This window comes from Bubalus kerabau, chromosome 9 (assembly GCF_029407905.1).
Source record: "Bubalus kerabau isolate K-KA32 ecotype Philippines breed swamp buffalo chromosome 9, PCC_UOA_SB_1v2, whole genome shotgun sequence".
In the NCBI taxonomy this organism is placed as follows: domain Eukaryota; kingdom Metazoa; phylum Chordata; class Mammalia; order Artiodactyla; family Bovidae; genus Bubalus; species Bubalus kerabau.
In genome coordinates this window covers 20,803,244-20,874,439 of record NC_073632.1, presented here as the reverse complement: position 1 = coordinate 20,874,439, position 71,196 = coordinate 20,803,244, and the positions used below count along the sequence as shown (strand labels likewise).

General features: G+C 41.5%; 2 protein-coding genes across 3 annotated transcripts; one reads left to right on the top strand and one right to left on the bottom strand.

Annotated features, from left to right (window-relative positions):
- The first annotated feature begins 23,769 nt into the window (after positions 1-23,769).
- On the top strand, positions 23,770-29,218 carry EEF1A1 (eukaryotic translation elongation factor 1 alpha 1). Its single transcript, XM_055534803.1, has 7 exons — positions 23,770-23,947; positions 24,205-24,384; positions 24,504-24,800; positions 24,881-25,031; positions 25,129-25,385; positions 25,469-25,703; positions 25,805-29,218. Exons 1-7 carry the CDS (start codon positions 23,804-23,806, stop codon positions 25,927-25,929), a joined length of 1,389 nt encoding a protein of 462 aa, XP_055390778.1. The 5' UTR covers positions 23,770-23,803; the 3' UTR covers positions 25,930-29,218.
- An 11,937-nt stretch (positions 29,219-41,155) lies between these two features.
- On the bottom strand, positions 41,156-69,987 carry MTO1 (mitochondrial tRNA translation optimization 1). 2 transcript variants are annotated; one of them, XM_055534801.1, is made up of 13 exons: positions 69,647-69,987; positions 67,420-67,619; positions 67,204-67,321; positions 62,443-62,732; positions 60,467-60,579; positions 60,178-60,368; positions 59,811-59,941; positions 58,947-59,151; positions 58,693-58,864; positions 54,438-54,556; positions 51,570-51,730; positions 49,584-49,734; positions 41,156-41,721 (listed from the first exon to the last, which is right to left on the bottom strand). In XM_055534801.1, exons 1-13 carry the CDS (start codon positions 69,861-69,863, stop codon positions 41,621-41,623), a joined length of 2,169 nt encoding a protein of 722 aa, XP_055390776.1. In that variant the 5' UTR covers positions 69,864-69,987; the 3' UTR covers positions 41,156-41,620. The 2 variants fall into 2 exon arrangements, with proteins under 2 accessions (XP_055390776.1, XP_055390777.1); XM_055534802.1 differs by lacking the exon at positions 41,156-41,721 and having other exon boundaries at positions 48,117-49,734; positions 69,647-69,984.
- Positions 69,988-71,196: the final 1,209 nt, after the last annotated feature.

The window sequence follows — 71,196 nt, the reverse complement described above, 5'->3', positions numbered from 1 at the left end:
ATCACCAGGTGCTTGCTTGGTGATGGGGTACTTTGTGCTGTATGCATATATGAGCTCCACCTAAAACGCTGAGGGATTACTGCTGGGTCAGGGCTGTGTCCATTGGGTCAGCCATGAGGGGAGAGAATATAGCATGTTTGCTGCTAAACCTGCTGCGCCAGACAGGAGAGAATAAATGTGTCTGCAGTTCCTGCGGCTCTTCGAGTCTCCTTCCAGTCTCTTAGCTCACACCTTGGCTACCCTGGGTTCAGTGAACAGCGCACACAGTGAGATACAGCAAGACAATTGACACTGTGAGCAGGATCAGCAATACAAGAGTGTTCACTGGGCTATTTTTTTTTTTTTTTTCCTTTGGCTGCACCTCAAATGGCATGCAGCATCTTAGTTCCCTGACCAGGTATTGAATCCATGCCCCCTGCAGTGGAAGTGTAGCGTTTTGACCACTGGACCTCTGGGGAGGTCCCTGGGCTATGTTTTTAAGTTGTTCTAAACTGGAAAAAGTCAGTATACAGATTACTATTGATTAGAGATTCTGGTCTCATGTATTTTTTCTCAGGTATAAATGTAGCAGCAGTGGGTGAGGTTCCAAATTTGTTTGCTTTTGGTTTATATTTGTACCAGGAATTCAAGTTAAGAGATTCCTATCAGTGTAAAACCCTGTTTAAAGCTTCTTAATTTCCATGTCACATTGAAATCTCACCCACTAGCCTATTTTTAGCCTCTAATGTAAAAGAATAACCCCAAATCAAAAGAAAGTCGAGGGCAGATGTGGTTGAAGTTGGCTCTTAGCAGCTTTAGAAAGGGTGAGCCCTTTATAAAGCGATAACAACTATTAATGCAATTGTACCCACAGCCACTTGCATGGTGACATTGCCTCAAATTATTTTCCCATTTTTCTGCAGAATCAAAGGATTTCTGCTATTAGCATTGATAGTAGTTTAAATTTTTTTATTTTTAAAATTTTGATTTGATTTTCTTTTTGGCTGTGCTGGGTCTTCGTTGCTGTGCAGGCTTTTTTCTAGTTGCGGTGAGCCAGGTCTGCTCTCTAGTCGCAGGGCAGGAGCTTCTCACTGTGGTGGCTTCTCTTGCTGCCAAGCATGGGTGAGGGCACCTGGGCTTCGGTAGTCGTAGCATGTAGGCTCAGTAGTTGTGGTTCCAGGGCTATAGAGCCCAGACTCAGCAATTGTTACGCAGGGGCTTAGTTGCTCCAAGGCATAAGGAATCTTCCCCAACCAGGGATCAAACCCCTGTCTCCTGCATTGGCAGGCAGATTCTTTACCACTGTGCCACCGGCAAAGCCCAGTACTAGTTTAAAATATTTAAATGAGGCTTTTAGACTTCTAAGAAAAACTCAGGCTTGAGATTGCTAAAATAATCCCCATATACCTAAAAATGAGCTCAGCATTGGCTGCTAAAATTAATTTTTCTACTAGTGATTAGGATGCAGCTTGCTGATTTTCAATTGTTAAGCTTTCTGCTCTCAGGCGAGCGCAGCCCAGAGCCTCCAGGAGGCAGGCATGGCAGCGAGTCCTGCTCAGGGAGTCATCTCCAGGGGCTGACTTGGCTTCTCCCTCTGTGCTCAGAGGACAAGTACAGCCAAGTCTCAAAGGCAGACTGAAGAATTAACAGTCTCTAGAGTAATGAGGAAAATGATCAAGGCTGCTCTGCCTGGGGATTGAGAGCCTGGAGAGCTGGGCCCCAGTTTCCTTTGCCTTTGCGGATGTGCTAGGCTGTTGGCAGCTCTCTGGGACTTTCTCCATTCTTGCTTGGAGGACAAAACTGAGTGATGCTGCAGAGGTTACAGACCATGATGAGAGCCTCCCCCAAATACAAATCCATGTACAGCTGTTTGGGCTTTCTCGATAGCCTTTTAAGAACTAAGCGGTCTGGCTTCGTTGTGAGTATGCACTTTCTAAACTGTCTGATTTCTTCACCTCTGTATTATATACTTCAGGGTAAAATGGAGATTTTGAAAAACTGTGACCGGCTCCAAAATGAAGGGACTCGCTTTCTCCTTGCCCCGTAGAGATACTAAAAACAGCAGTGGAGTTATAAAGAGGAATCCCAACCCTCCGCGGGGAAGAAGCTATACATGAAGGCAGTGCGGTTTATACTCACATTGCAAGACCAGACAGGGACTCTTTCATTCCAGCAAATGTCATCCAGCTGCTTCCGCAGCACAGAATTGACAGGTGGGGGGAGGAAGATAGGATCAGCAAGAGAAAGAGGAAAATGGGGCTATTCATGCTGATATAGGGCAGAACCAACACAACACTGTAAAGCCATTATCCTCCAATTAAAAATAAATAATTTTTTTTTATTAAAAAAAAGCTGCAGTCAAAAAAAGAAAATGAGTCACAATGGAGAATAAAAAACACCTAGAGAAAGTTTTAATTTTTCTTTGCTATTTTCAAAAACTACACCTAAAATCTTAGAAAATAAAGGCAGAACACTCTTTGCCATAAATCACGGCAAGATGTTTCTTGATTCATCTCCTAGAGTAACTGAAATAAAAACAAACATAAACAAATGGGACATAATTAACCTTAAAAGCTTTTGCACACCAAGTGAAGTGAGTGAAGACTCTGCGACTCCATGGACTGTAGCCTACCAGGCTCCTCTGTCCATGGGATTTTCCAGGCGAGAGTACTGGAGTGGGTTGCCATTTCCTTCTCCAGGGGATCTTCCCAACCCAGGGGTCGAACCCGGCTGTCCTGCATTGCAAGCAGACACTTTACCGTCTGAGCCACCATAAACAAAATGAAAGCACAACCCTCAGAATGGGAGAAAATATTTGCAAATGAAGCAACTGACAAGGGAGTAACTGCCAAAAAATATACAAACAGTCCCTGCAGCTCAGTATCAAGGAAAAAAAATTCAAAAAATGGTCGGAAGACATAAATAGACATTTCTACAAAGAAGACATACAGATGGCCAAAAATCATATGAAAACATGCTCGACTTCACTAATTATTAGAGAAATGAAAATAAAAACAACAACGAGGTATCACTCCACACCCGTCAGAATGGCCATCATCACAAAGTCTACAAACAATAAATGCTGGAGAGTATGTGGAGAAAAGGGAATCTTCTTACACTGTGAGTGGAAATGTAAATTGGTACAGCCACTATGGGAACAGTACCGAACAGTTCCTTTAAGAAAACTAAAAATAGAGCTGCCGTGTGATCCAGCAATCTCACTCCTGTGCTTATATCTGGAGAAAGCTATATCAAAAAGTTCTATCTGTATCAAAAAGATACATGCACCCCAATGTTCGTTGCAGCACTGCTTACAATAACCAGGACATAGAAGAAATCTAAATGTCCATCAACAGAGGAATGGATAAAGAAGATGCAGTACATATATGTTGCAGGCAAGGGGACCCCTTCCGAGGCCTGAGAGTAGGTGCTTGTCTAACACTCAGAAATGAATTGTCAGAGCAGACGCACGTGCTGACAGAGCAAGAGACTTTATTGGGAAGAAGCTCCCAGGCAGAGAGCAGCAGGGTAAGGGGACCCAAGAGAACTGCTCTGCCTTGGGTTTTATGGTGATAAGGTTAGTTTCCAGATTCAGGGTCCTTTCTGGGGGCTCTTGTATCACTCAGGCAAGATGGATTCCAGCCAGAAGGATTCTGAGAATTGGGAGGTCATATGGACTGGCATCTCCTCTCTCCTTTTGACTTTTTTTTTCCCACACTTGAATGTATATAGAATTGTTTGAGGAGCTGTTTAAATGGGCAGTTTTCCAGGCCCCTCCCCAGAGATTTTGATTTAGTTGATATGAGATTGGGTGGAGTCCCCAAATTTACATTGTTAGCCTGTGTCCTGGATAATTTTAATGCAAATCGTCATGGACAACCCTTTGAGAAATACTGCTTGGCTTTAAAATTTAGCAGTACTTAAGTGTGAGGAAAAATATACTTTAGATAAATCGGGAAGAGTTTTAACATTTCTTGTTAAGTATCATTTTGTTGTTCAGTTGCTCAGTCATGTCCAACTCTTTGTGACCCCATGAACTGTAGTACACCAGGATTCTCTGTCCTTTATTATCTCCTGCAGTTTGCTCAAACTCGTGTGCGTTGAGTCAATGATGTTGGCAAAAGGCTTTGGGATCTGTCAGTCTGCATGAAAACTTGCCTCTACTTTGTAGCTAGCTGTAGATCAGTAAAAAGTTAATCTTTGTTTCCTCACAGGCCAACTGGAGATAATCACAATTCCAGGCACTTTTGTGAAGACTAAATGATACAGCATTTGTAAGGCAGCTGGGATACAGTAAATAAATGTTCATTTCTACATATCAAAGGCTTATCTGTTTGCAAACAGTTTACTGGGGAAAGTTAGATACTACCATAAAGACTATTTTTTAGTGATTAAACTTTTATTTCTTTTAGGTTGAGATATCCCTCAGGGATATCTGGGATGGGCTTCCCTAATGGCTCAGTTGGTAAAGAATCTGCCCGCAATGCAGGAGACCCTGGTTCAGTCCCTGGGTTGGAGAAGGGAATGGCTTCCCACTCCAGTATTCTGGCCTGGAGAATTCCATGGACTGTATAGTACATGGGGTCACAGAGTTGGACACAACTGGGTGACTGTCACTTTCACAGCAAAAGAGAAATCAGACGAGAGGGAATGCTTGGGTTTGACATTTCAGACATTAGAATGTTTCTGTTATAATTTTTTCCTTTTCTTATTATAATACCTAAGTTGTTTAAAAATGTGAATAATGGATTTTTTCTTTTTTTTTTTTTGCCACTTGGAGTGGTTTGTGGGACATTGGTTCCCTGACCAGGGATCAAACTTGGGCCTTTGTCAGTGAGAGTGCTGAGCCTTAACCACCAGACTGCCAAGGAATTCCCAATACAATAATGGAATTTTTTAATGGCTTATATTTTGCAGGTCAATCTGAAAAAACAATTTTACTGCACTAACATTGTGAATAAATTGAAACTATTGATTCAATTCATTTTATGTGAGAACGAAGTTAAGTTCTTGGGGTAACTTCTAGGGTTTTTACTTCTAACAATAAAAGCCCAGTAGGATTTCATGGGGCTTACAAAAAGCACTGTTGGGGAAGGGAAGAAAAATAGTTAAGATGCCATTAAAAGACTTTCAAACTCTATTTTAGAATAATTTTAGATTTACAGAGAATTTGCAAAGTAGTGCAGAGAGTTCCCATATACTCTCATTTGTTGTTTAGTCACGAAGTTGTATCCAACTCTTTTGTGACCCTGTGGACTGTAGACAGGCAGGCTCCTCTGTCTATGGGATTTCCTAGTCAAGAATACTGAAGTGGGTTGCCATTTCCTCCTCCAGGAGATCTTCTTGACCCAGGGAGGCAAATTCTTTACTGCTGAGCCACCGGGGAAACCCATACTCTCATTTAGTAGAAGGTTTATTTTAAAAAATAACCTAAGTATTTTGTTAGGCATGAATATTAATCACAACATCTGGTAACATAATCCTGAAGACTTGGCTGGCCACCCTAGGCTAGCTTCTCTTCCATCTCACTATACCTAAGGACAAAGCTCTTCAGGCGATGGTAATGCTCTCTAAGCCCTTCATTATAAATTCTAGGAAATTTGGCTCCAAGTATCAGCCACACTGGTCGAATACCTTAGGGGCCGCTCAACCTTGACCTTTAGATGACAATGTTAATAATAACTAGCATGGCCTCAATTAAAGAAGCTAACAGTCTTTAAAAACAAAAAAATCTATATAGGAGGCATTCTGGTTTCTTCCCATTCTTCCTTAAACTTTTTGTCACATCTTCTAGGGACAGACTTGAATGATGTCTCCACATATGATAGGCATCGCACCGAACCCTTGTAACTCAGATTGGGACTTGAACTGAGCCAAAACCCGCTTCTTCCAACTGATATCACATACCTGGTTGCAGGACTAATGAAGCTTAGGTTCTTGATGCCTCATGGCAGAAAGAATTCAGTGAGAGACAAAGTGATAGGTAAGAAATGGTTTTATTTAGAGAGGAAACACACTCCAGGGAGTGTGGATCATCTCAGAAGGAGAAAGAGCTTTTATGGAGGAACTTCCTGACTTAGACAGTAAAGAATCTGCCTGCAATGCAGAAGACCCAGGTTCAATCCCTGGGTTGGGAAGATTCCCTGGAGAAGGGAATGGCTACCCACTCCAGTATTCTTGCCTGGAGGATTCCATGGACAGAGGAGCCTGGTGGGCTACAGTCCATGGGGTCACAAAGAGTTGGACACACTGAATGACTAACACTTTCTACTTGAACATCTTATATGGGCTGGTTAATTTCATAGGCTAATGAATGGAAGGATTATTCCAAATATTTTGGGAAAGGGGTGGAGATTTCCAGGAATTGGGCTACTGCCCACTTTTTGGTCTTTGCTAGGCTTGGAACTCTTCCGGCACCTGCGGGTGTGTCATTTAGCCTGCTGATGTGTTCAGTTCAGTTCAGTTCAGTCGCTCAGTCGTGTCCTACTCTTTGCGACCCCATGGACCGCAGTACTCCAGGCTGATGTGTTACAATGAGCATATACTGAGGCTTGAGGTCTAGTGGTAGTCGACTCATCTGCTATCTTGGACCATCATTTGATTCTAATGAGCCTTATGTCATGTACTCAGGCTAGACCATTCTTTCTAAGGTTGTGCCCTGCCCCCTTCCCTCCTATCTCACTGTTTAGTCATAAAACCGAGGTCCCATTTCCTTGCTGCTGATCAGTCAGGAACTGCTTGCTCTTAGCTCCCAGAGGCTGTCTGCATCCTTTGTCACATGGCCCCTCTGTCTTCAAATGTTCCTAATACTTCTCATACTTCAGACCTCTCACTTCCTCTTTGGCCACCAACCAGAGAAAACTCTCTAATTTGGAAGGACTTGTGATTAGGTCAAGCCCAACCCAGTCATGATGAAACTGCTGAATTGTTTCAAACATGTCCACCCTTCTGTGGAAATAGAAAGTGGTTTTTTTTAGAGAAAAACTCTTTCAAAGATGACAAATATCTGGAGAGAACTGAGCTTACATCTACCTGCCTGAAGAGGAAAAGTATTTCCTCTTTCATTCTGTATGTGGTAAAATGTCCTTTCAAACATTTGCCCCATGTTTAACTTTTAACTGGTTATTCAGGTCTTAAATCCTCCCCACAAGTATTTGTTAGTACCTATGTGTCCTAATCAGTATTGGAAGTTGTAAAGATGGACTCAGGAACTTCCATGATAAAACCTCAAACTGTGTATTCAGCTTTATTTTATTATATTTTTATTTTTTATCCATGCCATGCAGCTTGTGTGATCTTAGTTCCCTGACCAGGAATTGAACCTGGGCCACTGCAGTGAAAGCACCAAGTCCTAAAGACTGGACTGCTGGGGGATTCCCAGCTTTGTTTATAGCATTTCTCCAACTCAGTGCTATTGGCCTATTGGGCTGGATAATCCTTTATTGTGGAGGCTGTCCTGAGGGAGCCCTGTAAGACAGGAACAGCATCTCTAGGCTCTCCTCTACCTACTTCATACCAGGAATATCCCCATGTCATGACAATAAAAAATGTCACCAGACATTGCTACCCATCCCCTGGTTAAGAAGCAGTGTTCTAGAACCACTCAATTCTACGACTACTCAACTTTCCTTAAACAAGCCATGTCTTGAATTATTACTGCTTTCTCAGTCTCAAATGACAGTAGAAATCCTTTACATCTTTTAAGACCCATATTCTCTGTGAGGAATTCTCTGAGAATTCCTCAGGTGCAGAGAATCCAATGGCAAACCATATATACCCGGTCCCTCCTTGCTTTCTTAAGGCCTATGCAGTCTATGGGGTTTGTAGGGGAGGGGTCAGTTTGCCTTATAAACTAAGTCAAGTGTGCCGAAGGAAGACAATACAGAAACTTTTGTATAAAAAAATGTATGCAGTGACTTCCCTGGTAGTCCAGTGGCTAACACTCTGCTCCCTATGCGGGGTTGGACCCCTGGTCAGGGAACTACTAGACTCCTTAGGCCGCAAGGAAGAGTTTGCATGCTTAGTTGTGACATGGGATCCCACGTGCCGCAATGAAGATCTGGTGCAGCCAAATAAATAAATAAATGACAGCAAACATATATTTTTAAAAATATTGTGCAAAGGAAACTGTCCTAGATTTGGGGGATGATGAAGCAATAGAATGGGTGGGAAAGGGGTCTGGGCAGGCTTCCCTGAGAATGTGACTGAGCTGAGCTCTTAACCAAGTCAGATTTCACCGGAAATGAGGGGTTCACCCAGGTCCTGGTGGGAGCTGGGAACATTTCCAGACACTGTTGCCCTGAAGGAATTTACAATCTAGGAGTAAGAGGGCCATGTTAAACGTGCTTTCAGTGTGGCAAATGATAGGCAAAAACAGGGAGAGGCCCAGAGTGGGGCATTCAATCCAGCCTGGGGATTCAGGAAGGACCTCAAGAGGCTTTGTCACTCCTCCTCACAGACTAGAAAACTGAAGCTTACACCCCTCACCCAAGATCACGGGGCTCAGGAGGAGAACAGACCTGATCAGCCTCAAACGTCTCGAGCCCAAGCCCTGCTCCTTCCACTCTCCAGGCTCGTCCTTGCAGCCCCAGCACTCAGCTCATTTCTCCTGTTCAGCACTGACTTCATCCCAACAGGCTTTATATGGCAGCACTTCCCCTAATTAGAGGACACTGTATGTAATTTTGCTTAATGACAGTTCCATCAGTTTTATATGTGCCAAAAGCAATTTGGAAAATTAACATCACTTTTAAAAAACAACATCATCTATGTGACTCTATAAAAGATTGTCAGTTCCTTCTCAAGGACCACTGAACAATAATGCTTAAAAAGTTTGCTTAGGGACTTCCTTTGCTGGTCCAGTGGTTAAGACTCCGCCTGCCAGTGCAGGGGATACAGGTTTAATCCCAGGTCCGGGAAGATCCCACATACCTCGGAGCAGCTAAGCCTGTGTATCACAGCTACTCAAGTCCGTGTGCCTAGAGCCCGTGCTCCACAACAAGAGAAGCCACAACTAGTGAGCTGCCCCGGCTCATTGTAACTAGAGAAAGGTCGTGGGCAGCAATGAAGACCCAGCACAGCCAAAAACAAAATAAATAAAATGAAAAAATTTTTAAAGCTTGCTTAGAATAACAGTAAGGATTAAATTAGTTAATATTCACAAAACACTTAGAAGAGTTCCAGTATAGGTATGAGCTCAGTAAATGCTATAATGACTGAATGAGGGGAGGATTCATGGGTGGGTAGAAGAAATAGGTGCTTCCCTAGGAGCTCAGCTGGTAAAGAATCTGCCTGCAATGCAGGAGACCCCAGTTCGATCCCTGGTCAGGAAGATCCGCTGGAGGAGGAAATGGCTACCCACTCCAGTGTTCTTGCCTGGAGGATTCCATGGACAGAGAGGCTACAGTCTATGGAGTCGCAAAGAGTCGGACACGACCGCGCAAATAACACACATATTTGCTAAGCAGACATCAAGCAGCAATGTCTAGGGTCTCCTCTGAGGGCCTAGGTGAACCCCTAACTCCCAGACAAACTCCTAGAAAAATCAAACAAGAAAACATAACTGAACTGAAACTGAAGTCGCTCAGTCGTGTCCGACTCTTTGCGATCCCATGGACTGTAGTCTACCAGGATCCTCAGTCCATGGAATTTTCCAGGCAAGAGTACTGGAGTGGGTTGCCATTTCCTTCCCCAGGGGATCTTCCCAACCCAGGGATCGAACCCGGGTCTCCTGCACTGCAGGCAGACGCTTTACAGTCTGAGCCACCAGGGAAGCCCAAGAAAACATAGTACAAACTTAAAAAAGGAGAAGACCAGGGCTCGTTAGGAGGGCTGCTGGAAAACACATGAATTTTGGAATGATTTTTAATACCAAAAGAAGGTTTTTATGATTGATTCTCAAACTGAAGAGAGTGTACATGTGTCAGTGCGTGCGTGCTAAGTTGCTTCATCGTGTCCGACTCTGTGCTACCCTATGGACTGCAGCCCGCCAGTCTCCTTCTCTGTCCATGGGGATTCTAAGGGCGAGAATACTGGAGTGGGTTGCCGTGCCCTCCTCCAGGGGATCTTCCCCACCCAGGGATGGAAACTGCATCTCTTACGTCCTCTGTATTGGCAGGTAGTTTCTTTACCACTAGTGCCACATGGGAACATGTGTCAGTATATGAAATTTATTGGAGGAAAAGCATATTAAAGTCCTAGATTCCCTCCCTATTACATTAATTCGATCATTCAACAAATGTTTATTGACCATCTACTATGTACTCCTGCAGACGGTGAAGGACAGAGAAGCCTGGTGTGCTGCAGTCCATGGGGAAACAGAGTCCAACACGACTGAGGGACTGAACAACAGCAGCTATGTGCCAGGCACCAGATACCCTGGTAAGAAAAAGAAAGTCAGACAAGGTTTCTGCTCTCATGGATTATACATTCCAAGAGACAAGACAAAACTGAAATATCAATAGTAGCCAATGGATAAGGCAATTGCATGTTGTAATAAAGTGTCAAGAAGGAAAGAAAGAAGGAGCTACAATGGAAAAGCACAGTGACAGAGAGGATCCCTCTGAGAACATAGCATCTGGAATGAGACTAGAGGGAGGAGCTGGACCAGCCATGTTTCAACCCTGTCCTCGGCTCTTGTTAGCAACTCCTGTGGCCACGGAAAGTTTCTGTGAGCAAAACGTTCCTGCACTGATTGTTTCATTTTGTGACAGTTAAGGCGATGGCACCCCACTCCAGTCCTCTTGCCTGGAAAATCCCATGGACGAAGGACCCTGGTAGGCTGCAGTCCATGGGGTCATGAAGAGTCGGACACGACTGAGAGACTTCACTGTCTCTTTTCACTTTCACGCATTGGAGAAGGAAATGGCAACCCACTCCAGTGTTCTTGCCTGGAGAATCCCAGGGACGGGGGAGCCTGGTGAGCTACCATCTATGGGGTCGCACAGAGTCGGACACGACTGACGTGACTTAGCAGCAATTAACACAAAATGCATTTTTTCCTCCTGCTTTCATAGAATCCTGTTTTCTAATTCCAACTGACTGTTCTGAGAGTGAAGGGTCCCAGTTTCCATTCTATAGCGGCGATTTTTATCTTCTCCCACATTCCTGTCACATAATGGATGTGCCCACATCTAAAGAGGGTTTCTGTAGGCAACTTTTGCTTCAGGTTAGGAATCTAATAATAGGTTCCTTCTGCTGTCTGGCTCTCATCTACTTCCTTTATTGTTAAAGTTTAGTGTCGGAATAAATGTTTTTGAATTTAGGAAGACTTTACCAGAGACTAACTTAATTTTGTAAAAAATGCTATATATATATATATATAAATTTTGTTGTTGTTGTTCATTTAGAGATTTACTTAGGGGTATATATATAGTGAGGTATTTTTTGCTTCTTTTGGGTTATTATGGGTTTTTTTTTTCCCATTTATTTCCTTAAAATACAATGATAATCACGAATTTGTTTTAAGTACCAACAGGAAAGTAAAACTTTAGAATGTCTCTTCTCATCAGTTAGTTGTAATGTGTTTAAGATTTATGAATTATGAATTAACTTTTGTCATCATTAATGATGATGGCTACTGTCTATTGGACTTTCACTGTGTGCCAGATTGTGTGCTAAGCATTTCACGTTCATTATTTCATTTAATCTATTAAGTATTACATTCTGTTGCAAGTGAAGGAACAGAAGCTCAATAAAGCTCAGGAACTTGCCTAAGAATGCAGAGTAAATATTAGAGGCAAGAATAATTCAGGGGTTGTTGTTTTAGTCACTAAGCTGTGTCCAGCTCTTTTGTGACCCCATGGACTGTAGCCTGTCAGGCTCCTCTGTTCGTGAGATTTCCCACGCAAGAATACAGGAGTGAGTTGCCATTTCCTTCTCCAGAGGATCTTCCCAACCCAAGGATCAAATCTGTGCATCCTGCATTGGCAGGCAGTTTCTTTACCACTGAGCCACCAGGGAAGCCTGACTGGTAAAATATGTCATTAAGTAAGGTAATACTATAAATGGAATAATGCTTATATTAAACATTAATGAGCCTGCTCAGAAAGAAACAATGGAATGACTAAAGTAGTATACATTAAGTAATTGTTATAAGGAAATGATAATTCCACCAAACAGTATTTGCCAAGTCCATTATAATCACTTAAAAGAATTTTCTTTCCTGAAACCACTCAGATTGTGCGATCTTAGTTCCCTGACTGGGGATGGAACCCATGCTCCCTTGCATTGGGAGTATGGAGTCTTAACCAACAGACTGCCAGGGAAGTCCCATAAACTCTGCTTTTTATTAAAGTGCTTAGCCCATTAATTTTTTTTTTTTTTTTTTTTTGGCCATGCTATGCAGCATGCAGGATCTGTTTTCTGACCAGGGATGGAATCTATGTCCCCTGCAATGGAAGTGCAGAGGCCTAATCACTGCACAGCCAGAGCATTCTCCCCATTAACATGTATTGTAATTATTGGATTTAGGTCTACCATTTTACCATTTTCTTTGTTCCTTCGGCTTTTTGTTCCACTTCTTCTTTTGGATTGCTTGGACATTCTTTAGAATTCCATTTTATCTAATGGCTTTTTAGCTATATCGCCTGGCATTTGTTTTTACTGTTTGCTCTAAGGTTTACGGTACACACCCTTAACTAGAAATCTTGCAACTGGATCGGCCCATTCACCTTCCATACCTGTCCTTGAAGCTATAATTGTTTTTTGGTTGTTGTTGGCTTGTTTTTTTTTCTTTTTGTCTGTGCTGGGTGTTTGTTGCTGTGTGAGGGCTTTCTCTAGTCGTGATGAGCCAGGGCCACTCTCTAGTCGTGGGGAGCCGGGGCCACTCTCTAGTCGTGGGGAGCTGGGGCCACTCTCTAGTCGTGGGGAGCTGGGGCTACTCTCTAGTTGGGGTGCTCAGGCTTCTCCTCTGTGGCATATGGGCCCTAGAGCACTGGCTTCAGTACTTGTGGCCCAAGGGCTTAGTTCCTCTGCAGCTTGTGGGATCTTCCCCAACCAAGGATGGGACCTGTGTCCCCTGCATTGACAGGCAGATTCTTTGTTTTTAAATTTGTTTACCTTGTTTTATTATTTATTTTTGGCTGTACTGGGTCTTTGTGGCTACTCTCAGGCGTCTTCTAGTTGGGGCCAGTGGGGGCTACTCCCCAGTTTCCGTGCTTGAGCTTCTCCTCGCGGTGGCTTCTCTTATTGCGGAGCTCGGGCTCTTATGGCATGACTAGAGTACATGGTTGCAGTGCATGGGCTCAGTAGTTGTGGCACATGGGCCTAGTTGTCCTGAGCCATGTAGAATCTTCCTGAACTTGCAAGCAAACCCTTGTCCCTTACATTGGCAGGTGAATTCCTAACCACTGGACCACCAGGGAAGTCTTCCCTAAGAAGGGTCTTATTGTCTTGCTTAAGTTTCACTGAATGAATTGACTTTGCTTCACCAGATTTGGGAAGTGTTCAGCCATTATTTTTCCATAACATACTGATTAATGTTGACCCTCTACCCCAAATTTTTAAGTAGTTCTACCCATAGCATATACACACTTCCTACAACTAAAATATATATATTTTTAAATTTTGAGTCAATTAGTTAACAATGGCACAGGAATGCAACTAATTCTTTATTCATTCACTCATTCATTTAATACGCAATTACTGGGCAGGAACTGTTTTAGGTGCTGAGGATAGGCTAATAAACACACAAGATTATATAACACTTAGAAAATGTAACGAATATTAAAAATATACATTAAACGGGAATTCCCTGGAGGTGCAGTGGTTAGGACTCTATGCTTTCACTGCCAAAGGTCTGAGTTCAATCCTTGGTTGATCCCACAAGTTGTGCAGTGAGACAAACAAACAAGGTAAATTAACTTATTTAATTATCATAACAACTCAGTAACATGAGTATCCCTATTTTACAGATGAAGAAACAGAACTTAAAGAGATTAAGCAACGTTGTCAAAGCTCACATATCAGAGCTGGACTTTGAACCTAACTAGTCTGGCCTGGAAAATCCCATGGACGGAGGAGCCCCGTAGGCCGCAGTCCATGGGGTCGCTCAGAGTCGGACAGGACTGAGCGACTTCACTTTCACTTTTCACCTTCATGCATTGGAAAAGGAAATGGCAACCCACTCCAGTATTCTTGCCTGGAGAATCCCAGGGACAGGGGAGCCTGGTGGGCTGCTGTCTATGGGGTCGCACAGAGTTGGACACGACTGAAGCAACTCAGCAGCAGCAGCAGCAGTCTGGCTCTAGGATTGCACTTTAAAATCCTTGCCACTTTACCACTGAAGGCAAAAGAATGGAGGCTATAAAGATGGGCAGCTGTTACTTTTAGCCTCATGAGCACAAGGTAAATCAAGACTAATCTCTTGGCAACTCCCTGGTGGCACAGTGGTTAGGACTCTGAGATCTCACTGCAGGGGGACCCAGGTTCAATCCCTGGTTAGGGAACTAAAGTCCCACAAGCCGTGCAGCATGGCCAAAAAAAAAAAAAAAAAAAGAAAGACTAAACTCTCTTTCAGCTTGGAGAGTTTATTATTATAGCAAAGGTTAGTACAGCTTAACTGGAATTAGTGGAATCAAACAGAATTAATGAAATCAAGTGAGGAAACAATACAGTACTATATAGAAAAGGAAATAGTCACCATGCTGCTGTGGATCCATAGGTGGCAGAAAGATAAATTCATGGAGATATTGTTAACAGCTTTTAAGCACATGAGCTAAAAGCCACCTGGGATGCCCAGGTGGCACTCAGTTCAGTTCAGTCACTCAGTCATGTTCAACTCTTTGAGACCCCATGGACTGCAGCACACACCCTGTCCATCACCAACTCCTGAAGCTTGCTCCAACTCATGTCCTTTGGGTCAGTGATGCCATCCAACCATCTCATCCTCTGTCATCCCCTTCTCCCCCTGCCTTCACTCTTTCTCAGTATCAGGGTCTTTTCCAGTGAGTCAGTTCTTCGAATCAGGTGGCTAAAGTACTGAAGCTTCAGCATCAGTCCTTCCAGTGAATATTCAGGACTGATTTCCTTTAGGGTGAACTGGTTGGATCTCCTTGCAGTCCAAGGGACTAGTGGTAAAGTCCAGGTGGTGCTGGTGGTAAAGAATCTGCCTGCCAAAGCAGGAGATGCAAGAGATGCTGGTTTGATCAGTGGCTCAGGAAGATCCCCTGGGAGTAGGAAATGGCAGACCACTCCAGTATTCTTGCCTGGAAAATTCCATGGACAGAGGAGCCTGGTAGGCTATAGTCCACGGAGTCACAAAGAGTCAGACGTGACTGAAGGCACGCCCACGTGTGCACACACACACACATTCACATGGTGGCTTTTAGATTCTGTTTTCATTTGGAGTGAGTGTCTTCTAAAAAAAAATAGATGATCTAAGAGCTTACCATAGTGGTTCCCCAGATACTGAGACTTGGTTTTCCCTTTTCATTAATGACTGTGTGTCATGCTGTTTCCCCAAGCAATCATTAAATGTAAGATGGTTGAATGTTTTTTAAAAATAAGTTTCTAAGGGAACCTGAGTTCAATCCCTGATCAGGGAACTAGATCCCACATGCCACGACTGAGAGCTCACATGCCACAACTAAAGATTCTATACGCTACAGCTGAAAAAGAAAAAAAAAAGATCCCGAGTACCCCAGCTAAGACCTGGTGCAGCCAAATAAACAAAGAAATACATTTTTAAAAGGTCTCTAAAGTTCTTTTTGCGGCAAGAACAGCTTGGTGGTAGATATATGGGAAGCAAACAGTACTGGAAAAACAGAGGCGATGACATAGCAGCAATTCAAAAAAAACTATGTTAAAATAATTTTTTGAAAAAGATACAGAGCATTTAATCTTGGAAAGTACAAGGATGTGAAAGGACTTCAGAATTAAGGGTGACTCTTTAAGCTGCTTTTGATTTTTAAAGATCCTAGTTTTAAAAACTTTAACATTTATAACTTTACAACATTTAATACATAGCATCGTCAAGATTCTGAAAATGAATCTGATGGGGAAAATAATAAGCAAATCTAAACTGCTGGATGTTAAATACAGAGCGCAAAGCAAGGTCACTGTGGCATCTTCTTAGTAAAGAAACTTCACTCTATGACAAGATTCCAACTAACTAGGACTCTTAAATAACAACAACAAAAAAGAATAACAAGCAACAATTAAGATTTATTGGATGTTTACCAGGTTCCAGGCATTGAGTTAAGTACTTTACACTGACTGTCTTTAATCTTGCCACAATCCTCCAGGGTAGATATTATTTATTATTATCTGCACTTTACAGATATGAAAACTGAGACTTAGGTTAAATCACTTGCCTAACATCCCATCACCAGCTATGGTGGACCCAACACGGATTTGGGTGAAGGCTTTCTGACTGCAGATCTGTCTCACTTTGAAAGCACTAGATAATACACACATTAGGTGAAAAAACAAAGAAAAGGAAAAAAGAAAAATTCCCTGTCAATTATTATTCTAACTTGGTGCAAAAAACCATGCTCAGCACTTGAGATTCTTACCTTGTTCTTACAGCAGCTTTACAGGGTAAGTACTATCATCTTCTTTTGATAGAGGAGGGATCTGAAGTTTAAAGAGGCCAATAAACTTGCCCAGAGCTACACATTCAGCAAGTGATGGATCCGACCGAGGCTTGGACCCAGGTCCATTTGTCTCCGAAGCCCTGGTGTTCTTCACCGTTTCTTTGGGGGACTCAGTGAATACCCCAGGTAGATCTTGCTCTCTGTTCCTATCTGTGAAGGTGCCAACTCTTCTCACATTTTCTAGGGCAATCATCCAAAACACGCACCCTCCACGGCCTCCTTCCACCAACCAACTCCCACAGTTCCTACCCAACCAGGTGAGACTCTGAGCAGATCTCCTGTCTGCTGTCCTCATCCACTGTCCCAATCTGGGTCCCTCCTGACTGCTCAAAAGCACCCAAGCTTACCTGGTTCCAGTGCTCATGTCCCACTGGAGTCACCTGCATACCGTTGATTCCTCTCCCTACCTCTCTGGAGTTCTGCCACACATACATTGCAGCAGTGACTATTTTTGTCTCCTCAGTGTCTTGCTAACCATCTGGCACACAGAGGTGGTTGCTCGTGACTGTGCTCGGCTTTCGGGATCTTAGTTCTCCAACCAGGGATCAAACCTCTCAACTAATGTTTGATGCCTGGATAAATAAACAGTGACCTCTGAAGTCCTATTCAATTACTATATCGTACTGAAGGCCATAAGTTGAAAGTCGCTGCCATTTATGGAACTCACACACACACACACACACACACACACACACAGTCACAGTCACAGTCACATATATTGGTGAATTGACAGTTCTAATATTTACAAGGAATGGATTAAAGTACTCATTATTAGAATGAATAATGACAATTGGCAGAGTAAATTTCTCTGTGTTTCGAACAGATTTTTCTTTCTTGCTTTTTGAAAGTGCTAACAAATTCTTTTCTAATTATAAGAGCACTAATGTTTGTAAAAATGGTCTGCATCTTCAGTTACATTATCTCAGTTCTGTAAAATACATGTCATAAGATACTGTACAGTAGGATAATGAGTTAAAGGGTGACTTTTTACCCCAAGATCACACAGCTAATAAATAAAATTGCTTGGGGACTTCCCTGGTGGTCCAGTGGCTAAGACTGAGCTTCTAATGCAGGGTACCTGGGCTTAATCCCTGGTCAGGGAACTAGATCCCCCATGCTGCAACTGAAGATCCTGCATGGTGCAACCAAGACCCAGCATAGCCAAATAAATAAATAAATAATGTAAGAAATAAAAAGAAACAATTCTAAAAATAAATTGCTGGGAACAGACTCCAGCTCTTCTTTTAATCCAGTGTTCGTTCTATGTTATCTATGCATGTTAAGTCAATTTAGTCATGTTCAACTCTGGGCAACCCTATGGACTATAGCCCACCATGCTCTTCTGTCTACGGGATTCTCCAGGCAAGAGTACTGAAGTGCGTTGTCATATCCTCCTGCAGGGCATCTTCCCAACCCAGGGATCGAACCTGTGTCTCTTGTGTCTTCTGCATTGGCAGGCAGGTTCTTTACCACTAGCGCCATCTGGGAAGCCCAATGTTATCTATGAAGACATAGATATTGTGGATGACACAGATATTGTGGAGTCACAATAAGTAGTTAGGGAAGATTATTTATCCTTTCCTTTATACCAAATGAGAAAGCATATATCCTGGTAGGCACTGGATTTGAAATCATGAGAGCAGTAGCAGAAATATTTTTAGTTTCCTTAATTTTCCTGACATATCCTTTATACTTTCTCTAAACTACTAAAAAAAAATGAGTAACATTTCGCTGTATAACTTCTGTACAATTTTTTACTATGTACCTATTTCAACATGTTTACAAATAAAATGATAGCAAAGAGTTTATCTTCTCTACTGAATTAAATTAGCGTCACAACGGCATACCAATTGAGGGCAGGTGTTCTCCAAAATACCTATAGAAACATGGTCTTTACTAGATAATTGAATGCCCTTGCTGGTATCTTTTCATGTCATTACATATTACAATAGGATTGTGAGGTAGGTGCTCAGTAAGAGTAATGAGGAGACCCATGTAACACATGAACTGAGAAGCGAAGACTGCTGGGTATCACAGATCTGTAAGCAGCAGACAGAGGTTTCCTTGAACCAAAACCTCTGCAATTTTCATTAGATTGTACTGCCTAGCTGCTGCTGCTGCTGCTGTAAGTCGCTTCAGTCGTGTCCGACTCTGTGCGCCCCATAGACGGCAGCCCACCAGGCTCCGCCTTCCCTGGGATTCTCCAGGCAAGAACACTGGAGTGGGTTGCCATTTCCTTCTCCATGTACTGCCTAGTCCTGCTGGTAAAAGGCAGGACTAGATCTCTGGTCATATTTTTCGGGTTTCAATGCTGCTCTGCTGGACACAATGTCCTCACAGAAAAGATCTTCTATATGTATTAAGTGTAAAAAGCAAGGCGATATATTTCATTTTACTACTTTTACAGAAATAAAGTGAAACTTTTAAAAAAGAATTTATGTCTGCATTTGCCTATTACCCACATACTCTCGGTTGCCTACAGGCTCTCCATGTGTAAAGTATGGGTGCTGGGATTACATTAAATATTGCAAATATTAGAACAGTGCCTGGCACTCTGAAGTATCATTTTACTTGGATTCTCAGTTCAAATTCCCTGGCATAATCATTTTCTAAACTACCCTTTTAAAAATCATTTTCAATTGCAGGGGCAAGATGAAAATGTGGCAAGCCACAGCAAAAATGTAATTACTTAAAGCTGCTCTAAATTTGGCCCGAAACAGAATGATTAGCCAATACCGAAAGACGCTTGGTGAATCACAATTACTGTACAGATATCCCAAAGAAATTGTTCCCTATTTTACTGAATACATTTATTTGGTTATTACCAAGATCTTCCCCCCACCTACTCCCCAAAGGGGTCGCGAAGATGTTGACGACAATGTATTTTAACAGCTTGCTACTCTGAAGGGTATAAGCAACTTGAAGGAAAATCTAAAGCAAAATAACGATCTTAGATTGCGGCCCCCAAAACACATTTACAAGTCTCAACAACGCTTTTGGTTGTTGCTTGAGTTCTTGTTACCGCTTGAGTATCTAAGTTAAAGGCACACTAACTGCTGTAACGTCGTGGGAAAAGATGTGCTAGGATTACGTGCAAAACAGGGGGTCCGGGGAAAAGGGCGGACGCGCGAAGCTGACGAAAACCATCCCCCGCTCCGGCCACGCTGGGTTTTCGGCCTCCTCCCGGGCGCTTCCTTCCGCCGTCCGGGTCCAGAGAGTGACCTCAAGCAGGGGGCGGGGCCGGGGCGGGGCCGCCTCGGCGCACAGTGAGCTGATTCCGCGGTCGCCGCCCGCCTGGCCTGCCCACAGGTGTCGGAGCGCACGCGGGGCGCGGGCTCGCCCTCGCGTGCACGCCTGCGCGCCCTGAGCCGCGCGGCTCCGCCGTGCGACGCGCTTCCCGCCGCGCTCCGCGTCCATCCGGAGCACGGACGTGGGCTTTGCTCTGAGCAGCGGCTTGTGGCCGCCGTCTAACCCTAACTCGCTCTGTGGCTCGAGATCCCTCCAGTTCTCTAAACTCTGGGCCATTAGGGCAGCAGGACTAAGAGCACCCGGTCAGTCGCTGGTGCTCAGTAGGTCACTTATGTGATCAATCAAGGACTGTTGTAGAATTTTGCAGTTCCTTAGGAACTATTTTGAAGAAGGATTCTCTGGAAGGTATTTATAAAGTGTATATACGGATCCGCAGGCTCAGGCCTTGGGGACAACTTTCAATTAATTGTGCCTATTTTACAGAGGTCACGTGTCTCACTTTTATTTTTTTCTAAACTGAAATTATATTGGATGTTTTCCTCTTACCAATATCTGCTTTCATTTTGACTTTTCTTTCTTAGATTAGATGCTAACTGCAATTCTGGATTTCATGTAAAACTTTGAAATATTCAACTTTTGGTGTCTTTAGTCTTTGCTTCCTTCCCTCCTGTCACTAAATAACCGGTTCTTTAAGTTTCCAAAATGTTGTCAGTCCTGTTAGTATGACCTCCAATAATGTACACACCTAAACCATCTGAAGAGTATGGAAAGAAAGCATGGTCAAGAAGCATGTAAAATAATAAATCTAATGTGGCAACCTAATTTTAATATGAAATAACACTGTGCTGTTAATATCACTGTGATACACAAATATGACTGTGGGAATATAGTTCCAAGAGATTAGCCATTAATTAATATTTCCAAGTTAGTAAGAGCAGAGGTATTTGCATTGTTCTATTGCTAGTGATTTATTTTCACTTGTATTTCTTACATCCTTATCTTATCGCAAACATGGACTAGCATATCAAGATAATTTCATTCCACATGCATATGACTGGGTAAGGACACTAGGAAAACGCACTGTGAAAAAAGAATTTGTGGAAGAAGAAAAGCTAGAAATATAGACATTATAGAAAAGGCTTTTGTTGCTAAAAACAAATGTTACACGTATTTCTAGAGAAACTTCATATGGCCTAGTTTCTTTCATGAAAACTATCTGTTAAAACAAGCCTACAGACTCCTAATGAAGAAAGAAAAACTTGATTTTTAGAAATGTATGGCTACAAAGAATGGTAAAACAAGATGTAGGAAGGTTGTAACAAAAGACTTTCTTTCAAAAAGAAAAAAAAAGGCATTTGGATTCTGAGAAGTGACTGAAAGCTAGGACTGGAAGAACTGTATTATAGAATGAAATTGAAAGTAAACACCATGGAAATTTGCCTATACTGCTTCCCACTGTTTTATATAAGTTTTCCTCTTCTAATTTGATTGTGGGTTCCTCTCCAAAAGGAGGTACTTCTTTTGCACTTGCCACTTTGCCCTGGACACATAGTAGGTTCTCAAATTGTGTTAACAGATTGGCTCAAAAAGTTGTCCTGATGTTCTATATGTGGCATAAGAGACAAAAGGTGTGTTACTCTGTCGTGTCCGACTCTTTGCGATCCCATGGACCGCCGCCCACCAGCCTCCTCTGTCCATGAAATTCTCCAGGCAAGAATACTGGAGTGGGTTGGCATTTTCTTCTCCAAGCAAATGATCTAGTAATTAAGCTCATTAAAGATAAAGCTTCTTCTGCAGGAGTGTTTCTGAGAGTTTGCCCTTATTGCTAAACTAAAAAGGCCTCATCCAGTCTCACCTTAGATTTATGCCTAAAATGTAGTTAAAATCAACAGGATGACGGAAAATGAGGCTATTTACTTAAACCGGATAGGCCATTTTTGGGAAGCAGTGATTTCACAGCAGTAAACTGCGTGGATAAGCTTGCTGATGCTGAGATCTTAGTCTCTACATGAGATCATGTGGAAAGGCTGAATATGAGAAACTCTTTTTAGGTTTTCCATGCTTGCAATCAAACGAGTGTATACTGGAAAATGTACCAGGAGACCAGGCACAGACTCAGGATTTCGTTAACGTAATAACACTAGAGTTAGAAGTAATGCAAACTGCAGGATTTAAGTCTGTTCTAAACTGGAAAACTGGACAGCTGGAGTACCACATGGCGTGACTGTGTGGTATGATAAAAGCTCTGAATGGCGAAAGCCAAGAGACTGCCCCTGGAGCATATTCGTCCGGCTGCTGGCCTCCGAATCGAACCACTCGTGGATTCTCCGGCCCCGTCGGCCTCCGCCCTCGCCCGCCGCCCGGGTCCCCGGGTCTTAAGACTTCTCTCCAGTCGGAAGGGGCGCGGAGGGCAGGAGCCGGTGAGACACCAGCCCTGGTACAGCAGGCGGCTGGAGGAGTTGGTCCGGAACCCGCGAGACTGCAAGGCTGGGCACAGGAGATGGACTGCAGGATAAAGGGATACCCCAATATCGGTCTCTGCACTTAAACCGGGAATGGTATAGAAGGAAGCTTCTGGATGTCCCCACCCGGCCGCCTCCTCGCCGCCCCACCCCCCAGCTGTGCAGCGAGTAATTCATACAAAAGGCGGACTCTCCTCTGCCGGGGGAAGCCCAGGGACCGTCGATAAACTCCCACTACTCTGGAACCGAGGGAGCGCTCGTCCCCGCCCCCCACCCACCCGCTCTCGTCCTCCTCTGGGTCTAGAGGAGCATGCGCGGGGCGCCCAGCGCTCGTCAGTGGGCTGAGCGTACATCGCCCACGGTCCCCGAGACGTGGGGGGAGGGGATGGAGATTGAACTGGTGCCTGGTGGAGGCGGCGCGGGGTAAACTGGGAAAGTGGTGTCGTGTGCTGGCTCCGCCCTTTTCCCCGAGGGTGGGGGAGAACCGTATATAAGTGCCGTAGTCCCCGTGAACGTTCTTTTTCGCAACGGGTTTGCCGCCAGGACACAGGTGAGTGTCGGGTGTGGCTTCGGTTGGGCCCAGCCTCCGCCGACGGCCGCGGCCTTCGCGTGCGTGTATCTCCCGCAGCGCCCGTGGGCATTTTCACCATGTTCTTGACCCGAATTTCGGGGTGTGAGAGGGTGGGGGGCGTGGGGAGAGTTCGAGGCCTTGCGCTTTTCTCGCAGTCCCTTCGCCTCGTGCTTGGGTTGAGGCCTGGGCTGTGGCACCGTGGCCGCTGCGTGGGGATCCTGTCGCGCTTTGCCGCTCTGTTCCTCCCACCCCGCCGCCACACACACACTATTGAACAACTCCTTACAGCCGCGGGTTTTTTCGGCCGGGGCGGTTCACCCGGGGCCGGCCGGGGGTTGACAGGATGGGCTTCTCGGCGCTCGTCGGGATTCGGGGTAGGGGGCGGCCGCGAGGCGCAAGAGAGCGCGGGCCTGCTTTCCCGGCGCACATGCCGTAGCGGCCTCGCTGGGCCGAGGCGGGGCGGGAGAGCCGTGGCGGCCGGGCGAGCAGAGCGCCGCCCCGCCCGGCACCAGTTGCGTGCGCGGAAAGATGGCCGCTCCCCGGCCCCTCTGCACGGCTTCAAAATGGAGGACGCGGCGGCCCGGGCGGGGAGCGGCCGGTGAGTCACCCGCACAAAGGGCCCGGGCCCGTCCCTGCCTGGCGCCGCTTCCTTGGGACACCCCCCACCCCCCGCCCCCTGCGGCGGACCGGGTGCCGTCCTGGCCCCTCGATGCCTCGCGTTTCCAGAGCGACACATGGGGTGGGGGAGGGGAATCTGGACGGTGGAGCTTATGGGTGGAGACTTGAGTTGGGCCAGCTTGGCGCTAGTTGTAATACTCCTTGGAATTTGCCCTTGGAGTTTGGATCGTAGCTTTTTCTTCAGCTTCCGGACAGTGGTTTAAAGTTTCCCACACCTCCATCCCTTTCTAATTAGGTGTCGTGAAAACCACCGTTAAACCTAAGCCAAAATGGGAAAGGAGAAGACCCACATCAACATCGTTGTCATTGGGCACGTAGATTCAGGGAAGTCTACCACGACTGGCCATCTGATCTACAAATGTGGCGGGATCGACAAGAGAACAATTGAAAAGTTCGAGAAGGAGGCTGCCGAGGTAGGCAAACGTAAGAATATAGGCTGAGAAAATGCATTGAGTGGTAATTTTCCGAAAACGAGCCACTAGTCTAGAATTTTACTAGTTAAAAGGTAAATTGCAAAGTTTGCTAAGTCAGTTAACTTTTGAAAATAAGGTAGATGAACTTAAGTGTAACAGTTGTAAGTGAAATCCGGCATTTTTTCCAAATTCGGTAAAAGAATTTCATGCTGAAGTTCATGGTTTAGTTACCAAGTAATCGTCCGTAATCTTTCTAGATGGGAAAGGGCTCCTTCAAATATGCCTGGGTCTTGGACAAACTTAAAGCTGAACGTGAGCGTGGTATCACCATTGATATCTCCCTGTGGAAATTTGAGACCAGCAAGTACTATGTTACCATCATTGATGCCCCAGGACACAGAGACTTCATCAAAAACATGATTACAGGCACATCCCAGGTTTGTGAGACTAAAAACTACTGAAAATAACTCTTTGGGTCTGTTTTTACACTGGCAAAGCCGTGAATCCTTTTGAAGAACTTGGTTTTAACAGGATGTGGACTTGTTTTCTTTCAAAGGCTGACTGTGCTGTCCTGATTGTTGCTGCTGGTGTTGGTGAATTTGAAGCCGGTATCTCCAAGAATGGGCAGACCCGTGAGCATGCCCTTCTGGCTTATACCCTGGGTGTGAAACAACTAATTGTTGGCGTTAACAAAATGGATTCCACTGAGCCACCCTATAGCCAGAAGAGATACGAAGAAATTGTTAAGGAAGTCAGCACCTACATTAAGAAAATTGGCTACAACCCCGACACAGTAGCATTTGTGCCAATTTCTGGCTGGAATGGTGACAACATGCTGGAGCCAAGTGCTAATGTAAGAGATTTTCAAGTTTTTAAGACTTAAGTTCTGTAAGGGGGTTTAGTTGGATGGTAACACAGCCTTTCTTGTTCTAGATGCCATGGTTCAAGGGATGGAAAGTCACCCGTAAGGACGGCAATGCCAGTGGAACCACCCTGCTTGAAGCTCTGGATTGCATCCTGCCACCAACTCGCCCAACTGACAAACCCTTGCGTTTGCCTCTCCAGGATGTCTATAAAATTGGTGGTAAGTAGAATAAAACCATTAGAATTTGTCTGGGTTGGTACAATACCTTCTGCCTGCGTTTGAGGCATTTATTAAGTGCTGTAAACGTTTATTTTAGGTATTGGTACTGTCCCTGTGGGTCGTGTGGAGACTGGTGTTCTCAAACCTGGCATGGTGGTCACCTTTGCTCCAGTCAATGTAACAACTGAAGTGAAGTCTGTAGAAATGCACCATGAAGCATTGAGTGAAGCCCTTCCTGGGGACAATGTGGGCTTCAATGTCAAGAACGTGTCTGTCAAAGATGTCCGTCGTGGCAATGTGGCTGGTGACAGCAAAAATGATCCACCCATGGAAGCTGCTGGCTTCACAGCTCAGGTAACACTTGGAGACAGGTTTTTATTTACTGCTATAACTTTAAGGGTCTTTGAGACACAACTAAATACAAGTCTTCTTTCCAGGTGATTATTTTGAACCATCCAGGCCAAATCAGTGCTGGATATGCACCTGTGCTGGATTGTCACACAGCTCACATTGCTTGCAAGTTTGCTGAGCTGAAGGAGAAGATTGATCGTCGTTCTGGGAAAAAGCTGGAAGATGGCCCTAAATTCTTGAAATCTGGTGACGCTGCCATCGTTGATATGGTTCCTGGCAAGCCCATGTGTGTCGAGAGCTTCTCTGATTATCCTCCCCTGGGTAAGGATGTTTTTCTGCTGTAATTAAAAACTAAGTTTTAGAAGTAAACTTAAAGGTTTGAAAAATGTTTCTAATGGTAATACAATGTTTGTTTTTCATAGGCCGTTTTGCTGTGCGTGACATGAGACAGACAGTCGCTGTGGGTGTCATCAAAGCAGTGGACAAGAAGGCAGCTGGAGCTGGCAAGGTCACCAAGTCTGCCCAGAAAGCTCAGAAGGCTAAATGAATATTATCCCCAATACCTGCCACCCCAGTCTTAATCAGTGGTGGAAGAACGGTCTCAGAACTGTTTGTCTCAATTGGCCATTTAAGTTTAATAGTAAAAGACTGGTTAATGATAACAATGCATCGTAAAACCTTCAGAAGGAAAGGAGAATGTTTTTGTGGACCATATGTTTTGTGTGTGGCAGTTTAAGTTATTAGTTTTTTAAAATCAGTACTTTTTAATGAAAACAACTTGACCAAAAATCTGTCACAGAATTTGAGACCCATTAAAAAAAGTTTAATGAGAAACCTGTGTCTTCCTTTTGGTCAACACTGTAACTCCCTATAGTATTACTTTGGTAAGAGTTGCTTATAAGCTATTTCTGGTAAAACAATTTTCAAATTATGGGTTTGTATTTCTAGGGTGGAGCTTCAGGTTTGTTAACCTTGTGTTGAGAACTCCTCTGTTTTAATAACATCTTAAGCATTGGTGCAACACTTTTCTATATTAGGACAGATGAGCAAAGAGTAACTGTTTTATATGTAAGCTAGTTTGTAAGGTCAGATTCTATAGTATAGAAGCTCCTGTTGCATATAAAATTGTGTATGGTTACATAAATGAATAAATCTATGTCATTTAGTTTGCCAGTTATGAGGATGTGCATTCACATTTATAATAAGTAGTTAAAATGTGAGGCTTATAGTATTGAGGACTGCCCTGCTAGAGTTAATTGTATACAGGTTCTAGGAAAAATAAAAGATGCTGGAGGCTAATTGTGTTTCCTGTCACTTAAATAGAAGTGAACTTTATAGGAATTCTCATGTAATGGGCAAGGTTGGGTGAATGAGAACATTGCTACATTGGCGAGGAGGTATGGCCCATTTGGGTCTGAGTGTAGGTTCATCTAGTTAATGTTTTCAAAGTTAACTGCCATTTTAAAAACGAGAAAGGAAACTGGAAGTTGTCATTTGCAGGTTGCTATAATTTGACAGTTGAATGAAAATCACCCTTAACTCGAGAGGAATTACTTTCATAACCTGTCAATTGTAGGGCTTGTTCACAAATGGGAAAAACTAGGTGGTCAGTTGATAATTGGTCTCTGGTATAAGCAATGTAATTCTAAGTTACCTTGGTTTTGATAGTAAGTCTTACGCATTTGCAGAAACTGAGTAATTCTGTATCTGATAACTAGGCTTTTATAATATGAAAGGAAAATTAATCCAGCTGAACTGGTGAAATCACACCAGATACCATTCTAGAAGCCTTTTTTACGAATAGAAAGCATCCTCTGAGCTGTAGACAGGTGGTTTGTTAATTGCAATTTTTCCTGGATAAAAATAATTTATATGGCCATTGGTAGGGACTCTAAAATGACAAAGGATTTGGTCCCTAGCTTGTTCCTTAATGTTTTGACAGGTATGGTGTTAACTGATTAAAGGAGATGAATAAAGATTGCTAGCTAGTAAATAGCTGGTGAAGACTTGTCTTCACAAGGAAGGTTTCATTGCAGAAAAGAGCTTTTGTTAAGTGGAAGTTTAAGGAGAGCAGGACAGTTGGCATGCTTGGAGCCATAGATTTGTCTGTACAGAATTGCTGTGAGCGCCACCTACTGGTGGTCACTACAGACTTGTTTAAAACATGGATTTCTAGATTCAGGATGAATGTTTTGCTCAGTTTTTTATGCAGTTGCTTTCTGAATATGAACTGACTGAAAAGATTTATAAAATAAACTGGTGCTTGACCTTAAACCCCATTTTTAAAATTGCCTAGCTGTTGAAATGGAATCTTGTTGAAACTTGGCCCCAGGAATTCTTGTGTGGTTTCAGAATATGAGAGGCAGTATGATTTCTGAAAAAATGATTCTTAATCCTATTCCCATAATAGGCAGTATAGTTGAGTTTTGGCCAGATTAACTGTGCTTCGGGGGTTTTTTCAAGAGCATGAGCAATTAATCTGGTTGGGTTCTGGTCTGCCCAAAAGCAGATTGCATATACTGAAGAGCTTGATTATTAGTAATTTGCAGAATGGGGTATATAAATACCAGGACAGGACTATAGAGACTATTTTTATTAAAATGTATTTACCTTGGTTACCTTTTGTTAGGTTGAGTACTGAGCTCATGCCAAAAACAGGCTGTTTCTGGCTCTATATACAATTCTTGAAATGGGCAGCTCTAGAAAAGGGATGAAAACTTGTGTGTCAAGATGTCCTTTTATGTTTTCTGTTGATAGGTGTTAGACGTCCTTGTGAAATGCTGCAAGATTATGTACAGTCACTTGGGAATTATTAAAGGTATATTAGTTATTCCCTTGTATCTTAAAAGGAATGAGCAGCATGAGTTCTCAATCTTGTGATAAGAGAAGAGCAAGCTCTTCCATATGAGAAAGAAGGTGGAATGAAATGTATTTTCCTTTATTTGCAGCGTTCCTGAAATTTTTGCTGATCTGGTTTTGGTTTTCATGACTTCTGTCCTTTTTTCCTGCAAACTTAAGAGGTTCTCTCACCCAGGAGCATCAGAGTCCTCTATTTGCAGGCCTCTGGGAACTTCCTAGACTAGTTAAAATCACAATTGAAGTTGCATTGCTTACTCAGGTGATAGTGATTTAGAAAAAACTTTGGAAACTGCCGCATGGCTTCTGAGAGGTCATTGACCTCTGATCCAATGGAAAACTTGGAAAGGATCATATGGGTTTCTTTTCTAAACAGGTTATGCTACATAGTCCTGCTGTTAATAGAAATGAGTGAGATTAGTGAATTTGTCCTATACCTTGGACGACCTTGAGCAGGCCCATGGTTCACCAAGCCTTGAGTGCTCAGTGACAACAAAGAGCATGTTAATATTTCAAGTAAGCAATAATAGAAAAGTTATTGGAATATTTTAAAGTTCTTACCACTTTTTTCATTGAGGTCCTTAACCTAAAATTTACCCTGTAAAAAGCATTTTGCAAGTTTTGATAAAGTTTACCAAAAAACAGTTTATTTACCACAATCATGGTATAGAATATTTCCGTCACCTTTCCCCCTCCCAAATTCCCCACGTCCCTGTGTGGTCACTCTTCTCTACCTCTTATTCTTGGTAACTACTGACCTATATTCTTTCCCCGTTACGATTTTTAGCAGTGTCACATACCTGATTTGATACCATATGTAGCCTTTGAATCTGGTTTCTTTACTTAGCATGATGCCTTTGAGATGATCTGTTTTGCATGTATCAGTAATCTGTTCCTTTTTAATAACTATAAGCTTGTTTACAGCTGAGGGACATTGGTTGTTTTGGATAATTACAAATAAACCACTAAACATTCACATATAGGTTTGTGTGTGATTATAGGCTTTCATTTTCCTTGTGTAAAAACCTAGGAGTGGGATTGCTTACTCTTGGCAAGTGTATACTTTTTAAGAAACTGCTAAATTTCAAAGTGAACCGTTAGTAATAAGTTTTATTTTGATAGGAATTTTTTGAAAGTAATTCATTTGGCTCTGTTATTGTTGTCAGGTCTCAGTTGTGGCACATGGGGTCTTAGTTGCATCATTATCTCCCGTTGCAGCACAACTAGGGGCTCTCTAGTTGAGTATAGGGTTAGTTGCCTGGGATCAAACGCACATCTGCATTACAAAGTGAATTCTTAATCATTGGACCACCAAGGAAGTTGCTGATGTGATTAATTTTTAAATGAAAAGTAATTTGAGTAAGGTTTCTCTTGTAGCTCAGTCAGTAAAGATTCTACCTGCAGTGCAGTAGACCGGAGTTCGATCCCTGGGTTGGGAAGATCCCCTGGAGAAGGAAATGGCAAACCTCCAGTATGCTTTCCTGGAAAATGTCATGGACAGAGGAGCCTGGTGGGCTGCAATCTATAGGGTTGCAGAGTTGGGCTCAACTGAGTGACTAACACTTATTTTGACTAAGTGTTACACTGAGATTCTAGGACAGGGGTGCCAGACACTATTCTATTCCACAAACTTGGGATAGGATTGTGAACAAAAGAAAGTCCGTGCCCTTGGAGTTGATAGTCTACTGGGGGAACTAAATACTGAGTTAGGTAGGCAAAATCTGAGTTCTGGTGATGCTCTTAAGGGAAAGAAGGATGCTCTGAGCAGGAAGAGTGAAAGAGATGTAATTTAGATTGTCTAGAGAAGGTTACTTGTCAAATAGCTGAGATCTTAAAGGATAAGTAAAAATTACTGAATTGAAAAATGTGAAAATGTTGCACTACTCTGTAACAATTACATAGAATCAGAAGTCTTGTGGGTGTGAGTCACTCAGTTGTGTCTGCCTCTTTGGGAGCTCATGGACTGTAACCTGCCAGGCTCCTCTGTCCATGCAATTATCCAGACAAGAATACTGGCGTTGGTAGCCTATTCCTTCTCCAGGGGATCTTCCCAACCTAAGGATCGAACCTAGGTCTCCTGCATTGCAGGTAGATTCTTTACCAGCTGAGCTACCAAGAAAGCCCTAGAAAAGTCTTGAAAACCTAGGAACCTTTTAACTACTCAAATCGATTTTGAATATGCTCATGGCAGTTTTTGGTTGATTACTTTGTCAGTGTGGGGTTGTCAGAAGCACAGTTGCTCAGTTGTGTCTGACACTTTCTGAGCTCATTGACTGTAGCCCACGACTCTTTTTGACCCCATGGACAGTAGTAGCCCACTAGGCTTTTCTGTTCATGGAATTTTCCAGGCAAGAATAGTAGAGTGGGTTGTCATTCCTGTTCCAGGGGAGCTTCCTGACCTGGGGTGGGGATTGAACCCTGGTCTCCAGCATCCCTTTCCTTGGCAGGCAGGTTCTTTATCTCTGAGTCACCTGGGGAGCCCCATAGCGCTGTCACTGCTGTTAGAAATGGAGAGACTGAGGTATGGAGGCGACTAAATGGTCCCATTGCTGGATGAAATTTTTTTTTTAATTTATTTAAATATTATTGTTGGTAACATAAATAGGGTATTCTCTTCGTCTAATTGAATGATTCCATTTTCTTTTTTAAGAGTTACTAATTTACCTGAAGACGCCAGTCAGTACCTCTCAGTCACATCAGAACTAAACACTTCAGTTCCTACAGCTGTTTCTTAAAGTATAGTTGATTTACAATGTTGTTTCAAGTGTACAGCAAAGTGACTCAGTTATATGTGTATATATTCTTTTTCAGGGGCTTCCCAGGTGGCTCAGTAGTAAAGAATCTGGCTGCCAAGCAGGGGACACGGGTTCCATCCCTGGATTGGGAACTGGTATTACCCACTCCACTATTCTTGCCTGGGAAATCTCTATATTCCATGAATACCATATTCCATGGGGTCGCAAAAGAGTTGGACATGACGTAGGGATTTTAACATTTTTTCCCAGGCTCTTCCTATATATGTTATTTAAAAATATTGAATATAGTTCCCTGTACTATACAGTGGATTTTGTCGGTTATATATTTCTGTTTTTGTTTTGTTGGTTTTTTTGGCCTCACTGCACGGCAGCACGTTGGATCTTAATTCCACATTCGACAAGGGATTGAACCCACACACCCTGCAGTGGAAGTGCAGAGTCTTATCCACTAGACTGCCAGGGAAGTCCCTGGTTACCTTTTTCCTTTTGTATGATTCCATTTATATGAAATGTCCAGACTAGACAGAGCCAGAGAGAAAGCAATGATTAAAAATACTCGAGTGATGGTTACACAACAGTAGATACACTCCAAACCATTGACTTTTATACTTTAAAAGAGGTGAATGTTGTATGTGAGTTACATCTCATAGCTTTTTAAAAAAATGTCAGGTATCAGGACAGCCCAGAGGTCAGTTGTTTAAGGCCAAATGTCCATCATGGGTTGATTGGGCAGTCTGTCTTGGATCCACACACTACACAAGGCAGTTACTACACAGGTTACTAGTTCCTTGCCCTAGTAGAAATCGGCACAATTGAGAGATCTCAATTTCCCTAAATAGGCTGATATTAGGTGGGGTGTGTGAATGTGTGTATGGCTTGTCAATTAAAGTGACTTGAAGCAGAACCACCTGTGTAACAGGCCCTGGCTGGCTTTCGGGTATGTGAGTGGGGAGAGGAAGGAATGTGTCCCAGTTTTCTGTTATTTAGTCACTAAGTCATGTCTGATTCTTTGCAACCCCATGGACCGTAGCATACCAGGCTTCCCTGTGCTTTTCAATCTCCTGAAGTTTGTTCAAACTCGTCCATTGAATTGGCAATGCTATCCAACCATCTCATCCTCTTTTGCTCCCTTCTCCTGCCCTCAATTTTTCCCAGCATCAGGTCTTTTCCAATGAGTTTGCTCTTCACATAAAATCACCTGTGACCATTTCATGTGTCCTGGGTTTCTTTGTGGCAGGCACTGGGTTCCATGAGTGAGAATCCTAAGGGAAACAGATGGAAGCCTTATTATCTTTAATAGGACTCAGCTTTGGAATTCATGTAATGTCATTTCTGTAGTCACTGGCTCACTCCACAGACCCCAACTCGAGGTGAGAGGAGTGTCACTTTCATGTGGTAGGAAGAGCATGTGAGATGGAAGTTGTGGTCATCTTTGGAAAATACCATATTTTTATGATAATGTGTATAGTTCAGTCTCTCAGTCCTGTCCAACTCTTTGGGACCCCATGGACTACAGCATGCCAGGCCTCCCTGTCCATCACCAACTCCTGGAGTTGACTGAAACTCATGTCCATTGAGTCGGTGATGCCATCCAACCATCTCATCCTCTGTCGTCCCCTTCTGCCTTCAATCTTTCAGGGTCTTTACAACTGAGTCAGTTTTTCACATCAGGTGGCCAAAGTATTGGAACTTCAACATCATTGCTTCCAGTGAATATTCAAGACTGATTTCCTTTAGGATGGACTGGTTGGATCTCCTTGCAGTCCAACGGACTCTCAAGAGTCTTCTCCAACACCGAGTCCAAAAGCATCAATTTTTCGGCGCTCACGGAGACGGCAATGGCACCCCACTCCAGCACTCTTGCCTGGAAAATCCCATGGACGGAGGAGCCTTGTGGGCCGCAGTCCGTGGGGTCGCTAAGAGTCGGACATGACTGAGCGACTTCACTTTGACTTTTCACTTTCATGCATTGGAGAAGGAAATGGCAACCCACTCCAGCGTTCTTGCCTAGAGAATCCCAGGGACGGGAGCCTGGTGGGCTGCCGCCTATGGGGTCGCATAGAGTCAGACATGACTGAAACGACTTGGCAGCAGCAGCTTTCTTTATAGTCCAACTCAAATCCATACATGACCACTGGAAAAACCACAACCTTGACTAGATGGACCTTTGTTGGCAAAGTATTGTCTTTGCTTTTTAATATGCTGTCTAGGTTGGTCATAATTTTTTAATTTCATGACTGCAGTCACCATCTGCAATGATTTTGGAGCCCCCCAAAATAAAATCTGTCTCCGTTTCCCCATCTGTTTGCCATGAAGTGATGGGACCAGATGCATGTTTTCTGAATGTTGACTTTAAGCCAACTTTTTCACTCTCCTCTTTCACTTTCATCAAGAGGCTCTTTAGTTCCTCTTTACTTTCTGCCATAAGGGTGGTGGTATCTGTATATCTGAGGTTATTGATATTTCTCTCAGCAATCTTGATTCCAGCTTGTGCTTTATCCAGCCCAGCGTTTCTCATGATGTACTCTGCATGTAAGTTAAATAAGCAGGGTGACAACATACAGCCTTGACGTACTCCTTTCCCAATTTGGAACCAGTCTGTTGTTCCATGTCCAGTTCTAACTGTTGCTTCTTTACCTGCATGGAGATTTCTCAGGAGGCACGTCAGTTGGTCTGGTGTTCCCATCTCTTTAAGAATTTTCCACAGTTTGTTGTGATCCACACAGTCAAAGGCTTTGGCGTAGTCAATAAAGCAGAAGTAGATGTTTTTCTGGAACTCTCTTGCTTTTTTGATGGTCCAGCGGATGCTGGCAATTTGATCTCTGGTTCCACTGCCTTTTCTAAAACCAGCTTGAACATCTGGAAGTTCATGGTTCATGTACTGTTGAAGCCTGGCTTGGAGAATTTTGAGCATTACTGGTGTGTGAGATGAGTGCAATTGTGCGGTAGTTTGAGCATTCTTTGGCATTGCCTTTCTTTGGGATTGGAGTAAAAACCGACCTTTTCCAGTCCTGTGGCCACTGCTGAGTTTTCCAAATTCAGTGTGTATATGTTACTCCCACAGAGAAGGCAATGGCACCCCACTCCAGTACTCTTGCCTGGAAAATTCCATGGACGGAGGAGCCTGGTGTGCTGCAGTCCATAGAGTCACTGGGAATTGGACACAACTGAGCAACTTCACTTTCATGCATTGGAGAAGGAAATGGCAACCCACTCCAGTGTTCTTGCCTGGAGAATCCCAGGGACAGGGGAGCCTGGTGGGCTGCTGTCTATGGGGTCCCACAGAGTCGGACATGACTGAAGCGACTTAGCAGCAGCAGCATGTTACTCACAAATTCCTAATTTATCCTCCCCCAGCCCTTCCCATTTGGTAACCATAAGTTTGTTTTCTATCTATGGGCCTATTTCTATTTTGTATGTAAATTCATTTGTATTACTTCTTAGATTCCACATACAAGCGATAATCATACTTGTCTTTGGTTTAGAATTATAATCTTTAGGTCCATCTATGTTGCTGCAAATGGCATTGTTCCTTTTGTATGACTAAGTAATATTCTGTTGTGTATATACACCACATCTTCATCCATTCATCTTTTGATAGTCCTTTACTTTGCTTCCATTTCTTATCTATTGTAAATAGTGTTATGAACATAGGGGTGCATGTATTTTTTCAAGATACAGTTTTCTCCAGATAAATACCCAGAAGTGGGATTGCTGGATCATATAGCAACTATAGTTTTTTTTTTTTAAGGAGCTTCCATACTGTTCTACATAGTGGCTCCATCAATCTACATTCCTACCAGTAATGTAGGAGTATTCCCTTTTCTCCACACCCTCTGCAGCATTTATTATTATTTTAATACTTTTTGATGATGACCATTGACTATGCCAAAGCCTTTGACTGTGTGGATCACAATAAACTGGAAAATTCTGAAAGAGATGGGAATACCAGACCACCTGATCTGCCTCTTGAGAAATTTGTATGCAGGTCAGGAAGCAACAGTTAGAAATGGACATGGAACAACAGACTGGTTCCAAATAGGAAAAGGAGTTCGTCAAGGCTGTATATTGTCACCCTGTTTATTTAACTTATATGCAGAGTACATCATGAGAAACGCTGGACTGGAAGAAACACAAGCTGAAATCAAGATTGCCGGGAGAAATATCAATAATCTCAGATATGCAGATGACACCAACCTTATGGCAGAAAGTGAAGAGGAACTCAAAAGCCTCTTGATGAAAGTGAAAGAGGAGAGTGGAAAAAGTTGGCTTAAAGCTCAACATTCAGAAAATGAAGATCATGGCATCCAGTCCCATCACTTCATGGGAAATAGATGAGGAAACAGTGTCAGACTTTCTTTTTCTGGGCTCCAAAATCACTGCAGATGGTGACTGCAGCCATGAAATTAAAAGACACTTACTCCTTGGAAGGAAAGTTATGACCAACCTAGATAGCATATTGAAAAGCAGAGACATTACTTTGCCAACAAAGGTTCGTCTAGTCAAGGTTATGGTTTTTCCTGTGGTCATGTATGGATGTGAGAGTTGGACTGTGAAGAAGGCTGAGTGCCGAAGAATTGATGCCTTTGAACTGTGGTGTTGGAGAAGACTCTTGAGAGTCCCTTGGACTGCAAGGAGATCCAACCAGTCCATTCTGAAGGAGATCAGCCCTGGGATTTCTTTGGAAGGAATGATGCTGAAGCTGAAACTCCAGTACTTTGGCCACCTCATGGGAAGAGTTGACTCATTGGAAAAGACTCTGATGCTGGGAGGGATTGGGGGCAGGAGGAGAAGGGGATGACAGAGGATGAGATGGCTGGATGGCATCACTGACTCGATGGACGTGAGTCTGAGTGAACTCCGGGAGTTGGTGATGGACAGGGAGGCCTGGCGTGCTGGGATTCATGGGGTCGCAAAGAGTCAGACACAACTGAGCGACTGATCTGATGTGATCTGATTCTGACTGGTATGAAGTGATACTTTATGGTAGTTTTGATTTGCAATTCTCTTAATAATTAGTAATGTTGAGCATCTTTTCATGTGCTTATTGGCCATCTGTATGTCTTTGGAGAAATGTCTCTTTAAGTCCGTAGTTCATTTTTTGACTGGGTTGTTGGATTTCCTTTTTTTAACATTGAGCCCTACAGCTTTTCACTTAGATGCATTGCAGAAGGCAACCCACTCCAGTGTTCTTGCCTGGAGAATCCCAGAGACGGGGGAGCCTGGTGGGCTTCCGTCTATCGGGTCGCACAGAGTCTGACACGACTGAAGCGACTTAGCAGCAGCAGCTGTTTCTTAACCTAGATTCTTTCCATGCCATTCTCCCAGACAGTTTATAGCTTTAGAGTGTTTTCACCAAAATTAAACATTATGACCATGGATGCATTAAAAGACTGATTTCTTAACCTAGAGTGTACTTTTATTAATGTGACCCAAGAGATAGTCACCCAAATTTCCTAGTTCCTAAACTGATATATTTGACTAGGTCATTAGAATGGTGTAAATGGATAAAAGCTGTCCTTTTCATCATCTAGCCAGTGGGTACAATACTGTCTATCTCTTAAGACTGCTGTGAGGGTGAAAAACTGCCAATAAAAGGTAACTTTTATCATCATTACAGTCATTTGGAAGATCACAGTTGCTTTGAGCAATACCACTCTACTTCTCTGGACTTCCCTGGTAGCTCAGCTGGTAAGAATCCAGAAGACACGGTTTTGATTCCTGGGTTGGGAATGGAGAATGGAGTGTGACTACCCACTCCAGTATTCTTGGGCTCCTCTGGTGGCTCAGATGGTAAAATAAATCTGCCTGCATGCGGGAGACCTGGGTTTGATCCCTGGGTTGGGAAGATCCCTTGCCATCCCTTGGGCATGGCAACCAACTCCAGTGTCCTTGCCTGGATAATTCCCATGGACACAGAAGCCTGCTGGGATAAAGTCCATGGAGTCACAAAGAGTCGGACACGACTGAGTGACTAAGTGCAGCACACTGTACTTCTGGATTATTCTAAACATTACCTGATTTTTTAATATGATTCCATTTATATGGAATATCCAGAATAGGCAAATCCATAGAGACAAAATTGACTCATTTTTTAAAAATTACCTTTGGCTGTGCTGGGTCTTTGAGTTCCAGAAAAACATCTGTGTTATTGACTATGCCAAAGCCTTTGACGTATGGATCACAACATACTGTGGAAAATTCTTAAAGAGATGGGAATACAAGACCACCTGGCCTGTCTCCTGAGAAATCTGTATGCAGGTCAGGAAGCAACAGTTAGAACCCAGCATGGAATAATGGACTGGTTCCGAATTGGGAAAGGAGTATGTCAGGGCTGTATGTTGTCACCCTGCTTATTTAACTTTCACAGAATACATCATACGAAATGCCAGGCAGGATGAAGCACAAGCTGGAATCAAGATTGCTGGGAGAAATATCAATAACCTCAGATATGCAGATACCACCACCCTTATGGCAGAAAGCAAAGAGAAACTAAAGAGCCTCTTGATGAAAGTGAAAGAGGAGAGTGAAAAATCTGGCTTAAAACTCAACATTCAGAACATTAAGATCATGGCATCTGGTCCCATCACTTCATGGCAAATAGATGGGGAAACAATGGAAACAGTGATGACTATTTTTTTGGGCTCCAAAATCACAGCAGATGGCGACTGCAGCCATGAATTAAAATACACTTGATCCTTGGAAGAAAATCTATGGCCAACCTACACAGCATACGAAGCAGAGACATTACTTGCTAACAAAGGTTCATTTAGTCAAAGTTATGGTTTTTCCAGTAGTCATGTATGGATGTGAGAGTTGGACTATAAAGAAAGCTGAGTGCCAAAGAATTGATGCTTTTGAACTGTGGTGTTGGAGAAGACTCTTGAGAGTCCCTTGGACTGCAAGGAGATCAAACCAGTCTATGGTTAAGGAAATCAGTCCTGAATATTCATTGGAAGGACTGATGTTGAAGCTCCAACACTTTGGCCATCTGATGCTGGGAAAGATCGAAGGCAGAAGGGGATGACAGAGGATGAGATGGTTGGATGGCATCACCGACTTGATGGATATGAGTTTGAGCAAGCTCTGGGAGTTGGTGATGGACAGGGAAGTTTGGTGTGCTGCAGTCCATGGGGTTGCAGAGTTGGACAAGACTGAGCCACTGAACTGAGTCTTTGTTGCTTTTTTGTTGTTTGAGTGTTCTCTGGTGTTGAGCAGGGGCTACTCTTAATTGAGGTGTATGGACTTCTCAATGGCAGTGGCTTCTCTCGTTGCAGAGCACAGGCTCTAGGCATGTGGACTTCGGTAGTTCCCGCTCACAGGCTCAGTAGTTGCAGCTGGGCTCTACAGCAAGGGCTCAGTGGTTGTGGTGCAAGGGCTTAGTTGCTGCATGACATATGGAAGCTTCTCAGATCAGGGACTGAACCCATGTCTCCTGCGTTGGTAGGTGGGTTCTTACCACTGCACCACAGGGGTAAGTCCAAAAGTTGACTGATGCTTGCCAGAGACTAGTGAAGGGGGACTAGGGAGTGATCTTTAATTCAGGTTTTCTTAGATGGGGTGATGAAAATGTTCTGGAAGCAGATAGTGACTGGTAGTTTTGTGACCTTGCAAATGAATATACTAGAAACCACTGAACTGTACATTTTAAAAGGGTAAACTATGTTGTAAAAAAAAAAAAAAGTATATATATGTACATATATATATGTATATATAAAATGGCAGAAAACAAGAGTGACAGCCAAGGGTCAGAGTCCTGCTGTTACTATGCACCATTCCTGGCCCTAACTATGCTTGAGCACAGCCAAGGGATCCTCTGCCCTCACTCTCACTGACCTGCCATGAAAACTGATGTTTTTAAACATAAATTATATTTTAGGAAGATCTCTTTTAAGTTGTACTGCATTGTTTTTTTTAACAGATAAAACTTTATTTTGGAATAAGTTTAGATTTATAGAAAAGTTCCAAAGATAAGTAAAAGCTCCCATATACCCCTTACCTATTTTGTTTCTCCTCCTGTTATCATCCTGCATTACCATAAAACATTTATCAAAACTAAGAAGCCAACATTAGTCTCTAGACTTTATTCAGACTTTGCCAGTTTTTTTTTCAAATGGCCTTTTTACCTGTTTCAGGACACAACCCAAGACACCACTGTGTGATTAACTTTAAAAACTCAAATGTTGGGAGTTTACAGTTACATCTCTGCTATACTTTATCATTTTGTTGAGATAATTTTGCATTTGGAGCCACGTTAAATAAAAATGCGGGCTTTGTCATTTATACATCTCGTATTTTGTGTTTCTGTAGTTTTACTTTAATTATTGTTAAGTACTAAGCAAACCAGGTCCAAAAACAGGGAACTTGGTATTACAGTAGAGAACTGTTGTTTGACTTTGGTCTCACCAATTGCAAATTCACCTAATAATACAATAACCTGTGCCATACTTTACCATTTTAATCACAGGGTTACCATAGTGAAAATTTTATCAAATGTTTGGTTAAAGAAAAGTGAAGTAGGTGAAAGCTTTAAACTGACTTGGCCTTTTTGGGCAGACCAAAAAAAAAAAAAAAAAAATTTGCAGAATTTACAGTTTCTATTTTAACCAGTCACATTTTCCCTAAAAGAATTCAGGTAGTTCTGGGTTTTTGTCAAAGTTAACAACATATGCAGTCTGGATATTGCCTTTAACGCTGTCTCTTTTGATACGTTGTATAAAATGTAGGTTATTGCTTGCATAAAGCCAAATCAATTTTAAAACGGACAGAATCAAAAGTAGGTAGTTTATTTTAGTGAGAGTAACTGGCAGCAAAAACCAAGCCAAGCGAGTGTGGTATGATCATGCACGTGTGGTTAAACAACGGATGGCTAATATAAAAAATAACAACTAAAAACCCGAAAATATTCCACTTGGTTGAGTTTTCAGTAAAATCATGTGGTTGAGAGAATACCCTAGTTGGTGTTGCACTAACTGTAGGGTTGCCACATAAGGAGTTTGAGTTCCAGTGCTGTCTGGAGGAAGCCAAGGTGGGGGTGTGGTCTTCTCAGCCTGCTGGTGAAGCCATCTGCAAAATTTTCTGAGACTTGGGTTGTAACCTTTCAGATGTAAGGATTGCAGCTATGCCATTGCAACAAAGGAAGGACCTGATCTAGACTTGACCTGTAGCCCCTCTCTTTTAACTATTGTCATACTTTCCTGATTGACCCTTTGAACTTCTCTGTTAAGTGTCCTACAGGATTCTGTGTAAAAACTGGCAACTCAGTAAATGAGAATTGAGGTGGTTTTTATTCAGTCATTGCTATTGCTAAGTCACTTCAGTCGTGTCCGACTGTGTGTGACCCCATAGACGGCAGCCCACCAGGCTTCCCCATCCCTGGGATTCTCCAGGCAAGAACACTGGAGTGGGTTGCCATTTCCTTCTCCAATGCATGAAAGTGAAAAGTGAAAGTGAAGTCGCTCAGTCGTGTCTGACCCTCAGCGACCCCATGGACTGCAGCCTTCCAGGCTCCTCCATCCACGGGATTTTCCAGGCAAGAGTACTGGAGTGGGGTGCCATTGCCTTCTATTCAGTCATGGTTGGGTATAAAAAAACATTTTCCCAAACTAACTCTTTGAGTCTAGGGGATGCATCTCTTGGAACTCAATTTCTCATATTTTATATAACTGCTTATAAGTTTTTTTCTTCAAAGCTCTGATACCTGTTTCTGCAGTTTGTTAAATTGCCCCCCTTGAGGTTTTTCTGTATAAAATTGGAAAAAAGATCAGTTAAGTTTCATTGTTTGAAACACCACATGCTTGCACACACATACATAGTCTGATCTTGTATTAAATAGAGTCTAGAAATGTTTCGTTTTAAATTTATGCAGTGTGTTTTTATGTATATTTATGCATTTAAAATTTTCAATTTCCCATGTATTAAAAGGGTATAGACTGGACTTCCCTGGTGATCAAGTGGTTAGGAATCTGCTGTGCAATGCAGGGGACACGGCTTCTATCCTTGGTCCAGGAAGATTACACGTGCTGCCTGTGAGCTACAACTACTGAAGGCCCTAGGGCCTGAGCTCTGCAACAAGAGAAGCCACTGCAATGAGAGGCCTGCACACCAAAACTAGAAAAAGCCCACATGCAGCAATGAAGACCCAGTGTAGCCAAAAATAAATTTTTGAAAATTTATAAAAGGGTACAGACTAACTCTAAAAGAGAATTAAAAGAAAAACCAACGTAAGACTAAAAATGAATTAATCAGGAGGCACTGGATTTTAAAAAATAGTCTAGCAAACACTTAAAAAAAGCATAACTCCATAAATGCATAGTATGAAATGGTCTGTAAAGAGTGACTGTGGGAACTGAAGGGTAAGCCAAAACAGACTTCTACCCTATATTGTTTAACAAGGAGGAAGAAACACTTTATCCAGTGGAGGACCTTTCCTGGGAGGAAAAAACCTACTTGAAAGTGACAGGCATTGTGAAGTCAGAGTATCTGAGATTCATGCTCAACAGCAACTTGGAATTACATTTAAATCACATCACTTAATCAGGTACAGCATAGGGAGAGACCAATGTCTTGTTTTTAAAAGCTTTTTAGAAAAACTTGAGGAATGTATGTGTGTGTGTGCTCAGTCGCTCAGTCATGTCCAACTTTTGTGATCCCATGCACTGTAGCCCACCATCCTCCTCTGTTCGTGGAATTTTCCAGGCAAGAATACTGGAGCAGGTTGCCATTTCCTACATGGAACAAATATGCCTCTTAAAATTTATGAAATACAATTTGTATATACATTACTGAAACAAAAGTATTAGAACACTTGCTGCATATGACAAAAAACTAATTTCATGATCTGATAATGATTGCAGACAGCAGTTATAAAAATGTTGATTTAGCTCAGTGACAGTCAAAAATGAGGTTTCTAGATTAAAATAGTTGCATTTTTTTCTTTATGGCATAAAAACATAGGACCTCAGGGCTTCCCAGGTGGCTCAGTGGTAAAGAATCCGCCTGCCAATGCGGAACACAGGTTCGATCCCTGGTCTGGGAAGATTCCACATGCAGCGGAGCAAATAAGCCAATGCACCATGACTAGTGAGCTTGTGCTCTTGAGCCCAGGAACCACAAGTACCGAGCCCACGCACTGCACCTGCCGGAGCCTGTGCTCCACGACAAGAGAAACCACCGCAGTAAGAAGCCCGAGCACCCACCTAGACAGTAGCTCTCACTCTCTGCAACCAGAGAAAAGCCAGCGTAGCAGCGACCCAGCACAGCCAAAAAATAAGCAGGTCAAGAGGCGCAGGATCTCAACCTATATATATATTTGTCCACAGGCATCAAGTATATCCAAAAAAGTGTACAATTTGAAAAAAATTTGAAAAAATAAAACAATGTGGCCTTGCCCACAAATTACCATAGCCCACCTCTGACTGCAAGCTGGAACAGCTTTTAGACTTGATTTCTGTAACAATGTGAGTTCACTTTTCTGCGCAACTGAACTGCTCTAGTACTTCCTTCAACAGTACAAATTATTTGTCATCTAGGTTCCTGAGCCATCACACATTATAAAGTTATAGCTTTGTTTCTGCCACAAGCTACTGAGTGGATATTTATTTATGAAGGAAAGTCAGTGATTCTCACAGTTGGCTGAGCATCAGAAACACAGATGTGTTAGGAAGGAAGTTAGACATGAGCAACAAGGGGAGGCTTGGCTGAAAGGGAGGCAGGCTGATCTCTAAGCTCCAGCCCAGATGCACCCAGGAGAGCTGACATATGCTAAAAACCACAGACTTTTCAACTGGTGCGCATGTGCCCTAGGCACACAGTGGATACAAAATAACCACAGGGGCTTTCCCAAGGAACTTTAGGCAGTTAGGAGCCCAGTAAGGATTTAGGAATATTCTACATCTAATTTTAACACACTAAATTATTGGAAGACATATGGGAAGACATAACAGAGCCTGCTGTTATATAACTTACAATTATCAACTGGCCTTAAGCATATGCTCATTTGCATTCCCTTTCATTGATTGGTGGTGGGTATAAGCCCTACTTTGCACACAACATAACCAAAAGGAGGAGACTGGAAGTACAAAAAGGGGAAGCCAAGTGGGATCACGTTGAAGAATGAGGAAGACTCCTTTAGGATCAGCCTGCTCCCATGTCTTGGGAGTGTCTGTTTAATAAAAGATCTGTCTGCTTGAGCTGAACTGAGCTATAACTTGTGTTGTTTTTTATACTCTTTAACGACAGCTCTAAATTTTTGTTGTAACAAGACAGGAACTCAGGAAGAGAGAGAAACTGACCTGCCAGATGCCAAGACATTTCCAGGGAAACTAAATTAGAATTGCGTGTGATGAAGTTGGCTGTCTACAAGCTAGTATTGAAAATTCTGGTGTCTAACTAGATCAACTGTAAAGAACCTGAAGTGCAGGAGACCCTGGTTTGACTCCTGGGTCAGGAAGATCTGCAGGAGAAGGGATAGGCTACCCATTCTAGTGTTCTTGGGCTTCCCTGCTGGCTCAGCTGGTAAAGAATCTGCCTGCAGTGTGGCAAAGCTGGGTCCAATCCTTGGGTTGCGAAGATCCCCTGGAGAACGAAATGGCTACCCACTCCACTATTCTGGCCTGTACAATTCCATGAACTGTATAGTCCATGGGGTTGCAAAGAGTCGGATGTGACTTTCACATTTTTCAACTAGGTTTTGGGGCTTCCTAAGAGGCACTAGTAGTAAAGAAACTGCTTTCCAATGCAGAAGAAACGCAGGTTTGATCCTTGGGTCAGAAAGACCCCTGGAGGAGGGCATGACAACCCATTCCAGTATTCTTGCCTGGAGAATACCATGGACAGAGGAGCCTGGCAGGCTACAGTCCATAGGAGAGTCAGATACAACTGAAGCAACTTAGCACATATACACATCTGGGTCTAAGAATCACTGTTCAGTGACATCCCTCGTGGTCCAGTGTCTAAGACTCCATGCTCCCAATGCAGGGAGCCTAGGTTAGATACCTGGTTGGGGAACTAGATTCTGCATGCTACAATTAAAGCCTGGCACAGCCAAATGAAAAAATATATATATATTTTTTTTTAAACATTTTTTTAAAAGATTAAAAAATCACTGCTCAAGGGCTTGCCAATCATACATACTTCCTTTATTTTTTTATAACAGCTTTATTGATATATGTCACTATAAAATTCACCCTTTTAAAGCGTACAATTCAGTGGTCTTGAGTATGTTCACAAAAGGGTACAAGAATCTAATTTCAGAACATACCACCTTAAAAACAGGTGCCCTTTTAAAAAGCAAAAACGCTACCTAGAGGACTGCCTTTCCAACTCATTGGGTCAGTTTGCACACCAGCCTCAGGCCTAGACCAAATGCTGGGGGGCTGCCATGACCAAGATTACTCTAAACTAATGAGTTTAAGCTTCTGGGGCTGCAGAAGCAAAGAGTGAACGAAAGCAGGGTTCTTTAGGCAAGGAGGAGGGCAGTGCACAGACATGGCTATCAGGAAGACACCAGCAGTGTTTCTTAACGTTTCCAAGTGTTGTTTCTCTTGTCTGTAGAACAGGAAGATAACTGCTCTATCATGGGTTAAAGAGCAAGAATCCATGTAAAGCTCTTAACTTCGTATCTGACACACAGTAAACGTTATTAGGTAGTAGCTACTCGTTTAAAAGAAGGCTGAGCACCAAAGAATGCTTTCGAATTGTGGTGCTGCAGAAGACTCTTGAGAGTCCTTTGAACAAGATGGAACCAGTCAATCCCAAAGGAAATCAACCCTGAATATTCACTGGAAGGACTGATGCTGAAGCTGAAGCTCCAATACTTTGACCACCTGATGCAAAGAGCCAACTCATTGGAAAAGACTCTGATCCTGGGAAAGACTGAAGACAAAGCAGAGGGAGAGGCAACAGAGGATGAGATGGTTGGATGGCATAAAGACTCAATGGACCTGAGTTTGAGCAAGCTCAGGGAGATGGTGAAGGACAGAGAGGCCTGGCATGCTGCAGCCTAAGGGGTTGTAGAGAGCTGGACATGACTTAACGACTGAACAACAACGAAAAGCATAATTCTCCCTATGGGGTTATGTGATTTGTCTTAGTTAATAGGAAAAAGTTTTCTTCTGGTCCCCTTGATGGGACAGAAATAACTGGGGTTTAACATTTAAATGCAATATGCCTTTTCCTCAGACCCTTCTCTTTAAAATATCTCAATTTTTAGAAATAAGAAGGGGGTAAGTTATCAATCAGCAGGTTTTGGAGTCTGAGATACAAGTTAATTCATGGCTTTTAAAATTGTTATACAATATAAATTTTAACATCTTAATCAGTTTTTTTTTTAAATTTATTTGGCTGTGCCAGGTCTTAGTTGCAGCACAAGGGATCGTCAGTACGTGGGATTTTTTTTTTTTTTTTTCAGTTGTGGCTTGCAAACTTCTAGTTGTGGCATGTAGGATCTAGTTCCCTGACCAGGGATCAAACCCAGGCCCCCAGCATTGGGAGCGTGGAGTCTTAGCCAGTGGATCACCAGATGAAATCCCAACATCTTAAATTGTTTTTAACTGTAAGGTGGTGTTAAGTACATTCACATTGTTGTGCAACCATTAACACCATCCTCCTGCAGAACTCTTCATCTTGCAGAACTGAAACTCTATCAAACAGTAAATTCCCATTCCTCCCTTGCCCCAACTCCTGGCAATAACCATTCTGCTTTGTCTCTGTAAATGTAACTACTCTAAATACCCCATGTAAGTGGGATAATACAGAGTTTGTCCTTTTGTGACTGGCTTATTTCAGTTAGCATAATGTCCTCAAAGTTTGTCCAAGTTGTAGCTTGTGTCAGAATTTGCTTCCTTTCAAAACGCTGAAAAATATCTCATTGCATGTATATACATTGTTTATCCATACATCTGTTGATGTACTTAGGTTGCTTCCACCTTAGGCTATTGTGAATAACGCTATGAACATGACCCTTGAACAGATCTCAGACCCTGCTTTCAATACTGTTGAATATATATGTGTGAGGTTTCAGGGTCATACGGTAACTCTACTTTTGAGGGGAACTGTCACCCAGTTTTCCAAAGTGGCTACACCATTTTACACTTCCACCAGCACTTCTAAGTGTTCCATTTTCTCCACAGTGTTCTCAACATTTGTTGTTCTTTTTAAAAAATATATTATGTATTTATTTTGCTGCACTGGGTCTTGTCTGTGGCATGCTGGATCTTGGATCTTTGTTGTGGCACCAGGGATCTTTAGTTGCAGCATGTGGGATCCAGTTCCCCCACCAGGATCGAACCCATGCTCCCTTTACTGAGAGGGCAGTTTTAGCCACTGGACCACCACGTTAGTCCCAACATTTATTATTTCCTGATTGTTAAAATCCATCCTAACAGGTATGAAATGGTATCTCTTTTTTTTGGCCACACTGTGCAGCATTTAGAATCTTAGTTCCCTGACCAGGGAGAGAAACCATGCCCCTACAGTGTAAGCTTAAGTCTGGACACTGGACAGTCTAGGGAGTCCCTCATTCTGGTTTTGATTTGCACTTTCCTAATGACTAGGGATGTTCAGCATCTTTTCACAGGGTCATTGGCCATTTGTATATCTTCTTTGGAGCTATGTCTATTCAAGCCTTTTGCCCATTTTAATTTTCTTTCAAATGCTTTTTACTTTTTTGCTGTACCATGTGGCTTATTGGATCTTAGTTCCCTGACTAGGGATCAAACCTAGGCCCTGACAATGAAAGCACTGTGTCCTTACCACTGGACTGCCAGGGAATTTCCTCAATTGTGTCTTTAATCTGGCTTTTAAGTTAGGAAATATTTTCTGATTGAATAAAATAGCTTGAATATAAAATATAGGCTTTAGTATCATATCAGGAGCAGTGATAAGCAGGGATAACAGTACAGAAAGATAGAGGAAATGAAACTGAAGAGAATGTGAAGACAGAAGAGAGAGACAGAGAAAGGCAAACGCTTAAGTATGCAGTTCTTAATATGTTATAAATCTTTTTATCCCATTTAATTATTCAGTTAAGTTTTAGTTTTGCCATCTCTTGCCTTTAGTACTATTTTTTCATTTATTCAAAAAACATGTTCTGACTGTCTACAACCATGCCACTGCCTACATTGAAGAGGTTTACATGTTAATATGAGTAAGTTAGAGTAAGACAGGTATTAAAAATTAAGGTGGATGAGGTAAGTGCAACAAGAGAAGACTGTGAAGAGGGAGCTTGGGGAAAGTTTATCGATACTGTGTACCTTCTAGTGTAAGCAGCTTTGCCAACTCAGAGGGAACCCCTAGTCTGCTGGTGGCTTTCCTGGTACTTCTGACCACTTCTCCTGAGCAGGGCATTCTTCTAGGAGTTGAAATTCCTGAAGGGGAAAAGTCATGGCTATTCCAATGGAGGCTGAAACTCAAAAATGACAAACCAGTTTAAAACAATCAGTAATATAACTAAAACACTTGTCTATAAGGTAACTTCGTAATTCAAGGCTGTGATGGTTTCATTTAGCATAGGTCCTTATGTTCATATTCTCTCCCTCCTCAACCAATTTGACAAATGCTTAGTGTTTCTTAGTCATTTCCTTTATTGGCTGCTCAGTGTGGCTCGTAACATCTTAGTTCCCTGACCAGGGATCAAACCATGCTCCCTGCGTTGGAAGCACAGATTCTTAACCACTGGACCACCAGGGAAATCCCTCATTTCCTCATTTTAAGTTTGGTGTTCCTGTTGAAATGAACTTCAGTATGTGCCCAGCTTTTCAAACTCCCAGGCTATGTGGTCTGCGGTGGGTGGAGGAAATCATAAGGCCAACTTCTGTTGGATGCTGGCTGTTGTCATTGTTGGGGGATTCCCATGGAGTAACTGGACTAAGGTTACATTTTCAGCTGGTTTGTTCTGAAATATTCTGTTAAGTGAGATAATTTTGTATAATATATGTAACAACATATTTTAAATTGTGGATTTAAAGAGGTTTTATATGCTAAACTAAATGCAGAACCTAAAACATGTTTTCTATCAAACATTTTTCAGTAAGATAGTTACTACTGTAATGAAATCACATTATAAAACCCAAGCTTCTTTATATGTGGTGTCACTAGGCCCAAATTACAGCTGTCGAGAACCTTCCAAAGCATTTAGGAATTTATTTCCTCAAAATCAATTTTTGCTATATTCCATTCAATAAGCACCCCACTCACTGCTTTTACCCCTGCAATTAGCCAGAAAAAGAAAAGTTTACAATCAATGGTTCCCCCCAGTGATAAACACTAGTACAAAATACCCTCTTTTAACAAACACCATGCAGAAGTGTACTCAATATGCCTCTGTGGTAAGAATTCTGCCTAGGAATGGCCATAATAACTAAAAGTTACCACTTACTGAAATTACTACATCAAGTATCAAAAAGAACTCATCATTACTAAAACATCCAGCATTACACATATTGGGTTAGCCAAAAAGTTCACTCGGGGTGTTCTGTAACATCTTCCGAACAAACTTTTTGGCTAACCCAATGCTTTTTACTTGCTACTGATCTGGACCGTGTTATGGAAAGACAAAATTAGATGAAACCCATGGAAACCGAGCTACATCCAAGAGGCTATACATGATTATAGTAAGAAGGTATTTGCCCCACACCCACTGAAATCACACTAGTGATTTCAGGGCGCTTAGAACTGTCTGAGATACCTGCTTTGGCTTGAGGCTGATATGGGAGCTTCTCCCTGGACTGACAGGAAAGGTCTGAGTTGGCATTTCCAAGGATAAGTAGGGTCCTCTTGTCCACTTGGCTACATTCATCCTCTAGTCAGTGAAGAAAGGTCAAGGTGTCTGAGGAGCTAGCCAAAGACCCGGCTGGTCACCCCTCCTAACCCCAGTAACCATGTATCACAAGTACTGGAGAGTCCCAGCGCCAGAGTTTTCTGTCAATTCTGACTTTCAATAGGGGAACTTTAGTCGCCATGCTGCAGCCAGCACTGGAAATTAGCTGAATGATTCTGGATGATTTTGTACAGTTTCAAATTTTTAGCCTTAAGAATTTTAGGGCTTTGAAATAACATAACTAAGCAGAAGCCTGCCAACTTTCAAAACTAGTTGAAAGATAAGACTTTTAATTTGGTACCTTTTACGGACAAAGTTCTTATTATTTTTGGCCACACCACGCAGATCTTATTTCCCTGACCAGGGTTCCAACCTGGGTCCCCTACAGTAGAAGTGCGGAGTTCTAACCACTGGACCACCAGGGAATTCCCAGTAAATTTGTCCTTATGAGTAGGCAAATCCGCAAGCTGAGATTTTTTTTTTTCCAGATTCAGTTTTAGTTCCACTGTATCTCTCTTTGATGAACACTGCCCAAACTTATATTAGTAGGTATACTGTATTAGAACACCTTAAAGAAAGAGTATAAATAGACTTTATAACTATTTTTTCAGATATACAAAAAAGCAGAATTATAACCTATTTACAAATTAATGACAAAGCCACAAAACCTAATAAAGTTATTTTAACAGGTGCTAAATATAAATACTTCTTATCTCCTGTCTACACTCTTGTTCAGATTAACTCTTCTATGAATAGAAAGCTATAACTGACTCTCTTCAAGTCTGTCTGTATCACGTAACTGTTGATCAGTTTTGGGAGCTCTATCCATAGCTGCCTGTCTTTGCTGAGTGGTCTTCACAAATCTGAGCAGGTTGACGATGGCAGCAGCTGTCACTCCAGGTATACGACTGGCAGCCCCAATCTAGGAATTAAATCCACGAGAAACATAAATGAGCTATGTTAGTTATAAGCAAATTTATTTTCCTCCTGATAATGATCTGTATGTTACAGTTTATAAAATATTTTCAAAACTTTATCTTAATGTATTGTCAAAATAACTTTAGAAAGTAGATAAAAGAAATATGGTTATAATTAATCTCTTCGCTTTAAAAACAGGGGAAACTGAGACTAAGAGATATTAAAATGACTTGTCTAAGATCATGTAATTAACAGATGTTAATTTTCTTTTCGTTAAACTAAACTAACATCACTAGCAGTGTGTTGGTCAGCACCCTATGACTAATCTCAGTAATATTTCTATGGTATATTTTTGCAGTGAAATGTATGACTTATTCACTCCAAGTGGTATAGAGACCTCATATCAGTTCAGGTCTGTTTTGCCACCAAATGACTCTGTAGAAAACGTTTGTCAGAGCTTATGGTATTTCAGAATTTTGGTTAAGAGGTGAACTGTGATGACCAATACAATGCAACTGAACTTTTCTGTGATAATGGAAAATTTCTGTAACACTGGCAGTGTAAAAATATGATAACTGTCCAGTATGACAGCCAATAGCCTTTTGTAGCTACTGAGCATCTGAAATGTGGCTATTATGACTGAGGAGTTGAATTTTTAACTTTATTTCATTTTAATTACTGTAAATGGTTGCACTTGGTTAGCGGCTATCATATTGGGCAGTGCAGCCTATGATTATCCACAAAAACATAACCCAAAATGAGTAAGATACAGCTATAAAACTTAAGGCCTCTCTGCTGCTTTCCATGATGACTATGACTAAGAATACCATGTTAGTTGATGAAATCACTCCTCTTTAAAAAAAATCTTTTCAAAAATTTTTGCAGGCCATGGTTTTGTTACTGCTACTGCTACTGCTAAGTCGCTTCAGTCGTGTCTGACTCTGTGCGACCCCATAGATGGCAGCCCACCAGGCTCCCCTGTCCCTGGGATTCTCCAGGCAAGAATACTGGAGTGGGTTGCCATTTCCTTCTCCAATGCATGAAGGTGAAAAGTGAAAGTGAAGTAGCTCAGTCCTGTCCGACTCTGAGCGACTCCATGGACTGCAGCCTACTGGGCTCCTCCGTCCACGGGATTTTCCAGGCAAGAGTACTGGAGTGGGGTGCCATCGCCTTCTCCTGGTTAAGTACCCCTTAATTTTATGAACCACTGAAAAAAAAAACCCAACGCAATGCCCATTAAACTATGACACACCATCAATTTTTAAGCTACAACTCAGAGATGTTAAAAATGTATCTCAGAATCAATAAATACAGCCTACAAGTCTTGAAATATTTGTTATTACGAATTCAATACTGTATGCTGAAGTTTTTAACAGATGTGTACAGCACGGTGCCCATGTACTCATGCAAATACAAACCACACACAGACACACACAGGATCATGGGTGGGGGGCCTCTCTGGCCCTCTACTTCCTTCTACTGGCTCCCAAGGCAACACTAGGGAACTCCTTAGAGGGATCCAAGCAGTGATCTGAAAACCACTGACATGTATTCTATTTTAACCCAAAGTAGTTTAAGTCATGCATATAAACAAGCATGCACATGGTTGGCTAATTATAATCAACCCAATTCTTGACTTCCAGATACTTAGACTAAGCTTTTTTTATCTCTCATAAAAAATATAATGACACCTGTTATACAAAGAGTATATGAAAATAAGAGGTTAAGCTTTTTATGATGAAATAAAACATTAGTTATATGGCCACTACAAATCCAGCTTTTAAAAATTAAAGCATTGGCTCTTTATGATCTGTTCCTATCCACTGCCTGTTTTCTTACCGTCTGTGGGCGACTGAAATGGAGCTTCTCTCGAACTTCATAGGACAAAGATATATCCTTGAGAGTCAAATAATCTAGGTCCTTTGGCAGTTGGAGAGCTTCATCTCTCTGAACTTCCTTTATTTCTTGTTGCTGATGGAACAGTACTGATTCATAAGTAGCTGGTGAACAAAATTAATTATGTTGTGATACTCAGATAATATTAACAACCTACATGTTTCTAGCTTTTTACAATTTACGGGGAGCTTTTGCATATATGATTTTAGTACCACGATAGGTGGGTAGGTATTCCCTTTCGCAGAAGAGGAGACTGAGGTTAAAATAAAGAGAGGGAGTATCCTGTGTATTAACTACAATATTCTGTCTGGCAGTTTATTCCATGTCCTTCTCATTTAAAAAACCTAGAAAGTTTTAAGTAAAAAAAAAAAAATTGCTTTCTTTCTCAATGCAAATTTTGGTGGAACACTTGCTTCAACAGGCTATAGGTTTGAAGTTCTAAAGATTAGGTGTTTCTCCAAGAAGATGGTTTTCAAATAAAGCTATAATTGTTAAAAGTATATATTCTTGGATGATAACATATAATTTAAATAAATTAACTGAAGTTTTATTCAGAGTGAAGTTCGAAAGACAATTCAGCAATTATTTTGTAATTAAAGCATTCCATTCTTAGAAAAATAAATCCAAGACCTGTTTTAAAACCTATACTGAGGTAAAAGCAAGTCTTCCCTAGAGGTTCTGGCAGCTTCTGCTTCCATCACTTGACTGGTAGCCAGAAAATCTCAGCTCTGAGCCTGGCTCTACCAATAAATTACCCTCTGACAATGAGCACATCATGATACTTCTGGGCCTCAGCCATGTTATCTAGAAATATTATGGGCTGACCCAGAAACTTATGATGGTCTTTTTGACAATAAAGGAGAGCTGTGAGGTGCACCGGCCTTGTAGACAGATATACTAGGTTCAAAGCCCAGTTCTGCCACTCCCCAACTGTGTGACCCTGGGCAAGTTATAACTATCTGTAAATTAAGACATAATGCTAGTAGCTATCCTTCACATGACACTTTTTAATTATCAAATGAAATAATTCATGTAAAGGGATTAATATAACATATAACACATCAGCATGACAAATTGTAATGAAATTTTATGACTCAGGAATAGACTATAGGATCACAGAATATAAATAATGTATATGTTAAAGATATATTTACTTTTTCAAATATGTATAGCAAAACATGAGAGATAGTACAAAGAATCTGAAACTGATTTCTGCCTTGAAGAAACTTGTCTAAGGACTTCCCTGGCAGTCCAGTGGTTAAGGCTTCACCTTCCAATTCAAGGGGTGCAGGTCTGATACCTGGTCAGGAAGCTAAGATCACACACGCCTCAGGGCCAAAAAAACCAAAACATAAAACAGAAGCAATATTGTAATAAATTCAACAGATTTTTTAAATGGTCCACATTAAAAAAAAAAAAAACAACTTATCTAGTGGAGGATCTAGGTAGTAATTTGAAAACTACTGATATACGCTATATTTTAACCTAGTGTGGTTTCTTTTAAGCCATGGGTATTAGTTAGAGTCTTTATATACGCCAGTCTTAAAGAACAAAGCAAAACAGTAACTACTCCATGGCTGAAGTCAGGGTTTCCTATAAACAAGTTGAAGATAATTATTTTGGACCATTTATTGGACACAGTAAAACTGCAAACCAAGTTTAAATACAGAGTTTAATCACCTTTTCCCAGATGCTAATGGCCTAAATGTTTAATAAAGTAACTTTTACTCAATAGAAAGATCATGATGTTGAGATATAAGGTTAACAATACTTCTTACACATTAGCAAATGACCAGGGCATGTTCATTTGGAAGAATGATAGGCAGCCCTTGGGTCATTCTATATAAGCAGTCAAAGCATAGTAAGGTAACAGACCTCTCTGGAACTGAAAGAAAATGTTACTGCTAGGACTGCAGCATTCTCACCACCTTTGCTGGTCCCCAAGGAGCCTGAAGGCCTTTCCTGTTTAAACAGTCCACCTTTTATCCTGCTTTTCCTACCCTTCTCTCCCATCTCATTCTGTTCCCTGACTTTTTCTGCACACAATTTTCCAGTGGAGGAAAAAAAAAATCTTCTATCACAATGCAGAAGCTAATGCTATTATCAGTATTTCTGTTTGAATTTTTTTTTTTGGCATGCGGGATCTTCCCTGACTGAGGATCAAATCTGCGCCCCCTGCATTTGGCGTATGGAGTCTTAATCACCAGGGAAGTCCTGAAATTTTTTTTATAAAGAAAAAATTAAAAATTGCAGTACAACTCCAAAAGTCACATGTGACTTTGATGGTCAATATACTGACCAAGAATATGAGAGCACGCCAAATGTTATAACATACAGGGGCAGAATGTGAACTTCTTTGCCTGATACAAAATAAGTCTTTGTTAATAGAAGAGTATTATATCATCAAAGCCAAAGATAGCATTATTTTCCTCATTAGTAGAACATTTAAGTGGAGAAAACATTAAAAAAAAAAGTTCAAAAGGAAAAAAGATTTAAGTTTTTTTTTTTTTAAAAGGACAGCTCTACAGTGGCACTTCCCAACATGAAATATACACACAGATCTCCTAGGGATCTTGTTAAAATGCAAATGCTCACTCAGTGGGCCTGGGGTGGAGCCTTCCTAACACATTATGATGTGTTACAATGCTACCTGGGAAACCTACTCTGAGTGGTCAGAGCCTAAGACGATGCTGGTCTTATGGTAATTATGGCTCCTCTTGACACAGAGCTCTCTGTGTATCTGCAATTCATTCATTATTTGCACAAACGAAGAAGAGAGCATACAGACATCCTAAGTAAAAAATTTTCTACCTTCTATTTTCAGTCTTTCGGCCAGCTCTCTACATTGGGTGTACTTCTTCAAGGGCTCTGGAACAGCCCTGGCCAACAACTCCATGTCAACTTCCTCATACTTCAGAACATCAAGAGCTCTACAAACACAGAAAAGTTTCATTAACACAAGGGTCCATATCATATCAGGCAGATTAAGAACAAAATTCCTTGAAAGTAATACCAAATCTCAGAATAAATAATATCAATATATTTCTAATTTTCCCCAAGTACACTGAGCAAACAGCAGCATCTGCGACACAGCGGGACCTCCAGGAGATCAGCATGTGATTCTCAGGCTGAATTCTGTCGAAAGCGTTTCTGCATCTACTGAGATTATCATATGGTGTTTATCTTTCAATTTGTTGATATGGTGTATCACATTGATTGATTTGTGTATATTAAAGAATCCTTGCATCCCTGGGATAAACCCGACTTGATCATGGTGTATGATCTTTTTAATGTGTTGCTGAATTCTGTTAGAATTTTGTTGAGGATTTTTGCATCTATGTTTATCAGTAATAGTGGCCTGTAATTTTCTTTTTTTGTGATGTCTTTGTCTGCTTTTGTTATCTGGGTGATGGTGGCTTCATAGAATGAGTTTGGAAGTGTTCCTTCCTCTGCAATTTTTTGAAAGAGAGCATGTGATTCTCAACTCCTTTCCTTTATCAAGAGGGGTAAGTAGTTGGTAAAGTGGTACTGCAACAATCCATTTGTCCTCTGGAGCTTTCCTATTAGGACAGAATATCCTCTGAAAACAAGGCTGTGATTGAACTCCCTAAGAATTTACATCTAAGTCACGTTAAGCCCATGTCCGGTGAATGCGTCATCCTTCTACACGCATGCTTAGAACCAACTAAAGGGGATCTGCTTGTTCCAAGACTGGAAAATACCCTGCAGTTTCCTTCTCATTTTGCTTGGTTCTCACAAGGTTTCACTGATCTGTACACTTTCCTTACAGTACACTTACTGCCTTAACTTTATTTTTATTTACTTTGCCCTTTCCCTCTTTCAATAGATTGCTTTTTTGATCAACTCTGTCCACCCAAAATCAATTAAACCAATTAATTTATTAAGTCAAAAGAAAGTCAAATCTGCCCATCCCAGGATTCCAAGTCCCTTCAGGCCTCCCAGATGTGTTTATTTTTTTATTTTTATTTTTTTACAGCTCATTCTATCACCACAGTCATGTGTCACATTCTCTGCAGAGGCCTGTCTCATCTCAGACAGTCTAGGAAAGGCCAGACACCTCTTCCCACAAGGAGCTGTCAACTTTGGTGTGCTCCACAAGATGAATTATGTCAATTAATTTCAGAAGTCTCATCAGATAAGCTGTTGATACAATGAAACCAAATAACCCTCAACTCCACAAGAAAAGGGGTTGTTCTTTCAGAAATTATAGAACCAAGACTTCCCTGGTGGCTCAGTGGTTAGGAATCACCTGCTAATGCAGGGAACATGGGTTTAATCCTTGGTCTGGGGAGATCCCACATGCTATGGGGCAACTGAGCCTGTGTGCCAGAACTACAGAGCTCACTCGCCTTGGAACTGGTGCTCTGAGACATGAGAAGCCATCACAACAAGAAGCCCATGCTCTGCAACTTGAGAGCAGCCCACACCAGTCACACCAGAGAAAGCCTGCATGTAGCAACGAAGACCCAGGGTGGCCAAAAATAAAATAAAAAAATTACAGAACATACAGGAACACATCTCCTAATGACTAACCAAAAAGAGAGGAATCTTAGAGGATGGTGACCTCAAAGAAAAGCCTATGACCATTTAACTTTTAAGAAGGTTTTAGGGTTCCCTGGTGGTCCAGTGTTAAAGTTAAGAATCTGCCTGCTAATGCAGGGCACGTGGGTTTGATCCCTGGTCTGGGAAGATCCTGCAGGCTGTGGGGCAACTAAGCCTGTGAGCCACAACTACCGACCCAGCACTCTGGAGCCTACCAGCTGTGACTACTGAAGCCTGTGCTCGTAGACAGGAGAAGCCGTTGCAATGAGAAGCCCTGGTACCACAGTGAAGAGCAGCTTCCGCTTGCTGCAACTAGAAAAAGCCCACAGGCAGCAGTGAAGACCCAGAGCAGCCAAAAATAAATACATCTTTTAAAAGGCTTTTAAACAATTTGTTTAGAAGGCTTGGAGCTATTTGCAGGTCCAAACTTCAAGAACAGCTTTGAATGAAGCCTAAGCCTCAGAGTACAGAGGGCTGCCACTGAAGGACAAGTTAGCACACTCCTGCAGAACACGAGACAGTTTCTGCACTACCTGACGCATCAGTGCATCTCCCTATGATCCTGACAGGAATGTGTGCGCGCATGCTCTGTGGATCTCTTCTGTCAAAACGGTAGCTCAAAGTCCAGTCCCACTCCTCAGTGCCTGGCGCACAGCTTGCTATGTGTGCGGCAGACACAATACATGTCCTTGGACCAATTTTCTATCTTTCTAGCTTTATATATCTAGGAACTGATCAAGTGAGTTCTTTCAGGGAGGCTCAACACTAGACTATAAATATTCTACTAAAATCAAACAGGAGGATGAGGTCCCTGTTTCCTTCTGAAAGACACCTGAAATTAACAAGAAAAGCATTTGGTCAAATTACTGTTTTAAAAAAAGTTACCTTAACAAAATGGGTACTCTTGGGATTAGGTAAAACTATAAAGCTGACAGCCCCCTCCTTTTTCATATTTTTATTCATCAATTAGCATTCTAAACTGTGTTGAAAACAATCACTTCCCTTGCTCTCACTATGACCTCAATCCACATGAGTCACATTGAATGAAAATTCTAATTATATAAAATCTAACACAGTGCAATATTTGACCTAAATGAAGCATAATGCTATAAATTCTTCTGAAAAGCTTGAAATAATAATACACCCTTTTAAATTTAAACAAATAGCTGGACAACAGAGTGAAATATAAAACTATGCTTATTCTACTACCATCTCCCAGTACCACTTAACTGGTACACAAATAAATCTGCCACCCTTATCTGTGAACCAAACTGTCTTTCCTGTGAATGAGACCCCCTGGTTTGGGTGACAACCATGCAGATTCTTTATTATTTATTGTTGCTAAGTCACTTCAGTCATGTCTGACTCTTTACTACCCTATGGACTGTAGCCCGCCAGGCTCCTGTGTCTGTGGGATTCTCCAGGCAAGAATACTGAAGTGGGTTGCCATGTCCTTTTCCAGGGGATCTTCCTGACCTAGGGATCGAACCCACATCTCTTAGATCTCCTGCATTGGCAGGCGGGTTCTATACCACTAGCGCCACCTGGGAAGCCGATTATTTACTGTTACTATAATTAAAAACCTGCTTATTCTCCTCTTCAGTGGTGCCAGTGCCTTGGGAAATTCTCATGAAAATGAAAATTTGGGAACACAAGTTGTAAACAAAAAAACACTGTGATGAGATGAAAGTCAAAGACATGTTATGCCTGGCTGTTAGTTAAAAAGAGAGAGAGCACTTAGAGAGATTGTGGATGATAAAAAGTGGCATTAAAATGAATATACCATTAAGTCTACAAATTTCCTCACAAGCAAAACAAGGACTAAGAAAAAGAAAACTATAAACAAAAAACATACTGGAGACACAGGACCAAGATCAAGTCAGCATGTGTGCTTCTAAGATACAATGATTGTAGGTTTATACCTTCTAAACCCACCTTCCAACCCCCTTCCCTGCGTTAGCTTACATTTTTTAAATGGGAAAAACCAGTGGTGACTGATGTAAATTTTGAATTACATGAGGTTTTCAGAAATGTATCTCTGAATCAAGAAAGATCTCTATTAATGCCCTTTAGATTTAGAGTCCATACAACCAGAATGGTAAAAACAAGGACAAAAAAACTCCTAAAATGTAGCAAGGGACTCTTCAAGAATTGATAACACTGCTTAATCAAAGTTTCCCTGCTATGGCTCACAGGCAAGATGAGACCATTCAATTGTTCAATGCCTAAAAAAGAAAGCAGATGCTATTTCTTGGTTTATGCCCACTAGATCTTAGGAAAGGCGGAACTCAATGGGAGCGACAGAGAAATAAAATAAAGAATAATTTAGAATCATATATATTGTCATTCGTGAGTAAGGAGATTACCTCTAAAGAATTTTGAAAAGAAGCAAACGTAAGAGCTGCGTTCGTTTAAAATGTGTAGGTAGGGAATCTATAGGCAGTATCTCTCTGAGATGACTCCATTTTTCTACAAAAAGAAAGTTTATACAAAAAATGCATACCTGAGAGGCAGACTTTTACCACTACTTATAGAAGACTCTGGAATTAAGTTTTTCCATTTAGTGCTTAAAAACTCAATGGATTTTAGCATAGAAATGCCTTCTTCTAAAGAAGACTTCATCCAAGAAGCTCTTTCATATCGTTGTTGGGACACACAACCAGCTTCCTTGTACCCTAGAAGGGGGAGGGGGAGATTATAATGAAAGAGGTCTTAAAGGAGAGAAAGTCTGGTTGCAGGACTCAGTGTAAGAGTTACCTCGGAATGTGAGCCTGCTGTCGGCGTTATCAGGACGCAGTGACAGACGGAACTCGGCTCGGCTGGTAAACATGCGGTATGGTTCGTTGGTGCCCAGTGTGGTGAGGTCATCAATCAAGACTCCTATGTAACCTTCTGTTCGGCTAATGACAAAAGGAGGCTTGTGTCTGACCCGAAGACTTGCATTGATTCCAGCTATCACGCCCTACAAGAGGACTGAAATGTTTAAAAGGCCATTATGAACTGAAAAAAGAGCTATCTTATTCAGACACTACCTGGAAAAAATGGTTCAGGCAGTAAGGAAGCAGGCCTGCCCAGAAGGGACAAAACAGAGACAGAAAATGTGGTTCATATTCAAACAGAATATGGGTAATATACCACTTTAGAATGCTATAATTCATTGTTTTCAAAAATATCTAATATTCTTGATAAACCAGGTGGTGAATCTTTAAAAAAAAAAAAAAAAATCCACTTGTAAGACTTTTTTAGCCTTTTCCCACTTACAAGTAAAAATAACATAACTTTCTGTTTAAAAAGGAGTAATAACAGGGTAATTTTCAATAAAGTTAGGTTAGGTTAAAAGAACTAAATTTTCTTTTTTTAAATTTCAGAAGCAATACAAAAATCTAGTCAAAATATGCAACTGGATCTAGGAGCTCAGAAAAGAGTAACAAAGACACAGTGTTTAAAAAATCCTGTTGTATACAGAAGCCACCCCCATAGGTCCTGAAACAGAAGTCGGTTTGCTATTACAGTTATGAGTTGTATCTAAGCTCTATATAGCAATCATGACAGATGTCAAGAGGAGGAACACCAGTTAAATAGTCCTTTTCTGTTTACAGTAACATTTGAACCACTTCTTACTTGAGCTGCAGCTTCCTCGTAACCAGTAGTGCCATTTATCTGTCCAGCAAAGAAGAGCCGCTGCACCAAATGAGTCTCGAGAGAAGGAGAGATCTGCCGGGGGTCCATGTAATCATACTGAACACCGTAGCCTGGCCACAGAACAGATGGTACAAAATAAGCAAAAACAGCACTGGCTTTGCCTCAAGCAGAGATGCAAAGATTATTATTAAATGCTCTTCAAATGTGAAGACTATTTTATAAATAAACGTGCAGATGCTGGGTTTTGTCTTCTGGGGCTCTAAGCACCATGACTGTACCTTCAATTTTCCGCTGTATGCTAAGCAATACTGAGCTCAGACCAAAGGGCAGCTGGCAGTCTCTTTACCTGGCTGAATCATTTTAGCGTTCTCCAAGCCTCTGATGCATGTGATCATCTTCTCCTGTAATTCAGCTGGCAGTGTCACAGATAAACCTTGGGGGTAGATGAGGTCAGAATCCATTCCTTCAGGTTCCAACCAAACTTGATGTACACGGTTTGGAAAACGCAAGACCTTTGATTCAATGGAGGGACAGTATCTAGAATAAGACATTGGAATTTAAAAATGCAGTTAAACAAATAAAAAAGGGTTGACATTATTCCTTACTGTAATTAAGCACTGGTATTTTGTCCTTACCGGGGTCCTCTTGTAGTTTCCTTAACGTGACAGTTAAGGTGAAGGTTCTCAAGGACAATCTCATCCACTCGAGGGTTAGTGTGAGTCAAGTAACATGGCAGCTGATCTTCTGGCTAAAACATGGGAACTCGTCAAAACACTGTTTTGCTTCTCTATTAGTTTGCCTCTAATTCAAATAAATTCCACACATGATATAAACTTACTTGTATAGACATCAAATCTATACACAAAGCCAAATACTAATGGTGAAGTATGCTTGTGAAAAACAACCCCAAAGATGAACCTAAATTGACACAAGCCTCCAGATCAACAGTTCACAGGAAATACTGATGATACAGGTTCAGGCACCAGAGCAGTGAAATCAGACAAATCTACACATCTAGAATGTTGGAAATTCCAGAAGAGAAATGTCTCAGTTTCTTCCCCATGTAGATGTAAAAGAGGCTCCCCTGGTAGCTCAGCTAGTAAAGAATCCACCTGCGATGCAGGAGACCCTGGTTCGATTTCTGTGTCAGGAAAATCTCCTGGAGGGGGGCATGGCAAACCCACTCCAGTATTCTTGCCAGGAGAAGCCCCATGGACAGAGGAGCCTGGCAGGCTACAGTCCACGGGGTTGCAAAGAGTTAGACACAACTGAGCGACTAAGCACAGCACAGCACAGCACACAGATGTAAAAAAGAGAGGAACTATTATAAGATATGTAATGTATGAACCTCATTTGGTTCTTGGTTCAAATAAAACAACTATAAAATACTAGGAATGCACTTGGAACATTGTAGTTCAACTATACTTCAATAATATATATATATTTAATACTAAGGAAAATTGAGCACTGAGTATCAGATGATATTAAGAAATTATGTTTTGCTATATGTGATAATAGTATTATGGTTGAGTTTTACAAAATCCTTATTTGTTAAAGACATGTACCAAGGTATTTCTGGATGAAATGATGTCTGAGACTTACTTTAAAACTAAGTTAAGACAAAGCGTTGAGGAAAGATAAGAATGTCAAAAGAGGGAATTCCCTGATGGTTTAGTGGTTAGGATTCCACACTTCCACTATAGGAGGCATGGATTCAATCCCTGGTTGGGGAACTAAGTTCCCACAAGCTGTGCAGCATGGCCAAATAAATAAATTAATAGCCACTCATCAGGGTAACACTCACCAGAAATTAGGAGCGTCAACTACTAGCCCTTAATTCTAAACACACAATATATAGCTTGTTTTTTTTTTTTAATTACAAGGATAGGTAAAAGTAGCCTATATCTTCAAAAGTATCAGTACTATTAAGACTGAGGAATTATTCCAGATTAAGAAGAAATGACAATTAAACGCAATATATGATCCTAGGTTGGAAAAAGAACGTTGGGACAAAAAAATGTATTGGGGTGGTCAGAAAACTCTATGAATTGTATTTTCGATAACAGCACTGTGTCAATGTTAAAGTCCCCAAATTTCATCACTGCATTGAGGTTATATGAGGATGTCTTTGGGCTTAGCTGAGATGCAGACTGAGGTATTTAGAGGTAAAGGGTCATGATCTCTGCAACTTTTAAATGTTTTGGGAAAAGAAAAAAGAATAAATGTGTACGTTACTGTTCTATATGTTAAATATATGTATCTATGTCTATATATATGGAGAGGGCAAGTAACAGTCCTACAGCTTTTCTGAAATTATTTCAAAAAGTTTAAATAGGTAAAGTTATCAAATCAATGAAATTTAAGAATTTATGGGATTTTGGGAGGGAGGGTCAGGATGGGGAATACATGCACACCCATGGCTGATTCATGTGAATGTATGGCAAAAACCACCACCAATTAAAAGAATTTATGAGGAAATACCCAAGTAGCCAAATCAGCTACTCCTTTTAAAGAACACATTATTGTGCCCTAATTAATAGTGATGAAAAATGAATACCAAAAAAAAGTCTATATTCCCTATTTAAGGCCGGATTTTCATAAATTATCTCACCTTAATCCACACTGTCTGATTGATAAAGCTGAAAGGTATGGATGGATTATCTGGTGTCTGCTTGTTTAGAATGCTGAAATTAACGGATTCTTTGGCGATTCGGGGCGGAGTCCCAGTCTTCAATCTTCCCACCACAAACCCCAACTTCTCCAGAGTCTGAGCCAACCCTACGGCAGGCTGATCCCCTAAACGTCCTGCTGGATGCATCTCCAATCCGATTACAATCATGCCTCTCAGGAACGTCCCAGTAGTCAGAACCACACTCTCTGCATACACTTTACTTCCATCGGCTAAAGAACAGGAAAGAGAACAAAACTCATGTCCTAACTGTCACCATGGGTCAAATTAGAATGTTACGCTTTTGTAGGAGAACTACAGAAAAATTTGTCTTTAGAAACCTGAAAAAGATTTTAAATCAGTAAGAAGGCTACATGCCATCAATCTGAAGAATGCAAGAAAGCTGAGACGGAGAGCATAATGTATTATCACAGATACACATGTTCCTCAAGTCTTGTCAGCACTGAATAGCTGGTCTCAGTTAATTTTTAAAATTAATTAAATTTAGACTTCTAGTTAAATTTAACAGATCCCACCTCACATGATTTCTTCTTCTTAAAATTCCAAAAGAAAATAAAGGAGCAAAAAAGATATGAAACCATGAGAACCACAAGAATGGAAAAGAATGTCAAAAGATGAAAAATTTCAAATATTTTTGAAAGATAGAAAGTGGTTGGGGGGGATGGTAAATCAGGAATTTGGGATTAACTTATACACAGCACAATAAATAAAATAGTCAACAAGGACCTACTATATAACACAAGGAACTCTACTCAATATTCTATAATAACCTACAGTAGAAAAGAACCTGAGAAAAGAATGGATATATACATTATATATGTTTAACTGAATTGCTTTGCTGTACACCTGAAACTAACACAATATTGTAAATCAACTATACTCTACATAAAATAAAAAATTTTTTGAAGTGGTTGGAAGAGTGATAACTGATTGAGCAGAGGGGAGAACGCTATAACTCAAGAACCTGAAGAGAACATACAGATGACAGTGAAGTACTCTGCCCTGCAGCGGCACAGAAACGGGAGGACTGAGTGTGAAAAATGTGGGAATGCAGCTGGGGGCTGAAGAGGAGAAAGAGCTGAAAACCACATATAAAGGCTTGTCTACAGATGGATCTACCATACAAGAAAATGAGGGTGAATTCTTTGGGTAATAGAGAGTTACTGTTAACGGGTACAGTATTTCAACTAAATTTCCACAGTCCTAGAAATGGAGGGTGGTGACAGCCGCACATCTGTGGGGCACTTGAGGGCGTGGGGCTGTATACTTAGAAATGGCTACAGTGGCAAACTTTATGCTATATACATTTTACTACAATGAAAACCCGATTATTAAGCTATAATGGAGAAGACTGAAAAAGAATATATCACTTCACTGTACATCTGAAACACTGTGAATCAACTACACTTCAGTAAAACAAGTTAATTAAAAATTGTATTGTTGGGCCCATAAAATATAGACAGGGTCCAAGAAATAGCATTTGAAGATACTAATTTAAATAACAAGTAAAAATAATTAAAAAGCATAAAGGGCTACCTTAATAAAAACAATATACTCATCAAGTCTGGCGAGGAAAGGAGGCAGAGAGAAAAGGAAATAAAAATAAAAGTAGTAACTGTTCAACATAGGGAAGTCAGGAAACACTGACAGAAGAAAGGGAAGATGGAGTGTATTATACAAAATCATAGTTACTAAGGTAATCACAGAACAAAAGCCATGAACTTATAAGAAAGAAACATAGCTCCTAAAAGGCAAAGCAAACACAGATTAACTGGTTAAAAAAAAAGTATAGCCGAGTGTGTACAATATGTTACTACTGTGTGTGGGGGTGGAATATATATACCTCTGCATGAATTCAAGGATAAAATCACAGACAGAAAGACCACACCAGTGCCTAGGAATGCTCCTGAGGAAGGAAACCGGCTGCCTGGAGCACAAGATGAGAGAGAGACCACCTTTTCACTCTGCCTTCTTTCATCCCCTTTAAACTGTTGATGATGCAAAAGGAACATTTAAGTTTTTAAATACTTGGATTGAGTTCTTGACTGTGATATTTTCTAGCTGTGGGACTTGGGGAAACTACTTGAACTTTACGAAAGTTGGCTTTCTAATCTATAAAAAAGATATGCCTACATCATAAATATACTTATATGGAATTTTAAAAATTCAGGTGGAATATAGAGCAAATTGAAAATTTTTTCAGACCCCTGGCTTTAATTGTCTGTGGTAAATGGCAATTTATTTTTTCTTGAAAAAATTTATTTAGGCATTAGCTGGCTGCAGCTACCATGTTTTTTTATTATTAATGTTGCAGTTATTTATTAAGTAATTAAGTATAATTATTTATTAAATATTTTATTATAATCTGTTAAATCCTTACTATATGCCAGCCTCAACATTAAGTCACATTTTTCACATTTCATGAAATATACATTACTCTCCCAATTTTGTCAATGAAGAAACTGAAACCCAAAGCTAAGTCTGAACACTAGTCTAATTTCAAAGCACCTTCTCCAGTCAATGTATTTTCTTTTTACTCTGAGTCCACCAAATTCCTCACAGTAAAGTTTGAGCAGTATCTTTCTGCTTTTCTTCATTTTGTCTTTCCTTTTCCTTTTAATCAGAGGATAACTGCTTTACAAAGTTGTGTTGGTTTCTGCCGTAGAACAACTATATGAATCAGCCAGACGTACACGTCCCCTCCCTCTTGAACCTTCCCTCCAACTCCCCACCGATTCCACCCCTCTAGGTTGTCAGAGCCCTGGATTGAGCTCCCTGTATTATACAGCAACTTCCCACTTGCTATCTATTCTACACCTGGTTTTGTATACATTTTAATGCTCCTCTCTCAGTTTGTCCCACCCTCTTCTTCCCCCACTGGGTCCACAAGTCTGTTCTCTATGTCTGTGTCTCTACTGCTGCACTGCAAATAGGTCCATCAGTATCATTTTTCTATATTCCATATGTGTGCATTAATATACAATATTTGTTTTTCTCTGACTTATTTCACTCATTTAACAGGCTCTAGGTTCATCCACCTCATTAGAACTGACTCAAATTCATTCCTTTTATGGCTGAGTAATATTCCATTGTGTATATGTACCACAATCTTTTTCTCCATTTATCTGTCGATGGACATCTAGGATGCTTCCGTGTCCTGGCTATTGTAAATAGTGCTGCAATGAACATTGGAGTACATGTGTCTTTTTGAATAATGAAGTTTTCTCAGGGTATATGCCCAGTAGTGGGACTGCTGCATCGTATGGCTACCACAGTATTTGATTATTGTTTTTACTTGTAACACCAGATATGTTCAATGCCTATGCGGGATGGAAGTTATAGGTAATATCTTTATGTCATGATAGCACTCTCAATATAAGTAATTCCTTATCCAACTGACACACTTTCTTGACTAATAACTCTAATTTTCCTTGGGTGAAATATACCAATTAAAAATATTTATCTTCTCACACCAATTTGAGGCCATAGAAGGCCATTAGGATGCAGTTTTGGTCAATGGACTTCAAGTAGATGCTGGGCTAGACTTCTATTAACAGGAAAGTGGAAATCCTGTTTAAAAGGAAATGTACCTTGTTTGCTCTGTCTTTATTTGGTCTTTACCCTTTCCCTCTTTTTCCTTTTCTTTCTGATAATGGATATGTGGATATGTGACTCTGGTCTCGTGAACACTGGGATGAAAGCTACAGCCAAAGGTGATAGAGCAGGACAATGGAAGGGGCACGGGTGTCTGGTGACATGGCTAGGACTTCCAGGTGGATTGTCTGCCCATGTCCTTCTTATCGTGTTAAGACAAATACACTCAATTATTTCTAAGTAAGAAAATTAATATGTATATCCCATTCTAAAAAATGTCTATAATAAAATTTAAACAGGGAAAATAAGTTAATAAGTGTATTTTAAATGATGAATTTTTTATGGCTGATTTGAGATGTTGTATGGCAGAGACCAATAAAACACTGTAAAGCAATTATCCTCCAATTAAAAAAAAAAGGATAAATTTCTCCAGTGCAGCCCCTCCTACCACTTTGTTCCTAGAAAGCTAACAGTCCAGTCCTCTGGCAGAGACTGATTCTTCTCTTTAGGACTAACAGACATAGATGTTTGGGAATTCCCCAACAAAAAGGCCAGTTCAATCCCTAATCATCAGACTGTACAGAGTCAGTCAGGCCATGAAATAAACTATGCACACACAAATCTTCCAATTAGTGTTTGCAGTGAAGGCTAAAAAAGCTGAAGTGGTTAAGTCTTTAAAGGGAGAAAACAGATAAATTGCTTTTCCATTCTTCTGTAAAAAATATGTGCATGTGCAATTTTATTTTAGAAATTAATATGTAACTCAAATAAAAACATACATAATAATCTTGTAAAATATAGATTTAAAATGTTTAAAGTCAGAACTAAGAAAAATAAAAATTACCACAGAAATACCAAGAGGAAAATACATAATTATGCAGGCTATAGAGTCCTAAAATAAGATGGTACAGAAGGTGAGCGTCATGGTGAAAATAAAATGAGGAATAGGATTTTTTCTATACAGTTTCCCTCATACTTGAACAGAAAACACAACAATTTCCTAAAATAAGCAAAATATCTCCATACGCTACTCAGGATAAAATTTTCACATGGAGTTTGATACTATTATTATCTGTAAGCAGTACATACCCAAAACAACGCCACTGACACGGTATTTCCCAGTGTGCTCAGGCTCTGGTTCTGTAAGAATGAGATCTTCTACAGCTCCCTCCTGAACAGTAAGCAGCGGTGTATTTAGGATTTCTTTCTATTAAAAGAGAATGCAAGTTGAAAATAACTTGTTAAAAATAACTTGCATGTTAAATAATCACTACAATCCTTCCTGTTTTCATGCCCTGTTCCTACCTGCATGTTCTGCTTATAAAGCTTCCTATCAATCTGAGCTCTCAGACCCCAAACAGCTGGTCCCTTGCGCCGGTTTAATACTTTGTAATGTATACCAGACTGGTCACAGATTCGAGAACACAGGCCATCCAAGGCATCGACTTCCCTCATTAAATGCCCCTTTCCAATGCCACCAAAGGAAGGATTACAGGACATCTGACCTAGAGAGAACAGACATAAACAAAATAAATATACGAGCATCTTGCACACAGTGTGTGCTTGATAGGGAAATGTCTGTACAAGTGACTAGAATCATGTGATTAAAAATAAAAAGCGATGCAAACACTAAAACTGCTTAAGTCCCAATGGGATGCAAGAGGTATTCAGGGCATCTTGGAAGACAAACCATTGCTGGACGTTTCTCTTGAATCTTTCTCTTGTACATATTTTTAGCATTTCATTACGCTGCCTCTTCCTTTACAATGTGATTTTGAAAACCTTACCTCATGAAACCTTCCTAAATCAAGCATAATTTAAGAAATTTCTTTGTACTGGTTCACAGTTATAAATAATTATGTCTTCCGTCAAGGCCATCTGCTGATCCTGTGACCAGCATTAAGGCCTCCAAAAGTTTTCATGGTCTCCAGAGGGAGGCTGAATAGAGCTGTCATTATGGGCATGGGTTAGGAGCAAGGCCGACTTCTGGTCCAGTTCCTATATTTACCACTTAGAAGCTCTACGTGATCTTGGCAAGTTGTCTAATATTCTGTATCTCAGTGTCCCTACTGTAGAAACAGGGATGACAACTGCATAGATTATTTTCCTCCTTCCTTTGATATAGAACCACTGTTTATTTAGGTAAACACTCTTCCTGATGAGGCTTTGTGCTTGGGGAGGATGATAAATCTATTTTAGGGATAAATCTTTATTGATCTAAAGTAATCCTGTTCCTACCTGCCAGTGAGTGGTTTAGTGTTAAAAGACTTACCTCTTTCATCAGAATGGCAAGAAATATTTTGTCAAAAAGCATTATTTCCCAGGTTATTAATAAAATAAAAAATTTTCTACCTCTGACTTTATTATGGCAGACAATACGACGGAATTGATACAGGACAATTCCTGCATTCTGTATTCCTATGGAAGTTTAACCTTCTAAGTCAAAGCTACTTTCTGAGAACAAGCAGAAATACTTCATACTCCACGACATCAAAGTACCTTAAAAAATGAGACTTTGATTTTAAGAAAGAACTGTCATTCATTAAGCTCATTTATGAGTTATTAAATATCTCTGAAATTCATTTATTTAAAAAGATAACTTAGGTCACATTGTATTGGTATAAAAATATAAATACAGGTTTTGATGGGAATTCCTTTATCCTTGACAAAACTACACCGCTTATAGTATTATCTTATCATCTTAGTTCAATAATACTTTTTTGTTCATTCAACTTTTAAGATTATTATTGAAATGCAGTACCTGGTTTTTACTTGGATAATCACATAGCCTCTATCCGAAAGAATCGCTGTTAACAAAAGTATATATTTCTCCACAGTTATAAACTGAATGGTTATTTCTAAACAGTATTTCAGTACAGAAGGCATAGTTAACATTTCAATTACAGTTCCCTCGTAAGCAAAATGCACAAGGAAAGACACAGGCATGCATAATTTACAAGATAGTGTACTAGCTGGCATCTATGATGATGCCACAGAGGGGTCTTGCTTTAAATTATGGCCGTCCAATCACTGCTTGTGAAGTGCCAAAAAGCACAGTCGGGTCCTAACCATAAAACTGGGGAATAAACATTCAGTATGAATATAAAATACAATTTAAAAAGTAGCCGCGTTCTTCAAAAGGGTTCCACAAAATCTCGAGAAAAACACAATGGGTATTTAATAAACGAGCACTAATAACGATCACTCTAACCGAGGCAACAAGCTAGTAAAGGGCAAAAGGCACAATTGAAATAAAGTATCACCAGTATTCTTAAGAGTTTGCTCTTTTCTCAAGGCACCTCTCCCTCAACCCTCCTCCAACCAATTACTTCTGTCAACAGCAGCACAATTCGTGGTCCACAGAATAGCCGAAATAAGAGTTCTGGCCCGGTCCCGCCTGCTCTGCGAAAACACACATCAGGCTAAAACAACATTCGGTAGGATTCTCACCAGAGGAAAAGGCACTGGGAGAGGGAGAAGGAGGACCCTGGCAGCGTGCGTCTCTCTGCAAGCCTCACACCGCGCCACTCACCGATGGTGTCCACTCGGTGCGTAAGCAGCAGAGTCCGGGAGCCGCACCGAGCTGCGGCGGCAGCGGCTTCGGTCCCTGCGTGTCCTCCGCCGATGACCACTACGTCGAAGTGCGGAGTCCAGGGCGCCGCGCTGTCACCGCCGAACCGGACCGACGCAAGGTGCTGTTTGGTGAGGGAAGCCGCGACCCAGCGGCCACAGCCTCGGATACAGAACATTGCTGGAGAAAGGCAGTCTGTTAACTCGGATCCTGACACCAGCAAGGGGAAAACACTTAGGAGAGAAAGCCTTCAGGAAGCAGCCATCTTGCTATGATGTCACAGCGTCACGTCTACGTCCAGCGTCGCCGCTGATTGGCAGTTTGGCGCGACTTTTCTGGCGAAGCGCGTTGGAGTGTGTGCACGTGGATTGGTGCGTGTGTACCTCGTTTCTTGCCTGGCTGAGGCTGTTGGATTACCTATGGTTGGAGAAGGGGACGACAAAGGATGAGATGGTTGGATGGCATCACCAACTCAATGGACATGGGTTTGGGTGGACTCCGGGAGTTGGTGATGGACAGGGAGGCCTGGCGTGCTGCGGTTCATGGGGTCGCAGAGTCGGACACGACTGAGCGACTGAACTGAACTGAACCTCGTTTCTTCCTGGCGGAGGCTGTTGGATTACCTATGGTTCTGGATTTGTGGGCAGGGGCGGGGGGCGGCACTTCTACTCAGTCATCTTTTGTCCTTTTCAGCGAATTGCTGCCCTAATCACCGGGTGACTGCCTACACAAAATAATTTAGGTCCCTTTGCTTTACATGAGTCTTTGAAATTTGTGGTGCAGCCATCACCTTGCCTTCTGTTTATGAAGATTGGGATAGATTCCAGAGATATTCAAATATATTTGTGGATGAAAGGTTCATGAAGCCTAGTTAGAAGAACTGAAGGGTTGAAGGTTAAATGTCCAGCCTTTGGGAACTGATAGTTTTAAAACCTCTATGTGGTCAGGTACATCCACTGCTCTGTGTGCATGCCCTAGTCAGCCAGTGTCTACCTCACCTACACCCTACTCACATGACTGACCTTCCTACATACTCTTGCCCCAGGCCTTAGCTGGTGACCGCTGAGCAAAGGACTACTGAGAGGGTCATGTCCCAGTTACTTCACCATGTAACTGCTAACCTCTCCCTTCCACTGGGAGGGAATTCTGCTGCTGTGGTCTGTCCCCCCTCCAAGGTATGCAGTGGGGTGTCTTGAGGACCTTGCTGCAGACAAGCAAGCACTCCCTTTCCCTTAAACCATTGACGTCTCTGTGCTGACTCCAAGCTGTTTCTTCAGTTTTGAAGCTGTGCAAACACACCCTGGTTAGGGGGAGGAGGGTAGTGTGCAACCCAACACCTTCCTTAGAGAGGAAACTTTTCACTGGTTGGATTGTGAAATGATCCATGTCGCTGTTTTATTATTCTGATTATTAATATCTATCAAATACATAATTTTTGTCATTAAATTATTAGTATTTTTTTATACACAGTTTAAAGCTTAAACAAATACAAAACTTTGAGTTAAGGAGCT

Excerpts from the sequence above, each read along its gene's own strand:
- EEF1A1 (XM_055534803.1), top strand. The coding sequence starts at position 23,804 with ATGGGAAAGGAGAAGACCCACATCAACATCGTTGTCATTGGGCACGTA. Across the intron at positions 25,032-25,128 it reads GGATGTCTATAAAATTGGTG|GTATTGGTACTGTCCCTGTG; the intron begins GTAAGTAGAATA and ends CGTTTATTTTAG. Across the intron at positions 25,704-25,804 it reads CTCTGATTATCCTCCCCTGG|GCCGTTTTGCTGTGCGTGAC; the intron begins GTAAGGATGTTT and ends TGTTTTTCATAG.
- MTO1 (XM_055534801.1), bottom strand. The coding sequence starts at position 69,863 with ATGTTCTGTATCCGAGGCTGTGGCCGCTGGGTCGCGGCTTCCCTCACC. Across the intron at positions 67,620-69,646 it reads GCACCGAGTGGACACCATCG|GTCAGATGTCCTGTAATCCT; the intron begins GTGAGTGGCGCG and ends TGTTCTCTCTAG. Across the intron at positions 58,865-58,946 it reads CAGCAGGCTCACATTCCGAG|GGTACAAGGAAGCTGGTTGT; the intron begins GTAACTCTTACA and ends TCCCCCTTCTAG.